The 51,673-nt window shown below is 34.4% G+C and overlaps 4 protein-coding genes, 1 long non-coding RNA gene and 1 pseudogene across 7 annotated transcripts in view; 4 read left to right on the forward strand and 2 right to left on the reverse strand.

Annotated features, from left to right (window-relative positions):
* Window positions 1–1,774, forward strand: part of LOC146920606 (uncharacterized) — a 3,902-nt pseudogene extending 2,128 nt beyond the window's left edge. Inside the window, exons 4-5 of the transcript XR_015011100.1 lie at window positions 1–368; window positions 1,007–1,774. The exon at window positions 1–368 is cut by the window's left edge and continues 410 nt beyond it. The product of XR_015011100.1 is annotated as an uncharacterized LOC146920606 (transcript). The remainder of the gene's footprint in view (window positions 369–1,006) is intronic.
* A 21,580-nt stretch (window positions 1,775–23,354) lies between these two features.
* Window positions 23,355–26,023, forward strand: LOC146920607 (transmembrane 9 superfamily member 8-like). Of its 2 annotated transcripts, none has more exons than XM_085714034.1 (7): window positions 23,355–23,681; window positions 23,780–23,885; window positions 23,974–24,086; window positions 24,187–24,337; window positions 24,420–24,506; window positions 24,896–24,988; window positions 25,201–26,023. In XM_085714034.1, exons 1-4 carry the CDS (start codon window positions 23,491–23,493, stop codon window positions 24,212–24,214), a joined length of 438 nt encoding a protein of 145 aa, XP_085570160.1. In that variant the 5' UTR covers window positions 23,355–23,490; the 3' UTR covers window positions 24,215–24,337; window positions 24,420–24,506; window positions 24,896–24,988; window positions 25,201–26,023. The 2 variants fall into 2 exon arrangements, with proteins under 2 accessions (XP_085570160.1, XP_085570159.1); XM_085714033.1 differs by having other exon boundaries at window positions 23,477–23,681; window positions 24,187–24,298.
* Window positions 26,024–28,702: 2,679 nt separating this feature from the next.
* LOC146920608 (uncharacterized) lies at window positions 28,703–30,724 on the forward strand. The gene is made up of 2 exons (XR_015011840.1): window positions 28,703–29,999; window positions 30,446–30,724. It is a non-coding gene; the product is annotated as an uncharacterized LOC146920608 (long non-coding RNA).
* A 2,418-nt stretch (window positions 30,725–33,142) lies between these two features.
* LOC146920609 (uncharacterized) lies at window positions 33,143–36,540 on the forward strand. Its single transcript, XM_085714032.1, has 5 exons — window positions 33,143–33,413; window positions 34,009–34,344; window positions 34,639–34,915; window positions 35,331–35,568; window positions 35,869–36,540. Exons 2-5 carry the CDS (start codon window positions 34,075–34,077, stop codon window positions 36,272–36,274), a joined length of 1,191 nt encoding a protein of 396 aa, XP_085570158.1. The 5' UTR covers window positions 33,143–33,413; window positions 34,009–34,074; the 3' UTR covers window positions 36,275–36,540.
* Window positions 36,541–38,947: 2,407 nt separating this feature from the next.
* Window positions 38,948–45,177, reverse strand: SCAMP5 (SCAMP family protein). Its single transcript, XM_085714009.1, has 12 exons — window positions 45,018–45,177; window positions 43,509–43,613; window positions 43,352–43,417; window positions 43,116–43,149; window positions 42,881–43,003; window positions 42,434–42,496; window positions 42,250–42,343; window positions 42,018–42,063; window positions 41,865–41,932; window positions 40,915–40,963; window positions 39,976–40,041; window positions 38,948–39,249 (listed from the first exon to the last, which is right to left on the reverse strand). The coding sequence occupies exons 1-12, from the start codon at window positions 45,072–45,074 to the stop codon at window positions 39,217–39,219; spliced, it is 804 nt and encodes a 267-aa protein (XP_085570135.1). The 5' UTR covers window positions 45,075–45,177; the 3' UTR covers window positions 38,948–39,216.
* Window positions 45,178–46,729: 1,552 nt separating this feature from the next.
* Window positions 46,730–50,766, reverse strand: LOC146920611 (disease resistance protein RPM1-like). The gene is made up of 2 exons (XM_085714010.1): window positions 50,095–50,766; window positions 46,730–49,291 (listed from the first exon to the last, which is right to left on the reverse strand). The coding sequence occupies exons 1-2, from the start codon at window positions 50,546–50,548 to the stop codon at window positions 46,896–46,898; spliced, it is 2,850 nt and encodes a 949-aa protein (XP_085570136.1). The 5' UTR covers window positions 50,549–50,766; the 3' UTR covers window positions 46,730–46,895.
* Between the last annotated feature and the right edge of the window lie 907 nt (window positions 50,767–51,673).

Raw genomic sequence — 51,673 nt, forward strand, 5'->3', positions numbered from 1 at the left:
CTATAGGTTTCAGAGAAGTGCCGATTTTTGTACCATATATAAGTTTGTTAAAGGACAGTCTTTGTTTTCACATGATTACAAACAAACTCATTTGGTAGTATGGCAAATGAAGGAATTTGGAGTTGAAAATTCTTGGATTCAGCTTTTCAACATTAGCTATCACAATCTTCAAATATATGATCACTTTAATGATTTGGACTTTCGTTTGTTACCGTTATGCCTTTCGGAGAAGAGTGATACACTTTTATTGATAAGTACTCTTGAAAGTGAGGCAATTCTTTATAATTGGAGATATAATAGAGTTGAAAGAATCCACAAACCTTGGTTCAATGGCATGGATTATGTTGAAAGTTTGGTTTCTCTTGAAAGTAAGTTTCTCTACAACAATTTATTTATTTAAATTTGATTTAATTGTTTTATAATTAACTCATGATGAATTTGATTTGATTGTATTGTTGAATGATTATGACTGGCTGTTATAAGCAGGTTGACAATCCAGAGTCTATTGAATCTGTTTTGCAGAATATTATTTATAAGTAATTAAAAGATGAATTTTTTTGGGTAATGCTTCCAGAAAAAATTCATTATATCTAGAATAATCTTTATTAGGTTGGTCTTTGACAACATTTTAATGAACAAGTGATACATATCAATATATGAGAAATTCAAACTTGTATTATTTTCCTTTTCTTCTAAATATTGTTGCAGAAAGTATGCACGAATGATCCTATCAATAATTGAAGTATAAGGATATTTTTGCAAATTAATATATATTGGATATTATTGCTCTGATTGTGTTTAGACCTAGTACATACACGTTGATTAGGGAAACAAGATAATGATATTGCTAGATATGATTATGATATTTAGTTTGTAAATCTGTAAAATATTGATTGCCTATAAAGAGACATGGCCATTACAAATGGAGGTGTTTGTTTACTATGCCTTGACGAAGTGGATGTGTTTGACTAACACATGCAATTTGGTTCCCCCTTTTATTTTTCAGGTACAGTAGAGCAAATGGAAGCTTAGGAGTCGAGTGCCAATCAGAGAGTTGCGACATAGACTCAATTAGCTATACTTAGCCTGACTTGTATAACCAAGTGAAGGTGTTCAATATCATGGCGAATTGGGGGTGGAGGAAACTTTTATAACCAAGTAGAGATGTTTAATATGGCGCTCTTGGAAAAGTAGAGGTGAAGGTGTTTGATAACGAAGTTTAGGTTCTGTCATGTTGGAGTTGTACTGGTATAGCCAAACTTTTCTTGTTACTTAGCATATTTGTATGGTTCTGTTTTGTTGTTTTGGTCTTGCTCTCTAGCTCTTAAGTTTGTAATGATTTGAGTACTCCTTGTACTCTCTTGTTCTTAAGTTTGATAATTTTTACTATGTGAATGAAATTCTGGAAAATATGTAGTACAAATAGAGTGTTGCTCAAGTGTGGTTGGACCAATAATTATATGTTTATATGTATATGCATGTCAGTGGTGACTAATGCCTTTGTCACCATTGTGTTAGTTGGTTGGTTTGAATGTTCAAGTGTGGTTGGAGTGCTTGTTTGCTTCATTTACATACCACCATAAATTTAAATTATGTCTAAAGTTTTCTTCTGCCTTTGTGTAAAGACTTTGTGTAGTTTAAAATCCTATATTTGTTCATTTATGTCCTTTGTCATGCCTTACTGTTCTAGAGTTTTAATTCGCGAGTACATTATTATTTAGTATATTTATTCTAGAGTGTTAATTCATCTCTTGTTCAATGCCATGTTTTTTATTTGGAATCAGCACTCTCAGAAACCAACTTTGAGACTAACAGAGCACACTGTTATTGTTAAGGCATTGCTGGTCCCCTCACCAGAGCATCCTTCTTGTGTCTGGAGAAGGAAGTGCTGATAGGGTGTAAACTTGGTTCAAGTTGCTGTTATAATGCTTCTTTTTTTTTTTTTTTTATCAAGTTGTTGTTTTATGAATTAGCATTGTGACCTATTTGATCTATATGTATGTGTACATGTATCAGAGAAGTTGAAGGATATCACTACATTAGGGAAATAAGGAGAGGTCCATACATATAATTGAAGAGTTGAGTTTACTTTTTCAACATTCATGATGTTCTTGGACTATTTTACACATTGTAATATTACAATTTATGTAGAAAATAAGTTATATTTGTACTAAATAGTGCCATTTAGGTGATTTGTTCCGATCTTTTTTTTTTTGTTAAAACAGAGGCCATTGCGGCGGTTAAAAGTGCCATTATGTGCATATTTTTTTTCTTAAAAAAAGTGACCAATATGGCGTTTAAAACTGCCACTATGTACTTTTTTTTTTGCTAAACTAATGTCTATTGTGGCGGCTGAAACCGCCGTTTTAATCAAAGAATTAGCCGCCGATATGAACATTGCGTATTACGGCAGTTACCATGGCGGTCCTTTATAAACTGCCGTTTTAAACTTTGTGGCAGACAAAATTTCGGCAGTTTTGAAAACGCCAGAAAAGTGCATAGCGGCGGCTAAAACCGCCAGTACATACAAATTTTAGCCGCCGGAATAAACGCGTTTTTTTGTAGTGCTAGATCTAACGGTTGAGGAGCAAGAAGAGGAAAACCAAGTGAACCGGTCCGGTTCAAGCGAACCGAACCGGTTCGCTTACACCTATAAAAGCCATTTTCGGTTCAAATCCTTCATAATTCTTTCTTCTTCCTCTCTCTACAAATTTTTAGTGAGAGAAGGTCTGCAAATGCAGCCTTCTTCTCCGATCAACCTCCACCGGTCCGGCGCGGTGGCCGACCACCGCGTCGGAAAAAAAAAATTTTGCCCGATCCAAATTTTTTTTAGCTTTTTAACAATCCTTTTTCGTTCTAATCACGAATCCGGGCTTAGTTTTTCAAGAAAATCAACGGTGAAGCGTAGATCTAAGTTTGAAGTTTGAGAAATTTTGAAAGAAAAAGTGACAAAAAAGATGGTAAAAAGCTTCTAAATCCTTACCTCACGTCGAATCCGGTTCGCAAGCGTTCCTCCCTCTCCGGTTAAGCTCCGACCGCGCGCCTCCTCCTCTTCTTGTGGTGGCCGAAATCGGCCTTGCACTTGTGGAGGGAGATGAGTCCGAAAATGATTTTTCCGGCGGTGAATAGTGATGAACAGTGACGTGAATAGTGATGAACAGTACCGAAAGTTGCTATATATGGGTTTTTGGATGATTCTTTTGTGATAATATTGTTGATTTGATGATTTTTGTGGATGTTGTGGTTAGTTAGGGTGGCCGGAAAAGTTTGTTGTGGTGGTTAGAGTGGTGGTTTGGTGATGAATGTTCAAGAATGTTCTTGAATATTCATGAGATTTTGTGATTTTGATTTGTTTTTGATGGAGAGAGAAAAGATGAAAGTGTTTGTGATGATGTGTAAAAAAATGAGTAGTATTTTGACTTTGACTGATGACTGGACTTTTATAGGTGATGTAGTGACTGCTGGACCAATAGGAAAATGACACGTGGACTGGACCTTGTAACAAACTTTTGTGGACAAATGAAAAATTGACATGTGGGCTGGATTTGTAACAAACTTTGACCAACTTTGACCTGTAAAAATAACAAACTAAGGGGACCAAAATGCAAAATGACAAAAAGGACTAAAAATGTAATTAAAATAAAATTGGTAAAAAATGTAATTTGAAAACAACGTAAAGTGAAACGATTAAAAAAAATGACAAAACGGAATAAAACGAACCAATTACTTAAATGAGGTACTTTAAAGTAACCTCTCTCTGCCGAAATTTCGTGTGAAAAGACCAAAATGCCCCTAGGGACTAAAACGACTTAAAATGATTCAGATGTAATTTAAAAATGGTTTTTTGACATGGAATTTAAGCAGGAGCTTTATACGAACAAATTAAAAGACTCAGAGACAAATTTTAGAAATTAAACAGGGTTAATATGTGAAAAGACTAAAATGCCCCTAGGGGCTAAACTGACTCAAAATGACTTTAAATGCAATTCTTAAAATGGACTTTGACATGGAATTGAAATAAGGACTTATTCAAACCAGTGGAAAAGACTCAAACAATTTTTCAAAGATTGAAAGAAATTTTAACATAGGAAATGACTAAAATGCCCTTTTTCATGAATTTTACAAATAATATTGAAATAAAATGCAGAGAAAAATGCAACTGATCAGAGACATATCAAATGACTTGAAATGCAAGAAAAGAAGAATTGAGCTAGTATTTTTAGGTCCAAAATTAGGGTATAACAGCTGCCCCTATTTAAGTTTCTTTGTCCGGAGAGTCAAGAGACGAGGTCTTTGACTTGACGGGACGAAGATACTTAAATATTAACATTTGCACTGTTTTTGGACATAAAAATGCGCTCTTAGATTTCCAAAACACGAATGCCATGCAACATTTTGATTATGAATGCAAGACAAGCAACTGGAGTCTAACAGAGCATGTCATATCACCGGGGATTTAGGTAGACATTAACAGGGTAGACAAACCAGGGGGCAAAAGATAGGTACAAGCTGTTCTTTGGATCGAACCTGCCACTTGACCGAGAGATACAAACAAGAGATGGGTACAAGCTGTTCTTTGGATCGAACCTGCCACTTGACCAAGGAAATACAAACAAAAGATAGGTACAAGCTGTTCTTTGGATCGAACCTGCCACTTGACCAAGAGATACAAACAAGAGATGGGTACAAGCTGTTCTTTGGATCGAACTTGCCACTTGACCAAGAAATACAAACAAGAAATGGGTACAAGCTGTTCTTTGGATCGAACTTGCCACTTGATTGAAAACATAGCCATATAGGCAGATACAAGCTGTTCTTTGGATCGAACTTGCCACTTGATCGGAGATATAGACAAAGGGTAGACACAAGCTGTTCTTTGGATCGAACCTGCCACTTGATCAATACCACAACATGTAAGTAGGTGCAAACTGTTCTTTGGATCGAACTTGCCGTTTGACCGATAACAAAACATAAGCAAAGGGTACAAACTGTTCTTTGGATCGAACTTGCCGTTTGACCGGAAACATAGGCGTATAAGCAGGTACAAGCTGTTCTTTGGATCGAACTTGCCACTTGACCGATAACAAGATACAAATTGGAAGTTGGATTTAGAAGGATTCAAATTGAGAGTAAGTTGACATTGATTTGATTTGAAAATAGACATGACCATTTTTGTTGGCCCAAAAGCAAATTGAGAGTGAATTGACATTGATTTGAATTGAATTGAAAGTTGACATTGAAAGAGGCATTGAAAGATGAGAATAATCAGAGACATAGACATAGACATTGAATTGAGAGTTGAAATTGATTTGAGTTGAATTGGAAATTGGAATTGAATTGAAATTGAGATTGGATTGAAATTGGAAATTGATTTGAAATTGAAATTGAGATTGAGTTGAAACTGAAATTGAGATTGGATTGAATTGAAATTGAGGTTTGAGAGTTGAGATTGCATCGAATTTGAGATTTGAAATGATTTGAAATTGAGATTGGAGAGTTGAGATTGCATCGAATTTGACAGTTGAAATTGAATTGAATTTGACGGTTGAAATTGAATTGAATTTGAAATTGAATTAAGTTGGAAATGGAAATTGGGTTGAATTGAAAGGGGAGATTGGATTGAAATTGGAAGTGGAAACTGATTTAGATTGAAAGTTGAAATTGGAAATGCAACATGTATGTATGGTATAACAAGATCATTGAATGTATGAGCACATAAAATGCATGATTATGCATGTATGAATGCTTGAAATGCATGATTGGCTTGCAGCTTGACAAAGGAGTTTCACAGAGGCAGATGAGACATTGGAAGATTGGGCACGTAGTGGCTCGTGCTGCAACATATTCACATAGAAATCCTCTTTGGAGAGACCGTCGTGGAGAGACGTATCGAAACCATGGCTGAGGGCAATATAAACTTGTAAAGGAGGGACCATTGGAAGATCTTGGATACGGGTCGCCTTTGCTAGGCGTGTCAGTGCTGGGTAAACATTGGATGTTCGCATCTGTGGTCAATGCTTTTCAATATTTTATTTTTTCATTTTCAAACCCCATTTTTGCCTGAACCGCCCTTTCGGGTTTTCGATTCACCGGGGAATAAATTCTTTTCATTGCCCCATTTTTGCCTGAATTGCCTTCATAGGTTGTCAATCAGCGGGGTGCTCATTTTTGCCTAAGCCGCCCTTTCGGGTTTTCAACTTAGCAAGCTTTTCATTTGCATTTTTCAACTTTTTTATTTTCATTCTGTTTTTTCATTCTTGCCATTGACCACAGATCATCCTGGGGAGTAACCTGCTTGTAACATGTATTGAAATAGACATTGACACTCATTTATTCATGCATGTTTCATTGAAATGTACCCTATTGCTCAGGTTTGCTTTCAGAATAGACAGAAAAAGATTTTTTAGTTTTCAAAAGATGTTTGTTTCAGACATTGACATTATCAAATAGAAAGAAAATGTTTTGTATATGGCATTGAAAATGGAAAGAAAAAGAAAATAGAGTTTCAAACAATAGCACAGGCTCAAATTGATGTAGAAGAGTGAGAGTCAGCCAAAGGCATGACTTCACGGATTTACAAAGCTTGGAAAATGGTAATTTTATTGGTTGGTGATACATTGAACACGATGACCGCTACATTTCATAGAAATTTTGAATTCACAAGTACAGAAGCCTCTGATGAAGAAAATCATTGACAGTTGCAGATGCCCCAAGGGTGATGGTGATTTGCCAGATATAGTTACTTGTCTTTTATTGTCAACCTCATTTTTGCATGAACCGCCCTTTCGGGTTTTCGGCTCATCGAGGCGCTCATTCTTGCCTGAGTTGCGTACAATCTCAGCGAGCTCTTTCATATTCATTTTTTTTTTGTCCCTAACTTTTGCCTGGATCGCCCTTTCGGGTTTTCGATCCACCGGGAAGCGCATTTTTGCCTAGGCCGCCCTTTCGGGTTTTCGACCTACCACGTTGTTCTTTTCTTTTTAGACAAAGTATTTCTTGACTATATCGGCATTAACAGGATTTGGGAGTTCAACACCATCCATGCGTGTAAGAATCAAAGCACCACCAGAGAAAGCCTTCTTGACAACATAAGGACCTTCATAGTTAGGTGTCCACTTGCCCCTTGGGTCGGGTTGCTGGTTTATCCTTCTTTTCAATACAAGTTCGCCTTCCTTGAATTCTCGAGGTCGGACTTTCTTGTCAAAAGCATTCTTCATCCTCACTTGATACAACTGTCCATGAGTTATAGCATCCATACGTTTTTCTTCAATCAGATTCAATTGATCATACCGACTTTGACACCATTCAGCCTCAGTTAATTTTGCTTCCATGATTACTCGAAGAGATGGAATCTCCACTTCCAGAGGGAGAACTGCTTCCATGCCATACACAAGAGAGAAAGGAGTTGCCCCGGTTGAACTGCGCACTGTAGTACGGTAACCATGCAAGGCAAATGGTAGCATCTCATGCCAGTCTTTGTAAGTAGTGACCATCTTCTAAACAATCTTCTTGATGTTCTTGTTAGCGGCCTCAACTGCACCATTCATCTGAGGTCTATAAGGAGAAGAGTTGTGATGTTCAATTTTGAATTCTTCACAAAAAGCTTGCATCATGCTATTGTTCAGATTAGAACCATTGTCAGTGATGATTCTGTTGGGAACACCATATCGACAGATGATATTATTCTTGATGAACTTGACAACCACTTGCTTGGTCACATTTTCATAGGAGGCAGCCTCGACCCACTTGGTGAAGTAGTCAATTGCCACTAGAATGAAACGATGTCCGTTGGAAGCTTTTGGCTCAATTCTTCCGATCATGTCAATGCCCCACATAGAGAAAGGCCATGGGGAAGATATAACATTGAGAGCATGTGGAGGCACATGAATCTTGTCAGCATAAATTTGACATTTGTGACATCTCTTAGCATGTTTGTGGCAGTCACGCTCCATAGTTATCCAGTAATAGCCGGCTCTTAACAGCTTCCTTGACATAGTGTGGCCCGAAGCATGGGTCCCAAAAGTACCATCATGTACATCATGCATCAATTTCTCAGCTTCTTGTTTGTCAACACATCTCAACAAGACCATGTCATAGTTCCTCTTGTATAGGATTTCTCCGTCCAGAAGGAATTTACTAGCCCATCGTCTCAATGTCTTTTTATCCCTGTTGGAAGCACCAGGTGGATATTCATGATTCTGCAAGAATTGTTTGATGTTGTAATACCAAGGCTTTTCATTATTCACACCCTTATCCGCTTGATCTGGCATATTTTCAATGGTAAACACATGAGCGGGTCTATCAAGACGTTGTACTTTGATTACAGGCACGTCATTCCAATGGTTCACACGAAACATGGAGGACAAAGTAGCGAGAGCATCAGCCATCTGATTTTCATCCCGAGGGATATGGTGCAGCTCGACCTTGGTAAAGTATGTCAACAGACGTCTTGCATAGTCACGGTATGGGATCAGCTTCTCATGATGAGTCTCCCATTCACCCTTTATCTGATTAATAACAAGTGCAGAATCTCCATAGATATCAAGGTGCTTAATTCTCAGATCAAGGGCTTCTTCAATGCCCAAGATACATGCTTCATATTCAGCTATATTGTTTGTGCATTCAAAAGTTATTCGAGCGGTGAAAGGAATGTGGTGCCCCTGTGGAGTTACAATGATGGCTCCAATCCCTTTACCATAAGCATTGACAGCACCATCAAACACTAATCCCCACTTGCTATTGGGGTCCGGCCCTTCATTGATCAGTGGTTCTTCACAGTCTTTTGCTTCCAGATACATAATCTCTTCATCAGGGAAATCAAATTTAATTGGCTGGTAATCATCAAGAGGTTGACAAGCAAGATGCTCAGCAAGGATGCTTCCCTTGATTGCTTTCTGAGCTTTGTACACAATATCATATTTAGACAACAACATTTGCCAACGTGCAATCTTTCCAGTAACAGCAGGCTTCTCAAAGATGTACTTGATTGGATCCATTCGGGATATCAACCAAGTTGTATGATTCACCATATAATGACGCAGGCGTTTGGCAGCCCAGGCTAAAGCACAGCAAGTCTTTTCAAGCATTGTATACCGAGTCTCACAGTCAGTGAACTTCTTGCTCAGATAGTAGATAGCATGCTCTTTCTTACCAGTCTCGTCTTGTTGACCGAGAACACAACCCACTGAATCATCTAACACTGACAGATACATAATCAAAGGCCTTCCTTCCACTGGCGGGACGAGGATAGGTGGTTCTAACAGGTATTCTTTAATGCTATCAAAAGCTTCCTGGCATTCATCATTCCATACAACAGGCTGATTCTTTCTGAGCAATTTGAAAATTGGACCACAGGTAGTGGTCATATGAGATATGAATCTTGAAATATAGTTCAGACGTCCGAGGAAACCTCTGACTTGCTTTTCAGTTTGAGGGGCCGGCATCTCTCTGATGGCTCGGACTTTGTCAGGATCAACTTCAATGTCTCTTTGGCTGACAATGAAGCCTAGCAACTTTCCAGATCGTACACCGAATGTGCACTTGTTAGGATTTAACCGCAGCTTGTACTTTCTCAGTCTTTCAAACATCTTTTTCAAATACACAACATGCTGCTCTTCATCACTTGATTTCACAATCATATCATCAACATATACTTCAATCTCTTTGTGAATCATATCATGAAATAGAGTTGTCATACCCCTTTGATAGGTAGCACCAGCATTTATCAAGCCGAACGGCATCACTTTATAACAGAACGTTCCCCACGGAGTAATGAAGGACGTCTTTTCTCTATCTTCAGGTGACATCCGTATCTGGTTATAGCCAGAGAAACCATCCATAAAGGAGAACACTTTGGATTGAGCAGTACTGTCAACAAGCACATCAATATGAGGCAATGGGAAGTTATCTTTCGGACTGGCTTTGTTCAGATCTCTGTAATCAACGCACATTCGCACTTTCCCATCTTTCTTTGGTACCGGTACGATGTTGGCAATCCACTCAGGATATTCAGCTGTCATGAGGAAACCCGCATCAATTTGCTTCTGCACCTCAGCCTTGATCTTAAGGGCCATGTCTGGACGAGACCTTCTCAATTTCTGTTTGACAGGAGGACATTCAGGTCTTGTCGGTATCCGATGTTCCACAATCTTGGGATCTAGACCCGGCATATCTTCATAAGACCATGCAAAGACATCTGGATAATCATGGAGAAGCTGAGTAATTTTCTTTTTCACTTCTGGCTCGAGTGCAGCACCGATCTTGATCTCTCGCTTGTTTTCTTCAGTACCCAGGTTGATAAGCTCAATTTCTTCCTGGTGAGGCTGAATGGCTCTTCTTTCTTGCTCAAGCAGTCGAGTGATCTCATATGGTATCTCTTCATCATCTTCCTCATCTTCGGCTTCATATACAGGGAATTCAAAATTTGGAGGAACCATAGGGTCACTGTGTTCAACGGGTTTATTGTGGTTTAATCTGCATAATATGATTGGGATGATTTTTAGAAAGAGTTTTTCATGCAGATTTTTGAAATTAATAAGAAAATACATATGTTTTGGTTTTTTCTGGCATTACCATTATTTCCAAGAAAAAGGCACTAAAAAGTAAAAAACAAAGAGTCGTGAGAAAGACGACAACTTTTATTGATAACGGCAATGCCGAAACAAACACGCCCTTACAATGATATCACTTTCGCCTTGGGCAGAGCGAAAGGATTGTTATTTTGGAAACAAGGAAAAACATGAGCAACAAGACACATTACATGGAAGCATGCATGACTAAAGGAACATCAATGGCCTCCCAATTTCTCACAGTGCCTCCTGGTACAACAAATGTAGGCACATGACCACTTTCAGCAGCATCTTCAGCAATAGCATTAATAAACCCAGCACTGTAGAAAGTTCCTGTTGAAACACCAGAGGTTGGGGAGAATCCAAGGCCCTCTTTACGCTTGTTTTCCAAAATCTGAATTACTCTGCCCCAGCCGGCAGCCTGCCCTTCTTGAACAGCCTTCTGGGCGTCTTTCAGTGAAGCCATACTAGCACTAGCCCTCCGGGGTTCTGCACCTTCAACGGTCAATCCTTGAAATGACGTCCCTTCAGCGGACCCTGCTTCAACACAAGAGAAAGATGACACTTGGCTAACCAGATATGCTTCTTCACCATGTACAGTGACAATCTTACCGTTCCTCATGAGCTTGAGTTTTTGATGCAAAGTAGAAGTGACTGCCCCAGCATCGTGAATCCACGGTCTTTCGAGGAGACAACTGTAAGAAGCATTGATGTCCATAACCTGGAAAGTGATCTGAAATGTCTCGGGACCAATGGTGATTGGCAAGTCTACTTCCCCAAGAACATCTTTGCGAGATCCGTCGAAAGCCTTAACCAGATAGCTACTTCCCCTCAGAGAAATTCCATGATGACTCAACTGCCTTAGTGTAGACTCAGGAATTACGTTTAAGGATGATCCAGTGTCCACCAACACATTGGATATCATATCAGACTTGCAGTGTACTGAGATATGCAGAGCCAATTTGTGGTGTTTCCCTGCTTCGGGGAGTTCATCGTCACCAAACCCCAAGTTATTGCAAGCAGTAATGTTACCCACTATTCCATCAAACTGATCCACAGAGACTTCATGATCAACATAGGCATGTTCCAGTACCTTCATCAACACTTTCCGGTGAGCTTCTGAGCTCAAGAGCAGAGACAAGATGGATATTTTTGATGGAGTTTGCAGCAGCTGGTCAACAATTTTATAATCGCTCTTCTTGATGAGCCTCAAAATCTCGTCCAGATTAGACTCTTCAATGGGCTGGCCCGAGGGGCTGGCATTCTCTTCCTCAAGGTTAGCCATGTTTCTTCTCTTGTATAATCTTGTCTGATAAACTCTATCTGGTTGGTGAATCTTGCGAGCACGAGCCACCTTTCAGACTGCGGCAGAAGAACCAGGAGACAATGAGCACGGGAAGCCATTTGTGACCGATGAATGATGCATATAATGCATGATATGCAAATGCGAAAAGACTTTGTTTTTGTCAGAGGACTTTGTCAAAGTGGTTGTGAACATCACGGAGAAACACGGTTTTATTTGAAAATCTTGAGCAAAACTAAAAGTTTAGTTGAGATGGTATCACTTGGTGTTCACATCCGTGATGTTCAAAAGATGACTTGTCTAAGTCCTCCGATAAATGTATGGGAAAAAGTTTATGCATGTATGCATGTATGCATGAATGCGTGATTATGTTCAAGTTCGGAGAAAACATGGTGGGTTGAAGTTCAAAGTCGAGGAGTCATGGGTGGACACGGTGTCCGGTGAGACTAGGGCTTTAGGATAATAGTAACCGGGTTCTAAAAAAGGTTCCCAAGTTGCAACCTCTCCGACGTATATCACGGTGTCACGAGACAACACTCGCTCCATGATTATCCGTAAGAAGGTCTAACTTGAGTGTAGTATCGCGTGACGACTAAAACTCGAGACAACACTCGGTTTAGCCACCGCACTACGTCCTAGAAAATGGCCATGGATGGGTTTGGTTATCTACGGTTCATAGCGTCATAGAACAATTGGAAATAAAGTGCCTAAACGCGACAACACGCGCCGACAACATCACCCCCAAAATGCCTCAGCTATGTGGGATTCATCGCATAATCCAAAACACGAGGCAACCCCCGAAATGAATTGTCGATTATATCCCTCCTAAATCCTAAGTTCACTCAGCCCGGGTGTAGGACTTTTGATATTCTCACCCCACACGTTAGCAAGAAATTAAACATTTATTCACATAGGAAAGCAGGTAAAAGAAACAAGTAAAAACGAAGCGCAAGCGTGGAAATAAAGACTAGGCGTAACTCTCGAATGTCCCCAGTGAAGTCGCCAGCTGTTTTATCTTGGTTTTTCGGGTGTCAAACATTGATTACGTTTGAACCTTTTAAACCGGTGATATCTTATTTTTTCTTGGGAAGGGAAAAAGTAGGCAAAACCCTTGAGAATCGAGGTCCGGGAGTTGTTTTCGCTACGGGAAGGTGTTAGGCACCCATAACGACTATAGTATCCTATAGGAACCGTCTTTAATTTCTACGCGCGCGCTTTATTTTTAAATGCTATTTAAAATTGATATTTACACCTAAGAGTTTACTAAGTGAAGAATTGGAGGGAGAAGAGTGTGTTTGGATTTTTGTTTTATTTGAATTGAAGGAATTTTGATTCCTTGCCTACGTACCCGTTTAAGGGATCAAATCCACCGTAGTTCTCTTCCAAAAATGTTTTTGTTTTTGTTGGTTGATTTTAAGTTTGAAAATTGGAATTTTGAAGAATGAGGGAGAGAGGCCTCAAGGGCATAAGATTGTGAAATTGTGAGGTTGGAATTAGTTATTTGCAACAAGTCAAAGTTGGAATTAGTTTCATTGATGCTTTTATTAAGAAAATAAAGAGAAAAATTCACTTGGAATGTGTTCCAAGAGTTTATTTGGAAAAAAAATTTGAGTGAGATGGTTCAAGTTTTTTTGTTTGGAAAATTGGAATTTTCTCTAAGTGTAAAACCTAGGCATACATCTAAACATGCAATTACCTAACCATACATCTAAACATGCATATCCTAGCCATACATCTAAAGTGAAGTGTGTGCATGTGTCGGTGCTTGTGTCGGTGTACATCATTAGAGTCCATTGTCCTTATTACATCATGCCCTAATTACATTCTATGGTCTTGCAAGAAATTAAAATTGCATAAAGGTAAAGTACAAAAAATCCTAAGTTTTTTTACATTCTAACTCTTGGTAAAAATTAAAGTGCAAGAAATTAAAGTGAATGAGGAGATGAAGTATGGAATGCTCATGATGTATGAAACAATGAACAAATGGTTAGTAATAATAGGCATAGGATAGTAGAAAAATTGGCAAGGAAATAAAGCATAAAACATGGTAAAAATTAATGCAAGAAAAAGTAGCAAGAATGCACTTAATAAAACACCAAAATTCCAAGGCAAATGCAAGAGACTCATAACTCTCCATTTTGGCATTTTTCAAAGGGTCTAGGTTCAGCCCCAATGTGAGAGTTATGAGAAAATGACAAGTCAAGAAACCATGGTATTTTATTAAGCCTATTTTGCACTAATTCACATGTTAAAGAATCAAGTAATTTGCCATACAAGGAGTCAATTATCACATATCACAAACCAGCACCAAAACACCAAATCAATCACCAAACAATACTCCAAAATTATTCAACAAGTCACAATTATTATGAACCAAACAATTGGAATTGGAACATGCAAAAAACTTCACAAAATTGGACAAAACAACACAAGATTCAAACAATTTCTCCATGTATTTTCTCTAACAATTTTCAGCATACAAAATTAACAAGAAACAATCCTAAATCGTTCAACAAAAATTGCAACAAGAATTCACCAAATTTTACAAGCCTTTCATCAAGATTTTTCAATAAAGAGTACAAAAAAAAGCATTAAACCAAGGCAAAATAATTCTCTAGTATTTCTTGATCAATCTTGACATGCAATATGTCAAAATTGATCAAAATATACTAGAAAAATTATAGGAATTTTCTTGGAATTTTTCAAAGAGATTTTAGGCATGCAAAGGTGTATTTAGCGAGAAATAGTGTAGTAAATAGCAAGAAAATAAGGAGAAAGTAGTAACAAAAGTCCAGGCCCAAGGTAAATGGATCCTGGATCATCCAAACGCGTGAGGAGCGTTGGATTGATCCAGCTAGATCTAACGGTTGAGGAGCAAGAAGAGGAAAACCAAGTGAACCGGTCCGGTTCAAGCGAACCGAACTGGTTCGCTTACACCTATAAAAGCCATTTTCGGTTCAAATCCTTCATAATTCTTTCTTCTTCCTCTCTCTACAAATTTTTAGTGAGAGAAGGTCTGCAAATGCAGCCTTCTTCTCCGATCAACCTCCACCGGTCCGGCGCGGGGGCCGACCACCGCGAGGTGGCGGCACCAACGCGTCGGAAAATTTTTTTTTGCCCGATCCAAATTTTTTTTAGCTTTTTAACAATCCTTTTTCGTTCTAATCACGAATCCGGGCTTAGTTTTTCAAGAAAATCAACGGTGAAGCGTAGATCTAAGTTTGAAGTTTGAGAAATTTTGAAAGAAAAAGTGACAAAAAAGATGGTAAAAAGCTTCTAAATCCTTACCTCACGTCGAATCCGGTTCGCAAGCGTTCCTCCCTCTCCGGTTAAGCTCCGACCGCGCGCCTCCTCCTCTTCTTGTGGTGGCCGAAATCGGCCTTGCACTTGTGGAGGGAGATGAGTCCGAAAATGATTTTTCCGGCGGTGAATAGTGATGAACAGTGACGTGAATAGTGATGAACAGTACCGAAAGTTGCTATATATGGGTTTTTGGATGATTCTTTTGTGATAATATTGTTGATTTGATGATTTTTGTGGTTGTTGTGGTTAGTTAGGGTGGCCGGAAAAGTTTGTTGTGGTGGTTAGAGTGGTGGTTTGGTGATGAATGTTCAAGAATGTTCTTGAATATTCATGAGATTTTGTGATTTTGATTTGTTTTTGATGGAGAGAGAAAAGATGAAAGTGTTTGTGATGATGTGTAAAAAAATGAGTAGTGTTTTGACTTTGACTGATGACTGGACTTTTATAGGTGATGTAGTGACTGCTGGACCAATAGGAAAATGACACGTGGACTGGACCTTGTAACAAACTTTTGTGGACAAATGAAAAATTGACATGTGGACTGAACTTGTAACAAACTTTGACCAACTTTGACCTGTAAAAATAACAAACTAAGGGGACCAAAATGCAAAATGACAAAAAGGACTAAAAATGTAATTAAAATAAAATTGGTAAAAAATGTAATTTGAAAACAACGTAAAGTGAAACGATTAAAAAAAATGACAAAACGGACTAAAACGAACCAATTACTTAAATGAGGTACTTTAAAGTAACCTCTCTCTGCCGAAATTTCGTGTGAAAAGACCAAAATGCCCCTAGGGACTAAAACGACTTAAAATGATTCAGATGTAATTTAAAAATGGTTTTTTGACATGGAATTTAAGCATGAGCTTTATACGAACAAATTAAAAGACTCAGAGACAAATTTTAGAAATTAAACAGGGTTAATATGTGAAAAGACTAAAATGCCCCTAGGGGCTAAACTGACTCAAAATGACTTTAAATACAATTCTTAAAATGGACTTTGACATGGAATTGAAATAAGGACTTATTCAAACCAGTGGAAAAGACTCAAACAATTTTTCAAAGATTGAAAGAAATTTTAACATAGGAAATGACTAAAATGCCCTTTTTCATGAATTTTGCAAATAATATTGAAATAAAATGCAGAGAAAAATGCAACTGATCAGAGACATATCAAATGACTTGAAATGCAAGAAAAGAAGAATTGAGCTAGTATTTTTAGGTCCAAAATTAGGGTATAACAATACTTACCCGTAAAAAGCTGACATCTCAATATGAATGTTTCCGCCAAACTTTCTTTCGAAATATTAATCCTCCGACACGTTCGACTGGTAATATTCCGATACTGACAGGCGGGATATTACAATTATAATTGTAAATTTAAATAAATTCAATCTAATATACTGACACGTGTATTCTTGCACACAAACTTATAAAACTTATTTAATATCTAACCCGGGCAACGTCGGGTCTCTAAACTAGTATTGATTAAAGGATATACCCTAACTTCCCCTCAAACAAAAAAAAAAAGATATACATTAACTAGAAAACTTTGTTACTCCTAGGTAATATACAACTTAAAAAATAAAATTATTGATCAAAAAATAAAATACATATAAAATATTGATTACCAAAAAAAAAGATATACACTAACTAGAAAAGTTTGTTACTCTAGGTAACATACAACTCACAAAAGAGATTAATTATTGATCAAAAAATAAAATACATATAAAATATTGATTAAACCTAACTTCCCCTCAAACAAAAAAAAAAAAGATATACACTAACTAGAAAAATTTGTTACTCCTACGTAATATACAACTTACAAAAGATATTAATTATTGATCAAAAAATAAAATACATATAAAATATTGATTAACCAAAAAAACAAAAAAACAAAATATACACTAACTAGAAAAGTTTGTTACTCTAGGTAACATACAACTCACAAAAGAGATTAATTTTTTTTTTTTGACAGAACAAAAGAGATTAATTATTGATCAAAAAATAAAATACATATCAAATCAAATATTGATTAAAGGATATACCTTAACTTCCCCTAAAAAAAAGGATATACACTAACTTTACCCTACAAATACTTTGCGTTGGCGTCGTTTACCATATCAATTCCTTTGTTCTAAGAAAAGTAGAGAAGAAGAAGAGGAGGAGAAGGAGTATTCATGACACAACAATCTCACTTTGTTGTTAAACAGCAAGTGTGTCATGAATGCTTTTTCTCTTCTTTTTCTTCTTTCTTCACTCATGCCCTGCTCCTAAATTTGTCTCAAGGAATTAAAAAGAAAACTATACAATGATGATTGTTACTGTACTTCATGATTGTTTGGATATAACCACCTACTTTGTCTTTGGTTTCCATCTCGGGTGCAGCCCTTTGCATCTGATTATGATATAGATATATTTTTGGCTAGCTGTATTTGCCGATCATGATTATTTTATTTTATTTTCTTGTGAATTTTGACTTACTTCCGAATTTGATTAAATTGGTTTTATGTTCTTATAGTTGTTTGTTAAAAAAAAAATAAAAAATCTTATAGTTGCTTTTATGTTATAGGAACATGGAAGGAAGAAAACCGCAACCATTAGCTCAACATATTGATTAAATCGAACGGGCTTCAATTCAAGATCCCTTGAGAATGGCGTGAAACAACAACAATAGAAACTTGTCCTTGATACCATTTAGTCGGGTCACGCAGTCGCAATTCTAAACTCTACAGGTAATAACGTCGCAGCTCTAAACTCTAATGATAATAACTTAGTTTCAAGCTGAGTCAGTGCCAGAAGGAAGTCATGAAGCAAAGAGAGGGCGTAGGGAAAGGGATAGTTTATGAAAATTTATAAAAATCTCTTGAGAGTTGATATACTTAATAAAACTTGTAACTCAACAGTGGGTTGATGAGTGAAATCTATGTTTATAATGAATTCTTGTTTTTTTATTTGTATCTTTACGGTGTAACTCCCCAAATTATTCTTAGAATAAGTTGACTCCTCTTTGTATAGAGTGGGGATGAGTTGATTCATGGAGTAACTCTAATACGAGTTATTGTGCTTGATAAATCACTGTAAACAATGAATTCATTAATTCAACTATCAAATTAAAAATTCTTATTGAGTATATAAACTCCACATTTTAATATGAAACTAGTTAATAACCAGCTGTATTTTTTAAAATCTTTGTTATAAAGCAAAAATGAGCAAATTAAGGGAAATAGGTGCATCTCTCTAAGAAATTGCTGCCCTTCATAAATGTGAAAATCAAGCAAGTATATTGCACAAATCTCAGCTATATGTACCTTTCTAAAACATTTACTAAAGCATTATAAAGCTTTGCTGTATGAAAAGAGCATGTTCTATTTTGTTCAAGAGATTAGGAAAACAACATTATAATTAACATGATTCTAATTGGAACCAATGAAGGAACAAACAATGTGCAGATTAACATTACATAATAGTTAGGTTTGTAAAAGAGACTGTTAGTGTCATAGACTAACCAAAAGGGGATTTTTGCCAATATTTACATCTGACAAAATGAACAAAACAAATGGCATCCCAAGGTCAAGATAGTTTAGGATTACATTCCAAGCGATACTCCAAAGTAGCAGAAGGTCAAATAGTTCAGCAGCAAAGATCTACTTTGGAATAACTCGAACGTGCAAGTTCTTCGGTGACTTTTCGAGATCAAAGATGAGATTACCACCTTCTTCCATCACACGTTCTCTGCAGAAATTGAACCACTGCCCACCCAAGTATTTTTCATAGCTTTCTCTTTCGGCGGTAATGAGACGACACTTATACTTTCTCTGTGTCTGGTCATCAATGAGGGTGATTGTTTTGCACTTTCCTTTCAGAATTGTTCTTGACACCTCGTTTGGGAAATGCTAAACAGGAAAATAACTGCAATTTTAGTCTAATGCATATTAACATGGATAAGATGTATGCGAATATAGTTACATATAATTTATAAAATGAAGGTGGCATAACTGATTTTAAGCTAAGAAAATGTACCATAACTTGTAATTTATCTTCCTATTATCTTCATTATAGTATTTCAAATATGACTTTGCATTTAGTTCTATATGTTTTGTGAGACTATTGTGGTTAAACTTTAATTATATTTTCATTATAGTATTTTAAATATGACTTTGCATTGACTCTGATACTACCTTAAATATTGTCTTACATAATCATGGCAATGACATAGAGAACGAAGAAATTGATTATGAAGGGATTAGTGAAGATATAGATACTGAAGCTATAGATGATGATGATGATGATGATGATGAAGAAGAAACAGATGAAGAATTTTATGAAGCCATATACATGTATATGATGGCAATTTATGCTTTAATGCACGTGGTAAATCAGTTTTTGAATATGATGCATGCATGGTGAACATGTTGAACGTCCATTAACTCGACGACGAATTACAAGTAAGGGATATGACTATATACATAAATCATTAAATGGAGATGCTGAAATCTTTCGACAAGTATATAGAATGTATCCTGATGTATTCCGAAAGTTATGCATGATTATAAGAGTAAAAACACCTTTGGTGGATACAAGATTTATTTGTATTGAAGAAATGCTTGCACTTCATAACTTTCTTCGCAAAGAATGTCATTCCGATGAATTTCCAGTTGAACCTTCTAACGAGTCTTCATCTTCATCTTCAATGTTACCTATTCATGAAAACAATAATTATGAACTCAATGTTCAAACACAGGAGCAAGAACGAGAAGATGCTAATCTATGGAGGACTAATATAGGTTCATATATGTGGAGAGATGATACTCAGGAGAACATGAAGTTATAATATTACAATGTAGAAAATAATCAATCTCTTTTTTTTTTTTACAGAAAAACATTAATCACTTTGTTAGTAAAAGAATTTTCTATTGGTTTTATCTTTCTTTATTCAAACGCTAGAATTTATTTGTTTACTATTTTTATCATTCGCGGTTGTAAGTTTGTTCTTTTTCCCAGAAAATTCATTGAATCCTTTGAAATTTTAAAATTCCATAAAATCCTTTGAAATCATTAAAAGTCAGTGTAATAAATCCATTAAAATCTTGAGTGTATAAAGTCTTTTACACAAAAAGTCTTTTAAAATCTCACAGAATCAATACAATCTCACAAAGTCTTTTAAAATCTTAAAGATTTTCTTATTAAAATAGTCTTTTAAAATCCTAATCCAATACACCCCCTAAGTTGAATTAATTTATTAAATCCAAAATCAATCCCTTAAAAACTAACCATTGGAAATGCTCTAAAAAATGAACAATGATTGAAAACGAAAGAAGAAAATATAACAGAAATTATGTAGAGATATTTGCATAAATGAACAAATATTGGGTATGCTTTAATAATAAAATATAAGGAGACAAAACAATTTAATCTATTCAATGTACATTAAAAGATTTCCTAATATACGATTTTCTATTTAAATTTAAAGTAAAGAAAGAATATGCATATATGGTTCTATTAAAGGTTCCGGAAAAATTCAAGCTTCTGGTTTGGCTAGCTTGCCACAATGTTGTCCCTACCTTAACCTTGCTTAATCACAGTAACATGGTTAACTCATCAATATGCTCAAGATGTGGTGAGCATGAGGAATCCTTCCTCCACTGCGTGCGTGATTGTAGATTTTCCAGTTGTATTTGGCAGAAACTTGGTTTTCCTTCCCAACCTTTCTTTTGTTCCAGTTCGGCGATTGAGTGGTTAAAAGAGGGAGCTAGTTGTGCTCGATCCACGATGTTTCTTGCTGGCTTGTGGTGGATTTGGAGGCACAACAACCTTATGTGTCTTAATAATGAAACTTTGTCAGTAACCCGTCTCAGTCTCAATATTATCAATTCTGCAGAAATCATAACCTCCTGCCTTCAGAAATCCACTAGCGCCCCTGCTCCTGCTAGACTTATTCGTTGGAACAATAACAACCATGTTTGCACCATTTTAAATGTAGATGGGAGCTGCTTGGGAGATCCAATTCGCACAGGATTCGGAGGTCTTCTCCGCAACCATTCAGGCGCTTACATCACTGGTTTTTCGAGGTTCATCAACAATTCTCAAGACATTCTTTTTGCCGAGCTTTCAGCTCTTCACCAGGGTCTTAAACTGGCTATCAGCTTAAATTATGAAGATTTGGCTTGCTACTCTGACTCACTCCTCACTGTCAATCTCATCAAGGAGGATGTTTCTCATTTTCATGTTTATGCTGTTATTATTCAAAACATTAAAGACCTCGTGAGTTCAAGAAATTTCTCTCTTCATCATTCGCTCAGAGAAGGCAATCAGTGTGCGAATTTCATGGCCAAACTTGGAGCGTCAACTGATGTTGTTTGGTCCGTTCATCCTACTCCCCCAGAGGGTCTGCTACCTCTTCTTAGGACAGATGAATTAGGATGTCTGTTTATTAGGCGCTAGCTGTTTTTTCTTTTCCTTGCTTTTGTTTTTGTCAGTTTTGCTTTCTTTTAATTTGCTTTGTAACCAAAAAAAAATTGAATTTATCATTCAAACTTAATTGACTAAATTAGAAAAACATAAAACATAACATCTCAAGTCAATCTCTTTGAGGGGAGGCCATCTAATCCAAGTCATATAAAATAATCTAGGGTTAATAGGTCTTTACCCCCTGTAATATAGGTCATTTCCGGTTTTACACCCAGTAAAAAAAATTGATTTATCCCCCTGTAAAAAAAAATTGATTTACCCCCCTAATAGGCCAAACAAAAACGAAAAATTCTTGAAAAAAAATATATAATTGGTTTTTGTTTGGCCTATTAGGGGGTAAATAAAAAAAATATTTTACATGGGTGAATCAAAAAAAAATGACATATATTACAGGAGGGTAAAGACCTATTAAAATGTGTGCGGCAATAATAATAATAATAATAATAATAATAATAATAATAATAATAATAATAATAATAATAATAATTAAAATGTGAGCTATAGCCTCTAGCCTACTTGACAAAAAAAAAAAAAAAAAAAAAAGATAATACTTTTCTTTTGGCGTAGCCTATTTTACTTTCCAAGTTTACCCTTGGTTTAACACTTAAAATACCAAATAAAACATAACTGCAAATTATGGTTATGACAAACACATACCCACAAAATCAAAAAACACGTCAATAGGTATATATACAAAACGGCTGTGTGCATAAAGAAAAAAAAACTGCAACAAATATATGTCACTACAAAACCACCCATGAGCATAAAAACATATTCATTCTTTCGAAAAAAACAAAAAGTAAGCATGGCAGGCAGTGCATAAAGATTGTGGAGGGTCATTTTTGTGTTGAAATTTTTGGCAATTGATTATGAAAATTATTTAATTTATATGAACAAACAGAAAAGAAATCGCCATATAGATATACACTTGTTTTTTAATATCTATATGGTGTCATGCTAGGTTTTAGTGTTTCCATTTCAGTCATTGATTTCAAAAAGTAGCACTAAGTCTCATGATATAATATCATGCATTACTCAGTTCAAAAGTGATATACAATTGAGATGAACTAAAAGGCTACTTATAGAATATGGCTTCTGACATATATACATGACTTCGACTTTTGACCTTCTTCTTAGGTACGTTATAGTTGCATATTCAAATTGGTGGGATCAAACTATAGCAACATTGTTGTTATTACATGGGTATGGCTGCACAGAGTCAACAAAGAAATATAATATGAAGGGAAGATTGAAATTTTAGACCTCTAGAAGGAAACACTTCATAACTTCCAAAACTATTCCCTCAAGAAAGAAAAAAAACTTCCAGAACCAAGTTCACTTCTTCAATAATTAACTTTAGTTTTGCTTGAATTTGTTTTCCTTCTGGTTGGTTGTTTGCAAAATTCTATTTTCTATTGAATAGGAAGAGGGAAAGCAACACAAAAGAAACTACCACCTATAACGTGTAAGTGGTGGAGAAATGAAAGATGGCATTTTTCGGAGCTGATGTGTGAACAGAAGATTGGGACATCACGGTGGTGGTGCAATATCGACCACTCTATTGTGGTCGTATGGAGTAAAATACCCCACTGCAATGGTGGTATGTTATTAGTACATAGTAGAATTTGAACAAACCTAGGTAGCTCTATAGCATAGTAGAATTTGAAAAAACTCACGCAAAATATTCTTTTCATTTTTGTCTCTACTGTAGTGTAGAGGAGCTCAAGTTATTGAGTATGATCATGATGATGTTAATTAACAAATATGAGGATTTGTATTATTCAGTCTATGTATATTTGTTTAGATTACATAATATTTGCACTATTTGGCTGTGTTCCGTAAATGATGTCGTCATCCTTGCTTGCTTCCTGCAACTTGTGTTTTGGTTTTCAACTGATATACTCTACTCTGACATATTTGCAGTTCAAAATGTGCGAACCACAAATGTGCAATGTTGTGTGTAAGCTTAAACTTGATGCCAAAACTGCAAAAGCATTCAAAAAGAAGATTGATGATGAGTATCGGGTGAACATGTACGGCGTGCCAGTAAATTGTCTTATATTTCCATGCCTGTTTTCTGCCACTATCTTGATATTGAGGATCTTACAATGCCTCTACCTTCTATGTGCAGGATTCTAGATAACCTTCCTTTGGTTGTTCCCATAAAGCGTGTGGATCAGGATTCTACTGTTTATCAGCTTGGTTTCCATGTTGGACTCAAAGGACAATATGGTGGGGTATGCTCATTATACTATAAATCAATGTCTATTGTTGCGAATGCCAATTTTTTCCTTCTTCCTGTGCTTACTATGTTGAAATACACAGAGCAAGGAGGAGAAGTTTTTTATACACAACCATTTGGCATTTACTGTCAAATATCATAGAGATTCACTCACTGAATCTGCCAGAATAGTGAGCTTTGAGGTTAAGCCATTCAGGTCTGTATGTCTGTGCTTGATTTGTTCTATGAATTCAGTTTTTCAAACCAGTTGTGGTATGGATTCTTGCTGATTTTCGGTTCTGAATGATGATTTGCAGTGTTAAACATGAATATGAAGGGAAATGAGATGAAAAAACTCGCTTATCAATGTGTGACCCTCATGCTAAACATACAGTTGTCAACTCCAATACTCCTCAGGAAGTTGAAGAGGTAAAGGAAATCATCTTCACATATGATGTTGAATTCCTAGTGAGATCATCTTAATTAAACAGTGCTTGAATGGAATTGTATTGCATGTGCTAATAATTGTTAGCCGAAATATTTTGTACAGACTTACTCTTTGCCATTTTGAGTTGATGGGCCACAAGACAAAATTCCTGCCATGAGGTGTATTCTCATGAAAAGTCCCTAACTTTAGGTTTGTTTGATTCATTCTCTTTATATGATAGGTGGTTTTATTAATTAATATTGCTGCAAGAGGTTTGCAAAGGTATATGCAAGATATTGAAATGCTTAAAAAAACGCAATTGACTTTATGTAGATGCTTAAGCTAAATTAGAGCTCAACATGCAGAAAATAACAATCTCAACTGGTGTAGCCACTGTCACAAACTGTCTGAATTTGAATTTATGTATTGCTGCCATTGATCCTTTAATTACTGATTGTAAACATCTCATGACTCAATTAGAGAGTGTCAAAGTCACATGTTAGGAGACATTCAGTTCATTAAGCTATGTCTCTGTTTCAAAGTTTTCAATTTTCTATTCAATTCAATCCTAATATAGATACATTGTTGTAACGCTGCAGAAAAAGAAAGGATTATTTCATCATTCTTCTTTTTTGGCTGGTGGAGCTACCCTAGCTGACTGACGGCTTGAAGCCGAGGATGGAATTCTGGAGGTATAATTAACTTCATCGAGTTTCATGATTCAATGTTTTGTTTTGTATTTTTATGTGCGATGATAAAAATGTTTGGTTTTTAGTAACTTTTACTTTTCAGTCCATCTGTGCGTTTTGTTTTTGCTGCATGATTTGGATACTTTTGAAGGGGGCGTATATAGATAGAGATAGCATTTGTGCTAGCATTTTTATATGGTTTCTTGGTATGCCAGAAAATTGGTCCCATAAAGAAGTTGCAGGAGGAATGGTAGTAATGCAGAAACGTTCTTTACTGAAGATTTTTCATTCGAGTGGCATTAACCTCATTTAAGTGACTTTATCTTGGTATTAAAATCGTGTAATTCGCTAGATGTCATGTTTGGAAAGGTTTCTAAGTTTCAGTTATTCACTGTTGTAGAAATTCCCTTTTTGTGGTGTTTTTGGAGAAGAAAATAATGCATAATGAGGATCATTGGTGGCAAATAGATAGATGGAACATTTTTTGTGATTTCGTTCTATTCTATTTATAAATGATTTGGCTATTTGATTTTTTGTTGTTTATGTTTGGTTTTCGATTGCATTGTTATAGGATATTTTCTATGAAGCTATTTTATTTATAACAGATATGGCTATTTGATTTTTTACGGCTTATGTTTCGTTTTCCATTGTGTTGTTATAGAATATTGTCTTCGATGCTCAAACTCAGTCACTGAACCTTGAGAAGGTTGATACTTTTGTTGAATCCTCGAAATCAGTTCCGATTCCTACCGTATGTCAAAATTATTGTCTCAAATGGTTTTAGGTGATGTATAGGATAATAGAGTAATGTATGATGTATAAACCCAGAACAAGCTGCTGAACACCTTCCTGTAATTAGAAATGAGAACAAGTCGACATGAGGAAAATAAATAAAATTATGGCATTCAAGACATAAACAGATAACAGAACTATAAATTAAAAAATATTCAAAGTGAAGGGAGGGGAAGCCTATTAGTTAGTTTTTTGTAATTAGGAAATAAATTATAAAAATTAGAAGAAATTTCTTGATGAAACAAAGTTTATGCTAATTAATTATTGAAAGCAATGTGGGTTATGAGAGTAAATAAATATAGGGTTAAATATGTTATTGGGCCTTACATTTTGCCCTCCTTTAAAGAATAGTCCTTACATTTCAATAAATGTTTTTAAAATCCCTACATTTTTCTTCCGTTAACACTATTAGTCCCTGCCGTCAAATTATGGCCAATCACCAAACGGATTGCTGACGTGGCAATTTTTTTTTGTTACAGTTTTTTAATGGGTTGGGCTTGTTGGAATGGGTGATATGACCCGACCCATTAAAACCCATTTCAATGGGGATTCAAATCCCTAAATTCCCAAAAAAAAAAAAAAAAAAAACTTCTTCTTCCTCCTCCTTTCTTCTTCCTCCTGCGATCTCTCATCTTTTTTCTCCTCCTTTCTTCTACCCTCAACCATTTCTTGTCTATCCTCCCAAATACAAATCAACATTAACAAGATGTAGATAGTGAATTTGGTGGTGCTTGCTGTTCTAGCGGCCGCACCACCCTTTTTCTTGTCGGTGCCGTTTTACAGATTCGAACCTTGTTAAATTCGCCGCCATGCTTCGTTCTCTGGTGAAGGGGTGGGGTTGGGGGTTCGGTTTATGGGTTAGCTTTTGGGGATCCGACGGGATTTGTTCTAATTTTTGCGAAAGAACATGGTTCGGTTTATGTGAAATCTTTGAATAATAGACCAGTACAAGCAAAGGAATAAAACAAATCAATTACAACGGGAGTATGGTTTGGCAAAGGAATCATTTTTCTTTGCGAAGGAATCAATTTTCAGTACATAAGAGGTATTCTTTGATTTAATATTTGATGGTTTGGCAAAGGAGTCAATTACAACAGGAGTATGGATTTGTTCTAATTTTTGCGAAGGAATATGGTTTGGCAAACCAATGAAACAAATCAATTACAACAGGAGTGAGTCAAAACTTTCAGATCAAAGACCAGTACAAGCAATGTTCACAGCCGATATATATCAAAGTACTACAAAGGCATTTATCCAAGAGATTTTAGTTCTTATTGTATACCATTTTTGAAAGAGGTTTTAGAATTTAAGAAAGACGTGTATGGTAACTGAAATCTTTGAGTGATGTAGATGTGATAAATAATAAATATTAATATTTTTTATTTAAATTAGGATTTTAACACGTGGCATGACATGTCATTAATGAGGCCATGTGGCTTCCTAGTGGCATCTATGTGGCATGTTCCGTTTGTCCGGTCAGCAAAAATAGACGGCAGGGACTAATTGTGCTAACGGAAAAAAATGTAGGGATTTTAAAAACATTTAATGAAATGTAGGGACTATTCTTTAAAGGAGCGCAAAATGCAGGGACTAAAAACATATTTAACCCATAAATATATAGGCTGTTGATGTTGATTATCTAGAGTTGGCTAAAGAGCTTGCAAATATGCAGCATCGTTGTAATCAAAGTTATCATAATTTGTATTGTTATAATGATAGAATGCAGGCTTCCATAGTTGAGCTAGGGTAGGGGTGTTCAAAACCGAACCAACCCAATAGAAAAACCGCAAACCAAACCAATCCAAACCGAAACCGCAAAAAACCGCACTTGGTTCGGATGAATTCGGATGACTTTTGCACTGAACCGCGCGGTTCGGTTTGGTTTGCGGTTTGCATCTCAGCAACCGAACCAAACCAAACCAAACCGCAAAAATAATGAATATTACTTAAATATGTACTAGCCCAATTACATAGCTCAATAATAATCTCTTTTGATTCGATTTTTCCATTGTTGCACCATCAGGTTCGATTATAATTCTTTTCCATCTCTTTCAATTCATTTCCAGTGATGAATTTGTTTTCTTTGCTTTTCAATAATTTGTTTCATGCTTATGTTTTTTTCTTAATTTTACCTATTTCTATATAAGTTTTACCTAATATTTTATCATATAAACATCAAAATAAAATGTCCTATGTTTATTTTGTAACAAGTTGGCAATATTAGAGTTAATGTAATATTTTTTTATCTCGCGATAAACCGCACAAACCGAACCAATCCAAACCGCATTGGATTGGTTTGGTTTGGTTTGGATGACTTTTTAAAAATCAACCGAACCAAACCAAACCGCATGCTTTTTTATCTCGCGGTTTGGATGACTTTTTTGCTCAAAACCGAACCAAACCGCACCGCGAACACCCCTAAGCTAGGGTTCCATTAACCAAGGAAGCAGAATTTCACCCGGTAATTAACACTCAAATCAATTTCTATATATTGAGTGCATGTATTTATATTAAGTCCATTAGATTGGGATTCTATTTGTTTCAAAAATAATTTGAGGCCTCTATTAGTTAGAATTTAGAAGAATACATATTTATAGAAAAAGAAGTTATTTTTTACAAAGGGTTATTGAGAAAAACTCCGGGCACATTTATTATAATTTTCTTAACTCACTGCTCTTACCTTTCTTTCCCTCAATCACGTTCAGACCAGCCGTTTCTTTCCCTTTTGAGCTTACATTTTTTATTTCTCTCGGTTTCTACATCTTGCTTCAACGAGAACCGCGAATGCTCTAGACATTGATTTATTTATGATTGCGTCTTTTTTGTGATTTGCAAGTGGAAGTTACCTCTAACATTAGCTTTGAAGTTCAAACTGGGAACATTTATAGCCTCTCTTTGTGATCTAATGCTGTTATTTCCGCCAATGGCTCAACTAGATGAGCAGTAGTTACTTATGACAGAGCTGGAACCGTCTCAGTGTCTGCTTGCAAGTTGGAAGGAATAACCTTTGGTAGCTTCTTGGATTGAGATGGTGCCTACAAATGGTGGTGGAGCTCAACATGCAGAAAATAACAATCTCAACTGGTGCAGTCACTGTCACAAACTGTCTGAATTTGAATTTGTGTATTGCTGCCATTGATCCTTTAATTACTGATTGTAATCATCTCATGACTCAATTAGAGAGTGTCAAAGTCACATGTTAGGAGACATTCAGTTCATTGAAATTTCAATCTTCTGCCTCAATTACTGGCTGAAAATTTACTGAGGTCTCAGTCAGTCCTGGATACTTTCAATTGAGTCATGAGATGTTTCCAATCAGTAATTAAAGATTAGTTGCTGGTGAAGCAGGATTAGAGTAGATCTTTCAATTGTATTTGCATTTCCACAGTTTATGGGCTGATTCAGTATTCTATATAGCTATAAGGTGTGTCCCTGTTGCTGGGGTATTATTATTAGTGTAACACTTTTGTGTTCATTTCTCTCTTGCATTTGGTCCTGGACTATAGGTATTTTTGTGTCTTAGTATGGTTGATTTGTGTATTTCAGACTTTCTTTGTAATCCTTCTTCCATGCACACCTTTGTGTTTTGTTGTAAAATGTAGTGTTATGTTGTTTTTTAGCTCTTGCATTTCTTGGCAAAATTTTATCAATTGGAATTTGTTAGAAGTAACAATGGCAATGTTAATGCTCGAAAATATGCATTTGATAGACACCTTAAAGTTGTGCCACGTTATGTTTACTAAGAGCATTGAGATGGTAACTCATTCTCTTTCTTGGTTCCCTGGTAGCTTACCTAAGTTTTGAGACAATGTGTGCCTCTGTCATGAAAAAACTAAAAAACTGATGATATGGTTTTAACGTTTTTCTGACCAATACATTTATAAAGTTATACCCCTTTATACACATATCTTATTGAACATGAGTCATAATTCTATGTCATCCCTATTGAACTTCAATAATCATGTCTCTCAATCTATGATTAGACTTGTGAACACGAATGTGCTCAATGTAAGACTAAATCTCTGCTTCATCATTATCAAGGTCGACTGAAGCAATGTCTTATACGATTGTCTTCCCCGTCAAAGCACCATTTCATAATCTAAGAATGTCCTTATCTCCAATAAGTTTAATTTTATTTTTCTTCTTGCAGGTAGTGTTAAACTGAACTAAGCTTTAACAATATGTCATGGCTTCATTTGGTAGTAGAAATGCAAAATTAGAGGTAAAGTTCTTTTCTTTTTGTCTCTCTCACACATACAATAAAAAGAAAAACCAAGACCATGTGTATTAGATAAATTTCCAATTTACAACAACTATTGAATAAGTTTTATTTTGTCAAGTTCAAATATCAGGCAATTCAAGCATTTTAATTGAAATGTATGATACACAGCTTATTCTTTATGTGAATAAAAATGACCATGCATACTCTGTGCTTTCAATATAGAGAAAAGCTCCTATAAGATACTGGTTAATCCTGCATCATTGTTCAGCTCTAAAATTTCCACTATAAATATATTAATGTTTTGAAACTCAACTTACTTGAATCTTACTATGTCATTCTGTCCTAGATTAATGGAAGGTTAATGAGATTTTGTAGCTGGTCTGCTCGCTTGTTTTTATTGTGTCATTCTTCGGCTGTCATGCTCATCTGCAATGGTGTTTTTGCAGTGGTTAGGATGGTTTATGTGTCTCGGAAGTTGGAATTGGATCAAGCTGCTTGAGTGTTGTCCGATACACAACAGTTGGTGAAATACTTCTCTGCAATCGCGGTGTAGTAGAATCTACATATATTAGGACTTTTGTTGGTATCTTGAGATGTTTAGGGTCTAATTATTCAAGTATATGGTGTGATGTTAATTGGCTTGAATAATTCTAGCTATTGTTGAATTTAAATAATTAAGTGATGGTCCTTATTTAGTGCGGTAACATTTTGGGATTGGCTTAGTACACTCGGATTTCATCTTAGGAAATCGGTTTCATTTGTCTTTTTTTTTTTTTTCAAATATCATCACAGCCTGGTTTCATTTGTCTTATTCAAACATATAGTATGGATTTTCAAAAAAACAGTATTCAATCTGTGCGAAGGACACGACCTTCGTTCTCAAAATTAAGAAGAATAGCAATGTTCCGTAATTTGAACATCTCTCCTTTAGAGTAAATTTTTAAAAAAATGTAATTCAACCCGTGCGAAGCACGGGCTTGTAACTAGTAGATGTAGAAAGAATGAAGAATACAAATAAAGTGTTGTGATGGTCTTCGCGGCCTATCTTTAAATGCCTTCCCATTTCTCAAAATGTTTAAGAATGAGACTCACGTACATACAAAAAGAACATGTTTTTAAGTGTACGATTGATCTATGTTTATTATTTATATCCATAATTTGTACAAACAAGTTTTTTTTGGGAGGTTGTACCAGCAAGTTTTTGGCTACCCTTAACACTAAACATATATTTACATCTTTTAGTTTATCAATGTTTATCCCTATCATCTGTGTACTCTATAAATAGTTAAATTCAAACCAATTTATGCAAAGAAAAATAATCAAATATATGCATACGTTAGTGCATTAGAAAAAGCGGACAGATGGGTACGGGAACAAATCAGTAACAAATTTATCAAGCTTGATTATTCTTTTAATTCTAATAATTTTCTCGAAGATATATCAAGAAAAACTAAACCAACATTGATGTTGAAAAACATACTATTTATGAGTTACATGCGTTAGCGCAGTAGAAAGAGCGGACAGACGGGCACTAATGAGTTACTCCCTCCGTCCCTTAATGTAACCCCCCTTTGCATTTTTCACATTTCTTAAGAAAAGTTGTCAGTGTAATTAATGTGTCTGTTTTTTGTATTAATATTACCAAATTGTCCTTTGTTTGTATGTGTATTAAATTTGACTATTCATATTTCAAGACAAGTTAGTAGTATTAATTAGGGGTATGTTTAGGAAAAAAGTAATAAATGCATCTAGTAATTTGAAAAGGGGGTTACATTTAGGGACAAAAACAAAATCAAATGGGTGGTTACATTAAGGGACGGAGGGAGTACATACTAAAGCATATCAATTGATTATGATTATTTGTTTAATTGATGATGATGATGATCATAATAATAATAATAATAATAATAATAATAATAATAATAATAATAATAATAATAATAATAATAATAATAATAATAATAATAATAATAATAATAATAATAATAATAATATTAATAATAAGAATAATAATAATAACAATAATAATAATAATAATAATAACAATAATAATAATAATAATAATAATAATAATAATAATAATAATAATAATAATAATAATAATAATAATAATAATAATAATAATAATAATAATAATAAGGAGAATAATAATAATAATAATAATAATAATAATAATAATAATAATAATAATAATAATAATAATAATAATAATAATAAGGAGAATACATTTTAAATTTATGTGTGAGATTGAGTAAATAGGCAATTACCCCCTGAAATTGTAAGTTTCGTCAATTACCCCCCTGACGTTAACAAAATTTCAATTGCCCCCCTAAAATTGCACAACGTTAATCAATTTACCCCCTCCGTCAAATTCTTCTGTTAGTCAACATCACGTTTTGCAAATACTACCCTGAAATTTTGCACTTATGTGCAAAATGCCCCCTGAACTTGAAAATTTATATTTTTTTTCCTTATACTTGACTCAAAAGATATTAAAGACAAACAATTAACATAGTGGTTGATATCCTTGTAAAAAATGTGTAATTATAATATTTTCAGGTTAGCTACATATTTAAATTGGTATGTTTTGTTTTATAAATAGATTAGATGACATTTTTTTAACCAATGATTAGATGACATTGTTTCTAATGGTTTTAGTCTGCTGCAATACTTATCTGATTATGAAAATTATTTTGAGGGGTAATTGACTATTTACTCATGTGAGATTCAATAGTTATTTATCATTTCGTCTATCTAAAAAAAGATAATTATTCATAATTGAGTTTAATTGTTTTTTAAATAATAAATAGCTAAATGAAAATAAAAATAAAATGAAATTTAGTGAATAAAATTAATATATAACATTTAATATACTAAATTAATAAATTTTAACTTACTTTTTAAATAATATTTATTGATATAATTTTTGTTAAGAACACTCTTTTATGACATTTTACACTTATGAGCTAGTTGAATCACTAATTTTATCAAACACTTCAATTAAATTATTGGTTATCATTCATAAACTACCAACGATAATATATAAGCTATCAGTCATTAACTATTAACAATAACTTATCAACTATTTTATCAATTATCCACTACTTTTACCATAGATAAATTTTGAAGGTTTTTCCAATTTTATATATCTCTCACAGAATCAATTTGTTTCCCTGGCTTTTGGTTTTCTGTTCGTTATTTCTCATCAAAGTTTCCCTTTCTCTCACAAACTCATCCTTCCGAATCGATCAACGATTTCTTCACTTGGAAGTTGAAAGTTATAATTGGGGTAAATTTCTTCTCAAAGTTTCCCTTTCTCTCACAAAATCACAATCCCAAACTCATCTTTCTGAATTGATCGACGATTTCTTCACTTGGAAGTTAGGGTTTTGTCTCTTGGAAGTGATAATTGGGGTAAATTTCTTCTCTTAATTGTAACATTTTTGTTGTTCTTTCACCTTTGTTTGAATCAACTTCATTGAGTTTATGTAGTGACTTTTTTGTTGATTTCTGATACGCTATAATCTTGTCAAATTTTCTTGTTTAATTGATATTTTTGTTACTCTTGTTGATGTTGTTGAAGATTTTAGTCTCATTTTCTTAATTAAGTTTCAAGATTCTAGCTTTTATGAGACATTTTGTTGGAAATTTGGTAACAGAAACCCAATTTATGCATTGTGGGTCTGAATAACTGAAAGTTCGATAACAGAAACCTACATTGTATGGTCTTGTTTGATCCATGTTGCCGACCCTGATTATCATTAGATTATGAGTCGTATAATCTTGTCAAACAATTTCAAAAGGAGCTTTCTTGTTGAATTGTTATTTTTGTTTTTATTGAAGTTTTTTAGTTTAATTTTCCACTGATTCATCACTTGATTCTTGTTTTCAACATCATTAGCGAGTTAAGGTTTAATCTTTTTCCTATATTTTCATTTTTTTTTTAAGTCAATATCTTAATACCCTTTTGGTTTTTTCAACTGATTCAACTCTTGATTTTTGTTTTCAGCATCATTAATTGATACCAAGAAGATAGTAAAGTTTCAATCTTTTTGCTATTTGAATAAAAGCAATTATGGTGATTGCTGATAATGAGATTAGTGGTGCTCCTAGATCAATATTGAAGAGAGGTTCCCCAAGTTTTGGCAAGAAAAAAAAAGTTCATTGGGAAGATCAGAAAAGTGATGACATTCCTGTGTTGGTTGTTGGAACCAAGTCTTGGCCAGCTCTTTCTGATGCTCAAACTTCAAAACCTATGAATCATGTTGAGAAAGTTGCTAAGGGTGTGGATGTAGTAGTTTCTGTGCCTAGTGTTGGTCAGGCTGCTCCTAGAGCTCCTATCCAGGTTTGTTCATTATTGTAATTTGATAGCATTATCGTTTGAGAATGAAATGCAAAAGGTCATGTTAGTGTAATGTGATTTTGATGGAGTTTTTTTTGTTAAGATAAACATGTTTTGTATTGATCTATTTTTCATGAATTTCGCAATATTATTGCAAGCATAAGAATTGTATTATTGAGTAACAATTAAACTATGACGTGTTGGTATTAAACAACGAGTAAAAAATACTCTCAACTCTGTTTGACTATTTTTTTCGTGTTTGCCTGATTTTCCGTGTATGGATCTGTGATTAAACAGGAGTCAAACGATTCTGGCAACTTCAATCTGATGACTAACATGCCATCACCACACTGTCAAAAGCCAGGCCCCAAGCGCAAGAGTAACACAAATGGCACGCCTCACTTTCCTGCAGCAAAGATGCCTTATCATAAGCAGCCGCCTGTTGCTCCGTATTTTCGTTCTATGGAACCTCCACCTCACATTGCTGTTCCTGCATATGCTTTCCCACCTGGTTCAGGACCTTATCCGAATGGTAAGAATCCTAAGCCTGTATCCTCGGTGGCAGCAGGACAAGGTGAGAATCACTAATCTTCAATATTCTTGCTTTGATACCATTGAAGTGGCTTTTAGTTGCAACATGATGTTTTACAATGAGTGTTTTTTATTGTCATTATGATATCTTCTCATTATGGTTCTGTAATTGGTTTGAGTAATTGGCGAAGTAATTTGTTAACTTACTAATTGCCTAGTTCATCTGATTAAGGCTTGGCCAAGTAATCTTAATTTTGTTAACTCGTATAATTGGCTAGTTGATCTGATTAAGGCATTGTTTTTTGAGTAAACCGGGTGAGGCTGGGAACTAAGAATTAAGAAGATTTAACTGGTATCTAACATATTTTTACCGTTCAAAAAATATTATGCATCAAATTGATTTTAAATTCATTTTAAGTTCTTATAATTGTTTTCGTATAGTTGTTTTTTTGATATAGAAAGCATGGAACGAAGATGCAAAACTATATATATAACCCGTCACCGTCGAGTTAATTTAACTGACCGGGTTTCATTACAAGATCCCTCTAAGAATAGCATGGAACAACAGCAGAAGAAATGTCACACCAATTTGAATAAGTTGAGTAGTGCTTTTGCGAAATTGGCTCTAAATGAAGAAATTCGTGCTTCAAAGAGAGTAAGGAGGGAAAGAATAAACTGGGAAGAAGATGAAGACAAGTAAGTATGCAGTCTGTGTTAACCTGTGTTTGAAATGTCTTCAAAAAAAAAAAAAAAACCTATGTTTGAAAGTTATTTTTTTATGTTATTGAGTTAAATATGTGTTTAGTTCTTATAAAATTACAGATTTTAACTTCTATAAAAATTATTCTGTTTTTGACATTTTTTTTTTTCATTTTATCTTTTATATATTTGTTTAGTTATGAATATGGATGCATAAGTATATTTTCTTCTCATATTATTTAGTTGAATTTGAATATTTCACATTCATTCTATATTTTGTGAAATATATATATATAGGTTGTTTTTGAAGGGGCTGAAAAAACATGGAAAGGGACGCTGGAATGATATTTCAAAAGAATTTGTGGTGACAAAGACTTCAACTCAAATTGCTAGCCATGCCCAAAAATACTTTATCCACCAAAATGTGAAAGATATAGTGAAGAGGAAAAAGAGAAGTATACATGACAGAACCTTAAACAAGAATGACACACCAGTCACTGAGATTCCTTCAGTTGAGCAACAAAATGAGCTTACTCCTTTAGTCACTTCTCCTATGGAAGAACATGAGAATCCTCCTCAAGACACAGCCACCTCAAGACAAATGCAGTTGGTGCTGCTCTGTCCAATCGGTTCTACACTTCCTGATATGAACAAACTTGAGAAGATGTGCAACTTGTTCAACTTGTTGGCAAAAGAACTTTGAATTAGAGGAGTTGTTTGCATGAGGACAGTTTTCTTGGGTCTCTGGCAGATTATGTAGTGTTAGTTTTGGTTGCTGATTTTGTTTGATCTTTAGATAGGTGTCTTTATTTGTTGAGCTGCTTGTTTTGATGTATTATTCTGTCATGGATTTTACTTGCCAAGACAATGTGGTTGTATATTTTAGGTCTTTCTTTGTTGAGGTACTTGTTTTGCTGTATAATGCTTCTCTTCGTTATTAGATACAAACATAAATACTTAATGTTTCAATTTTTTAATTCTTCTCAATTATTTATCTATTCACAATGGTTAAAAGAAAAGGACCTATGCACTTTAAACTTTTTTGGTACAATACACCAGAGACCAGACCCTTTTATTTTACTTTTTACAAGAGTAAAATGATGCACTTGCTATTAGACAATACAAACTAGACAATAAAAATGTGTTTGATTGTTGGTTGGTTTGAAGAACTGTAAATAATTACTTGTTTGATTGTTTGTCATTAGATTAGGATTAATTGTCTGAAGTTAGTGTGTTGTATAATCTTGTCAAACAATTTCAATGGGAGTTTTCTTGTTGAATTGTTATTTTTGTTGTTGTTGTTGAAATTTTTTAGTTTCATTTCCTTGATTAAGTTTCAAGATTCTTGCTTAACTCTCATGCTTTTTTGGGTATTGTTTTCTTGATTGTGCTTTTATATGATTAATATCATTATTCTACAATATTCTTTTAAAGTATCCTGTTTTTTGTTTCTGAAATTTGGTTCACTGTTACATCATATATAGTCAATCTTGACATAACAAGCTGCTTAATAAATATCATCCATTTTGGGAATATGATAGAATTCAAGGTCATTGCTTTTTTATTTTTATCTTTTTAATTGGAGGAATTGTCCTATAATAAGTGTCCTAGACTTGTAGGATTATTGTTTTTGGGAATATGATTAAATTCAAGGTCATTGCTTTTTTATTTTTATATTGTAATTGGAGGAAATGTCCTATAAATTAGTGGCCTAGACTTGTAGGATTATTTTTTGATTTAAAAAGTATTTAATTTACTAGTTATTTATTCTTAATAACTTAATATATAAGATATTAAAAATAGTAATGTGGTTTTGTCACAGTATAAATTTGACCTTACATGCCACCAATTTTCCTTTTTGTTTGATATACTTAAGCACTTAGCTCTGTACAAGATTGGCAGAGGAGGGAGGGGTTGCATTATATTGAATTATTTCAAATTTGCAAATAATGCATGACTAGTTCTAAAAAAAATGCCAATTAATAAGAATAACATAATATTTAAAACAAGAAAGAACAATGATTATGAGCGAGTCAGTTGCATGCTGGTTCAGCCATAAAATCACACTGTCCTGACTTTGGTTTATAAATGGTCACAAAAGAAAAAAAAGAAAAATCGAGGCACGAATTCTCGCACTTGTATATAGATTTGTACTAAGGTGACTGCATTTTTTTCTAATACATAAATGTGTAATCTACTCAATGTGTGCAATGCAACCAATGCAGATCTATATTGCATAGTGACCAAGACAATTAAAACTAAATAAAACTATGCAAATGTGATTTGTACAAAAGGAAAACACAAGAAGGGGCTTTGCAATATTTTCCAATTGCTTCATCCTCCTCCATGTTGTTTGGCGAGGTGAGTACACTACACCTTCTCTTCAAGTTCTATTGAAATCACTTCGTGGAAATATTATGGCTGTTCTTAATTTTGCGCATACATACTTTTCTATAGAATTCAGTACCAGTAGCATGATCAAAAGTTGCCATTAAAAAAAAAAAAGTAGCATGATCAAAAGCATATATGATTAAGAATAATGTTATTTGACAACTTTTGTTGCAATCTTCTTTTTCTCTCTCCTTATTGGTCAAAAACAATAGAGAAAGAAAAGGAAAAGAGGTGATAAAAATATCATGTGAGTATGAAAGAGAAAATTGTTCAAAAGTTGTCACAATAATGTTTTACACATATCATTTCTCTATGACTAATGTAATGTGAAGCCAACTTATACTATTTTCTCTCTAATCATTTTATTATTTCTCTCCCATCTTTCTCTTATAAAACACACAAAATTCACTAGGACTTTCCCGACTTTAAAACTGAAAAGTCACAGTTACTGTGTTTATCTTTCTCTTATACTATTTTCTCTCTAATTACTAAATTACACAACGTCGGTGTGACTTCCTCACCTTAAAAAGTCATTGAATCCCCAAGAAGTATAAGAGATAATGAGTGGATAGGATTCAAGGAGACTTAGTTTTTAGAAAAAATATACTGTGAAAAGGCTACTTGGAATAGATTTTCGTTGAGGTTAACAAAATAGATTTTTTTTGAAGTCTGAAACAAAAACTATTAAATAATAAAAATGATTTTTTTTGTTAAATAAATACAAAACAAACGGGACATAAAAGTCTTTATTGGAAATGGCTCTTGTGCAAAAAAAAAATGGTTTTTCTTGCTTATATTAATGGCTCATTCACCCCTTAGATTGTACCCTAAGCTAATTTTTGCTCCCTTTGGATGCGGGAGGTTTATTGATTTTTTTGGTTAGTTTTTGGTTCCTTGTACGTAATTTCCACTTGAATCTATTTGATTTGCTGTTAAAAAATAAAGAAAAAAAAAAAAAAAAAAAAACTCTACACTAGATCAACACTGGAAATCCAATACATATATGCATATCAAAAGTAAAATATTGTTTCAAGAGAAATTCTAAAAACATACTCAATTTCACATAATTCTCATTATACTGTCAAGTACAGACAAAACTATGGTACAATCACTACAGAGAAACAACAGAACAATACCACACAGAGATATTGCAAAGAATGGAGAAGAGGATTGAGAAAAAAGAGAATATACTAGGCCACACTGGATAGTGACTGACACTATAAAAACCGCTACAACAAAATCTTGAGAATAGTCTCACTTGTGCCCCCGGAAAAACATGTATATTCTCTGCAGAAGCAACAAAAATAAAAGGAAACAACCATCAGCCAAATATTTCAATCCTTTCTTCTGAAAGAAACTTGCAGGTGTAGCTGGTGAAGTGAAAAACACACAAGTCATGGTCTACTTTATCTAAATAGAATAGTAGCCAAACATAAGCTCCCAGTACTACAGTCCTAGTTTTAATTGGTTAGCATAGTCTTGAGTTTCCCAGAGTCCACAATAGCAACAAAAAAAAAAAAAAAATTGTAAATCCTAGTTTTTAATCAATCATCTTTTCCATTCTTTGCAATAGAAATATTGTGTTGGAAAATGGTGAAAAGTTGTGAATTCAACTTTTTATGATTTTAAAAATAGTTTCCAATACAAAACTACTACTTTTAGTTTCCTTAAACTCAACCAAGTGAGCTACCCATCCCCCCAATAGCAAGAAACCATTTGTATCTATATGAATAACCACCGGTGAATCATTCACTGTTAAACACACTTCAGTCTTCAAAAGGACTGCTTAAACTCTTGCAAGGCCATTCTAATTTACTCTGGCCCTCATCTAAAGCAACTCCCTGTTGTCTATAGTTCTATAATAGCACGCTATAATTCATATCAAAACAAGAACAGAAAACGAGGCAGAGAATAGTACAAATTCATATTCTTTTAACTACAATCACTTATCTTGTTGCCTAGAAGCAATATAAATAAAAATGATGAATGTAAATCAAAGCTATTGTCCCTCACCTGAATTACCCACAAGCTTAGAAGAGCCTCCAAGCAAAACAAACCAAATCCGATCAAATAGAATATCTGTAAGAATACCAGTAATATTGATGGATCAAAGCATGTAAGCACAGGTAAAAGGTTATGAAATTTATTTTTCTTCCGCACAAATTACATAAGAAATTAAAAATGAAAAGTAGAGAGGTTTTCATTTTTTTTCTTTCAACTACTTCAAGTTACCAAATGCGATAAAAAAAATGCATCCATGTTCTCTGGTTGCACTCGAGGGCATCCAGGTTATTTTGATCTAATACACGTACCTTATAGTAGCTAGACACCACTAAATCTAGTTCCATATCCAATTCCAACAAAATTTACATCTCTTCATCTAAATTAAAGATTCTACATTCAGTTATTTGGTTGCATTTCATTTGGTGTCTAGACAGTTAAGTGCCAATAACTACATGGAAATGAAAATTTTACTTAAACTATCTGACACTTAATGTCACTCATGCATACATAAGATCATAATTCCATAGGAGAGGAGAAAGAGGTGATCAGCTTGAGAACACTAATTGCCTCCAAGACTTGGGGCTTGTTTGATTACTGTTTTTGAAAATTAAAAAAGTAATGTTGTTTGAATATAGCTTGTTCTGTAAAACTGTTGCATATTATGTTGTGTTGAAAAGGAAGAAAAAAACATAATGCTTGTAAAAAACAGTTTTTCAAAATTGATTTATAAAACAGTTTTTAAAAAACCAAAACACAATCAAACAGACCCTTAGGTTTAAATTACTGCAGATATATAAATGGATAATGTTACAACTTGGCATGCAAATATTTCATCATTAAATGAATCTTATATGTCTGATCACAATATTAAACAGAACTGCTTTTAAATATCCAATGCAATATATTCAACCAACAAAATAAATGCTAATATGGACGAGTACAACTTACCCCAACCAATACGTGGTCTGAGAACACATCAATCGCTGCAAGGATGCCCCTGCAATTTTAAATTTATTAATTCAAATGCAACAGAAAATGAATATAATACTTAGTAAGTTGCTAATATACGAGCATGACTTAAAAAAAGGGTGGCAAAGAGATAACAGCACAAAATGGCATTCAACTACAATATGAGAAAGACCAAAATGTTTTGAAAGGGGAAATTAATCAACTTTAGAGCCACATCAATTTCTTCCCACCTGAACTCAAACGAATGACAAAACAACATCAAGAATGAACATATATCCCACTATATTGTTTCATTGCTGACTTATGCTAAAACATGTACGAGGCATTCATCTGCACCTATGAAGCACAAATACTCCTCGGATTAGGCGTGTCCGGTGTCAGATACATATCGTGTCCGAAACCGACACATGATTGCATTGAATTATGTCACTTTCTCAAATTATTATCGGTGGCGACGTGTTTATGTCTGTGCCGTGTCTGATTAATATCGGTGGCGACGTGTTTATGTCTGTGCCGTGTCTGGTGTCATGTCTGAGTCTGTGCTTCATAGATCTGCAGTTACGATGATCCAATCTTTTTCTTATGGGTTAAATATGTTTTTGGTCCCTATAAAATTTTAAAAATTCATTTTTAGTCCCTATAAAAATCTTCAACTTTTAGTCCCTGCAAAATTTCCTATCAACAGTTTTAGTCCCTATTATTAATTAAGTAAACTTGTGTTTGACTAATGGAAGTCCACGTGTGACATTTTAAATGACATGGAATTAATTAATAATTGTTTTTTATTTAGTATTTAAATGTATTTAAAAAAAATGGGATTTATCTTTTGATGTATACTTCAAAAATTACACTCGATACCAAGCAGATAAAGAGATCAAAAACTTTACACTCAGATAAGTAAACCCTGCAATACAGCTTGTAGAACTTACGTTAATGACTTTCCATGAAAAACAACTGGAGGTGCAATTGCAGCAAAGATGCAAAATGCTATATGAAGCTGCATCAAGTCAAAGCAATTAAAAAAAGGATTAGTAAGTCGGTCACTAAGTAACATGCTAATATCTTGTAATGGATCAACATACCAAGTAGAACATGAAAAACCAACTGAACTTCAGTGCACTATCAGTCCTGCATAACAGAAACAATCATAAGCAACAACCATCATAATGCACAATCAGGTTAGGAGGGAACATTTCATAATGTATCATTTGCCTGTTACTAAAAGGGATCCCTAAGTAGACCTAAGCCCTGTGTGTTTACAGTTTAAACAGTGTTGAACTGCTAGTGAATATACAAAGGAAAATTGCAATTTACCTCATAGCACGATAGAGGGGCCTGTACCAAAGCACATATGAAAGGGGAATCCCAAGCAGCGCATAAATCACTGCAAGGAAAAATATTTTAACACCTGCACATTGTAAACTTCACAGTGAGGTCCCAAGCCACAACACGAAACTAGAGAAATGGCAATAACATGAAAGTAATAGAATAAGCTCACCCCCGCCTCTGATCCAACAGACAATCACTGCAACTACATTAAAAACTAAGCAGAGAACGATTCCTGCAAATGATATCAAAATAGGAAGAAAAGATAATTAGACAGGACTCTATAATAGAACAGAAAACATAAAAGTAAAAGAAAACCAAGATTTCTAGAGTAGATGTTTGTGGTTGAGGGCATGCATGCATATAATATGATATAAATGCCCGATGGAACAAGTCTTGCCAAGAAAACATCTCATTTCATTCCATTTCACCCACCATTAGAGCCTATAGCTATAATCACGGAAAAAAAAAAACGTGCATGCCCTTTGCTTTGGTTTAACGACATGGAGTTGCTACTTAACCAAGAAAATGCTGGTAAGAAGTTACATTTCTCAAAAACATTCACAGACCAAAATAATTAATATATTAATAAATAGATAACATAATTAAGTGACCATACCCAACCAACTAGCAAAGGCCGAATATTGCAGTCTCTGAGCATGAACTGGAATCTCATTGGCAATATCATGATGAATGATTGGGAAAAATGGAGGCCAATTCTTATCATCAACAGGCACACCGGCTGGTAAGCATATTTTGAAAACAAGAAAAAATAAGTTTGGCTTAATGTGTATATATAAAGATGCAGTGAAAAGACAATTGAAAATCTGGTATTGTGGGATCTCGTCATTCACCTTTAGCAACAGAATCTTCTCTTCTTTTTATATCCTACATATGCATTTGAAAGAGTCAAAATCCTCAAAAGCAAAGGATACCAGTTGACTAATAGTGGCAGAAGCAAAAACTTGTTATGCAGGCATTTAAGAGAATACAAGTGCATTGTACATCACTGTTGATGCTGACAATTAAAATACTACTGTAAATTAATGCTAAAGAACCAACACCAGCAGCTAAAAAATTCAAAACCAACCTTCTCTCTCCTTTTTAAATCAGCTTCCCAGACTGCTAGCTCTTGACTTTTTTTCTTGGAGTCCCCCTAAATAAACATCATAAAGACTAAACTCAGCCCCCTACCAAAAAGAATCTTAAACATTTTATGAAAATCCGTTCATAAGAAATGAGATTACATTTGAAGTCTCCAAAGGAATATCAACAGTGGCATCGTGTCTTTGACCAAAGCCTAGTGGTTCAGAAGCCACTGAGGGAACACGTGATTTTGATCCAGTACCATTCTGTAAGATTTTCATAATAAATAGAATGAGAACAAATGTAATAACTTCAATGAAATGAAACACAAAAAAAACATCAAATGCCGAGGTTTCCAAAAACTACCAATTTGTACTTTTGATGTAAATTTGAAAATAATGATGGCTATACTATTTTATGATGTTGAAATGGCATCAAACTTGCACAAACAGCCCTCTGAAAACTCAATGAAACACAACTACCAACCATATCAAACAATCACACTTATGTGCAATAATTTTTCATAATAAAATGCAAGACTATGCATGGAATTTGAATACTGCATCTATAAGGCAATGGCATACTTTACTTAGATAAATAGTAGATCATATATGCATTGGCCCAGGGATTTCACAGAAGATATATTTATATGTTTAACACACAGCAGAGGCATCTACAATTTATAAAAGTCAACAAAACATTCAGCATACCCAATACCTCTACACTGTGTTTGTCCTGGAGATAATTACAGATAACCACACCACAGAAACTTTACCTTCTCAGATGTGTATACAATTAGGTGAACAATCTAAAAATATTAGTTCCTAAACTTCATATTCCCGGTTATAATTTATGAAGATAGTGTTTGCAGACCTCTCTATGCCCATGAATGTCAAAATAGATTCCCTATAATTGATTCCTTTTACATTTATATTTATATTTATTCATATACATTGTACAGCATAACTCTCATTATTGTGTTAATCGTCACAAAACAAAAGCAAAACCACGATTAAAACAAAACAGAAAACCCAATTTACTTCGTCAGTGTTTGATTTCACAGTAGGGAGGTCTAGAAGTGATTCAGGACACATAAAATTGATTTTGACATGTTTTGACGATTTCAGTTGGAATTGATTTCTTCCCCGTAATTGATTCTAACTTGAAATTGGAATTTGTAACTTTTTAACTCCAAACATGATTTTTACACTCAAATGCATTTTTTCGTGAATGTACTCAAACATAAATCAGTTCACATTCAACTTACATTTAACTAAAATCATTTATACAAAAATTAATTCACAAAAACACAGCTGCATGAACACAAAAAACAACATAACCTAATTTCTCCAGATCCAAGTCCTCCACAAACATCGAAGCTAAATTCCACACCGATACGCAATCTCAAATTCAAATCAACACACACTCTTTCTCAACTAACTTTATCCTCAATTCAAAACCAAACGAACAAAAAATCAAACCGAAGTCATAATTGCGCGAATTAACAACAGATCCGAAATCAAATAACGAATCACATAATCAGTTCCAATTTTATAGATTATCATAATGTACACCACAAATCTAGAGAATGCTGGATCTGAGCGAGAAAAAAAAAACTAAAAATAGAAATGGAAAGAGAGAGAGAGAGAGAGAGAATCGATTTAGATTACCGAAAATGGATTGACCTCTTCTTCTTCGAAAGGATTGGGATCGTGGTTGCGATTCATGGTGAGAAATTAGATCCGAAGAAAATGTGCGAAAACGCGGAATCTGTTGAGAGAATCACTTCAGAGTGCGATAGTGCATGCGGTGAGTGAAACGCAATTTTCTGCTTATTTGGAACGCGGGATTTGATTTTAGATTTTTTTGAGACAAAAAGTGAAATGAACTTGAATTTTGTATTCTTTGCCCCTTTATTCAGTTGGGATTTACGGTGTGTGCCATTTTAGTCGGTAAAGTGGCACTTTCATAATGTGGTGTGGAAAATGGAAGACTCGCTCTCAAGTAAATAAATTCACGTGACTAGTATATAGTAGTATCAAACTATCAATGTAGGAGTAGATTTAGGCTGTAAGGACTCATAAATCGCAATAAAATTATTTCCGTCAAATGACTAATAATGTAAATTCATGCTTAAAATTTAAAAAAACGTAATGACTTTTTTACATGCTTGTTTAAAACACAATAAAATGTTCCTCCGAGATAAGTTAGCTCATAATTTTATGTTTGATTCTGGATAAAAGTGAGTTGAATGAAAATTGAAAAGTGATTTAAGTTTGGATGTATTTATGTAAAAGTGGATTTATCAATGAATTTAAGCCTAAAATCAATTGTGGAAGTCAAAAACTATAAATTGTAGCTTCAAGTAGAATAAATTCTACAAGTAAAAGCAATTATACTTTAAATCATCCAAACATCATAAAATCAATTCTACAACCTCTAGAATTAATAATGTTTTAGAGGGTTACATTCTTAAAGTCATATTCAAAAAGTCATATTCAAAGTTAGAATCTCTGGTTAAGATACTGCTTAATATCTCATCCAAGTGATTCAGTTTATCTAGTATCCAATTGTTACACCATAATTGATGTTCTAGATAATTAGAAGAGTTTTCCCTGTAGTCCTCAGTATACTTCACTGACTCACAAACCTTTAGATCATTATATTATATCTTTCTGTTTAAAGGTCCTCAGAAACTAGTGTGCTGGAGAATTAGTATCTTGAACTTGATGGGGTTGTTGTTGTTACTGTTAGAGTATTTTGAGATCAGAGGTTGGTACTGATCACATTAGGGTTCACTGGGAAGCAGAAGGCTATTTGGGGAGTGTTATTTCCACCTGGTTTTTTGTTTCTTGGGAGGCTTGGAACAAAGGATGTTTTTGATCCATTGTGTATGGTGGTAATTTACACATGCTGTGATGGAAACCCTGAATGATTTGGTGAGCTTTATAGTCTCAATGGTTTGCCTGTAGTGGTAAAAATAGTGAGAACTTCTTCTTCTGCTAGTTTTGGTGAGTCTTGGATAAAGTTGCTTCTCTCAAGAATTTGCCTTGAAGAATCGTGATTTTCGGTATTGTTTTCTAGATTACGGTTTATGGATATTCTCGAGGGTGAGTGAAGATATTGAGCCAAAAGATTATCACTCACTGGTTATTTTCGGTATTGCTGTATTATTTTTTCCCACTCACTGGTTACTGCATATATATTAATTTTATATGTATCTTGTAATAGGTTATGCATGAATGATAATATTTTTTTGTTTCATTACTTATCTTAATGGTTTCTTGTACTTTTAAGAATTACATATCTGTTTAAAAAAACCACCGGCAGCCAAACAATTGTAAAGTACTAATCATGAAAAGTTACAGCTACAAAAGAACCATAAACTGAACAATACATTTTATTCTGTATCTCAAAGAGTTCATAAAACATAATATACTCCCTGATTTATTTGGTTGAAAGTTACATAAATTTAACAGAAATCTTCCACCACTGTCATATACGCAGCGTGTTAAAAGAATAAATAAATAAATAACAATCAAAATAAGTTAAGCCTTCCAAAGAGTAGGAAGCTGAAGAGTCCTCATTGCTATACGATGATCAACATCACTCTCTATATCCCCAAAAGTCTCTAATGAATAAACATCCCAACCATCATTCCTCCAATAAGTAGAATAAACTGTTGGAACATTTTGTACTCTCCAATAATCTTTGCCTCCATTTGGACGCAGATCCATAATCAACTCATCAGGCATATCAAAGAACTCAATTGCTTTTAGCTTAGCTAAGTGTTCAATGCCTAATGGTACATTCTTGAATGAACTACATCGTTGCATGACCAACTTCTTAAGACCTTGCATTGCTCCTTCTTCGATTGTCATATATTTGAGTCCTTCTAAATCATCAAGGCCTAACACCTTTAGACTTGGAAACCCTTTTGCATTGAAATGCAACATTTCGCCGACATATACTTGAAGTAATTCAAGATGTCGAAGATTTGGCAAACCTTGAAGATACACAAGAGGATCCTCCTCTAACCTGCTCCACTTTAAGAAAACTCTAACCAAGTTCTTGCAAGAATTTATCCATTGTGGAAACTTCTCTAAACGTCCGCTCAAGTATAACTCCTTAAGATAGCGAGGAGGGTTGGAAATGTCATGAATATCGATTACCTCATTTTCTTCTATAGCAAATATGGAGAGTGATCTAAGATGGATCATCTTCTCAATGGATGAACACAAAGCAGCACCATCTTCTTTCCTCATTTTTCTAATGCCTAGCCTCTTAAGTTGAGTAAGTTTTCCTAGCTCAACCATCAAGGCTGCGCTTCCTTGATCTACCTCTATGAAACAAAGCTTCTGCAATGATAGCATGTTTCCTATAGGAGCAGCCACCTTGAAGCCATGCCTTGAGTGGAAATAAGCATAGGACTCAATCTCGTAACGATACACGAGGAGATGGCGTAACCGTTTCAGCTCCGCAATTTCAACAGGCAATTCAGTTACATAAGTGTGCTTAAGATCCAATGTCTCAAGGTTTTGCAGCTTCTTAATGGAACCTGGAATTTTTTTCACCTTTGTATTCTTCAAACTTAGATACTTCAGAAGGTAAAGGTTTACAATTTCAGCCGGAAAATCATCCAAAGGTGCATCCTGCAAGTCTAGTACATTGAGCAATTGAACACCATTGGAGGAGCATAATTCATGAAGAGAAAACTGATTGAGTGAATCTGATAATCCAAACATTAGCAGAGACCTAAGATGAAATGTAGTCGTATTTTGTTGTAATACATTATGCGACGGATTTATGACCGATAAACGTCGAACTCGCTCAGGCCATACCATATCTTGTTCTCTAACTATTGTTGCAAAGTTCTGATCTCTTGACTTAGAATTAACAATTTCCCTTAGAAGACCATGCATTCGACACGTCTTCATCCTTCCATCACTGGTTTTTTCCACAACTTGGATTAAACTTCTGTTCAAAAGCTCCTTAAGGTAACTGTCTGCAACTTCCTCAAGTGTCTTACCATCTTCACCATTTACAAACCCTTCAGCTATCCACAACCGAATCAATCTCCAAGTCTCGATAGCGTGAAATTCCGGAAAGATGGTTAAATACATCAAACATGATTTAAGATAATAAGGTAACTCATTTAAACTTAATGAAATTACTTTATTCATATCTTCCAATTTGTCATTGCCTTCAATCTCAGAACCAAAACTTCTGCAAACTATCTGCCATTCTTCTATGTTTGATCTTTCTCTTGTAGCCAAAGCACCACTGATTGCCACAATTGCTAGTGGCAACCCTCCACACAATTTCAAAATATTCCTACAAACTTCTTCAAGATGAGGAGGACATGAATCATCTTGAAATGTCTTCCTACAAAAAAGAGACCAAGCTTCATGCTCAGGTAAGAATTCAAGATGAAAATCCTTACCCAATCCAGCACAAGAATACAAAGCTATATCTCTCTTGCGCGTCGTAAGCATCACTCTACTTCCGCGGTTGTTATTAGGCAAAGCATGCTTCAAATCATCCCATACTTTCACATGCCACACATCATCAAGCACAATTAGATAATTCTGACTTCTCTGAAGAAAATTCTTGATAAACTCTTTCAGATCGTCATTATTCATCGTTCCAATTGATTCTGGAGCAGGTTTTCCAATAACATTATGGAGTTTTTGTACAAGGTCTTTCAGTATCTCTTCCATTTTGATAGATTGGGAGAGATTAACCCAAGCATGAATCCTGAAACGCTTCTTGACTTTTGGATCATCATAGACTTGTTTTGCCAATGTTGTCTTCCCTAAACCTCCCATACCATAGATTGAAATCACAGATCTATTTGATTCATTTTTGAAAAGCAAATCACACAGCTGCTCCTTTGGTTGTTCAATTCCAACTAAATCAGCTTCCTCCAGCAAAAGGGCATCACCTGTTGGATATATATTTAAAAATATATTAGCTATTTATAACTCAGAAAGTTTTAATTGATAAAGAACCACAAATCAACATGTTTTGATTACCACTCTTAACTAAGGCTGTCAAACTCTAGAGTTTAAACAAACATGTTTTGACAATGTGAAATCGACTCCTAAATTCGATTTGTAGACTCATACAATTTTACCTCATATTAAAAATAATATAGGACATGCATACTTGTATATTACAATCAATAAGTGCATCAATAATTCCAAATTTCATCTCAGTTATAAAGTAAATATTGACATTATACAAAATTAAACTAACAAAGAAGAAAAAGAACCTAATGTGAAATCTGTGATGGAATAAAATTTAAGATAAAAAAAAAATTCTATTAAAAATTTACTGCAAGATTACCCAAGTTTATTTGAGTCTACTGGAAGTTGTCGAGTTCACTACATGTTCAGCCGAGTAAACTCAGTTTCATTTTTGAGTTTACAGCTTTTTTAATAAGCTATTTTCGAGTTTACAATTGAGTCAAATTGAAAATGATATCTAGACTCGTGCAATCGTACGATTCCACGAGTTAACTAGCAATTTTAACAACCAATCCTGCAACTCTCTCTATGTCAGGTTATCGACGATAGATTGTTATCAATGACACCATCCATTCTTAAATCAACATGTCGTAGATCCCAAGATTGTTTATATGCATATGTTCGATGCTTATTTGACTTATGTCATAAAGTATGATTATAGTTATAGCATATGTCTTGTAATGCAAATAAATTACTATCAAATAAATTCCAACATTACCTTGACTATCAAGCCTTGATGAACGCCTTTGACTTGAGCTTGAACCTACACCAGATATCATTGGACGTCCTTGAGTGATAGCTTCAACTTTGGATTTGATTCTTTTAATATCTGAAGCTATTCTGTGTCTAGTTTTGACGGTCTTGATGTCAAAAGCAACCTTATGAAAAGAAGAATTTTTGTTGTTCCCTTGTCGATGATCGACAAGGCGAAGATTGTATTCATCTACAGCATCTTCCATATCTTGAGCAATATCTCTTACCCTTTTAACCCATACTTTGAGTTCAGGATCTTTGTCTTCCAATGCATCAGCTACCATTAAAATGGCTTTGTGGCGTTCGAGTTCATCTTTGATGTATTGAACATCTTCACGGACCCCTTTTTGTAGAATTACTTCTTCTTGAAGTAACCAACTCAGTTTGTCCAATAGAAATGATACTGAACTATCTGCCATTTTCTTCTCTCTACTTTTTACTGCCTTTGCCTTAAATTTCTAACTTTCTCTTGTTTTTTTTGTGCTCTCAAGATGAGAAGAGTTGCAAGAAATTTGATGATGAGATTTTTGAGTTTTTTTATCTCTTTTTTTTTTTTTTTTTTTTTTTTTTTCAGTTCTTTTGATAAGACTGGTTGCAAATTGTAAGGATTTGGTGATGATATTTATGAATTCCTTTTCTTGCTTTGCTGGTCCTTGGTGTGCTTATATAGACTATTATATGCAAGTATTTCAAGGAAATGGTCAACAATCATTATATTACGATATAATTTACATTATTATATTGTATTAGTCTAGTATAGTTTATACTCCAACACGATAACATTATTATATTGTGATATTCTCGTCTTATGCTATTATGTTTAGTATCTACTTTTTAGCAGATCAAATGCACCTTAAAAGTGATGGTTTTGCTTAAGACAATATTCTTTTTTATAGATATTATGACTTGTTATTATGTAATAGAGTAAGTTTGTGTATTAAGAAACCATTTACTTAGCCAACATTTTCCCACGGTGAAAAAGCTTTTCATGGTATTTGACCTGAACAACAAAATAGTATGACTAGCAAAAAAAACAAATCCTGAAATTGACAAGTCAAAGTATTCTATTCATAATGAATGATAAAACTTGTGTATAACTCATGCGGCGTCGTTTTTTGTTTTACTTTTATACATAAAAAAATGTTGCACGAATATTATTTTAATTCATTCAAGTTACAAATTGATTTGCTCCGTACAATGAGTGGAGTGCAAGCAATCATGGGAGTCTGCTACTCTAATAACAACTTACAAAATGAATAATATCAATCGCTAATTTAAAAATTAAAAATCATTAATTTGTTATAGTAACGATCTTTGATTTGTTTGGTTTACACTTTACTTATTTTATATGATCCAAATTCGTAATGTTGTAAATAAATTTTTTTTTTGTGACCATGATGTATAGAATATTGATGAATGATTTCGTGATGTAAAGAAAATTGATGAATGATTTCGTGAAGTTGCTATTTACTTTGAATTTTTGTTTCTCTCCAACGCGGTTGTCTCTCCTCCACTCACATATACTCTCTTCGTTCTTAATTATG

This window comes from Medicago sativa, chromosome 5, assembly GCF_051527215.1.
Source record: "Medicago sativa cultivar Bolivia chromosome 5, Bolivia_mono, whole genome shotgun sequence".
NCBI lineage: Eukaryota > Viridiplantae > Streptophyta > Magnoliopsida > Fabales > Fabaceae > Medicago > Medicago sativa.

Bases quoted from the DNA above. Each gene is read 5' to 3' on its own strand.
- LOC146920609 (XM_085714032.1), top strand. From the start codon at position 34,075: ATGGTGATTGCTGATAATGAGATTAGTGGTGCTCCTAGATCAATATTG. The intron at 34,345-34,638 runs GTTTGTTCATTA...GTGATTAAACAG, and splicing joins CTCCTAGAGCTCCTATCCAG to GAGTCAAACGATTCTGGCAA. The intron at 35,569-35,868 runs GTAAGTATGCAG...ATATATATATAG, and splicing joins TGGGAAGAAGATGAAGACAA to GTTGTTTTTGAAGGGGCTGA.
- SCAMP5 (XM_085714009.1), bottom strand. From the start codon at position 45,074: ATGAATCGCAACCACGATCCCAATCCTTTCGAAGAAGAAGAGGTCAAT. The intron at 43,418-43,508 runs GTAATCTCATTT...ATGTTTATTTAG, and splicing joins TTCCTTTGGAGACTTCAAAT to GGGGACTCCAAGAAAAAAAG. The intron at 43,004-43,115 runs GTGAATGACGAG...TATGCTTACCAG, and splicing joins AGAAGATTCTGTTGCTAAAG to CCGGTGTGCCTGTTGATGAT.
- LOC146920607 (XM_085714034.1), top strand. From the start codon at position 23,491: ATGATGTCGTCATCCTTGCTTGCTTCCTGCAACTTGTGTTTTGGTTTT. The intron at 23,886-23,973 runs GTATGCTCATTA...TGAAATACACAG, and splicing joins TCAAAGGACAATATGGTGGG to AGCAAGGAGGAGAAGTTTTT. The intron at 24,087-24,186 runs GTCTGTATGTCT...GATGATTTGCAG, and splicing joins TTTGAGGTTAAGCCATTCAG to TGTTAAACATGAATATGAAG.
- LOC146920611 (XM_085714010.1), bottom strand. From the start codon at position 50,548: ATGGCAGATAGTTCAGTATCATTTCTATTGGACAAACTGAGTTGGTTA. The intron at 49,292-50,094 runs GTAATGTTGGAA...TATATCCAACAG, and splicing joins ATCAAGGCTTGATAGTCAAG to GTGATGCCCTTTTGCTGGAG.